The 71,119-nt window shown below is 39.3% G+C and overlaps 4 protein-coding genes across 18 annotated transcripts; all 4 read left to right on the top strand.

Moving 5' to 3' along the window:
- Positions 1-12,112: 12,112 nt before the first annotated feature.
- On the top strand, positions 12,113-39,272 carry tcf3a (transcription factor 3a). Of its 11 annotated transcripts, none has more exons than XM_083524849.1 (19): positions 12,113-12,718; positions 17,532-17,646; positions 17,740-17,812; positions 24,903-24,973; positions 25,881-25,956; positions 27,168-27,205; positions 27,322-27,445; positions 27,610-27,659; positions 29,862-29,961; positions 30,675-30,772; positions 30,932-31,046; positions 31,184-31,242; positions 31,403-31,481; positions 31,888-31,964; positions 32,111-32,390; positions 32,498-32,627; positions 37,728-37,957; positions 38,342-38,485; positions 38,956-39,272. In XM_083524849.1, the coding sequence occupies exons 2-18, from the start codon at positions 17,593-17,595 to the stop codon at positions 38,476-38,478; spliced, it is 1,791 nt and encodes a 596-aa protein (XP_083380975.1). In that variant the 5' UTR covers positions 12,113-12,718; positions 17,532-17,592; the 3' UTR covers positions 38,479-38,485; positions 38,956-39,272. The 11 variants fall into 11 exon arrangements, 10 of the variants coding, with proteins under 10 accessions (XP_083380975.1, XP_083380973.1, XP_083380974.1 ...); XM_083524847.1 differs by lacking the exon at positions 37,728-37,957 and adding an exon at positions 34,651-34,889; XM_083524848.1 differs by having other exon boundaries at positions 32,108-32,390.
- Positions 39,273-45,293: 6,021 nt separating this feature from the next.
- On the top strand, positions 45,294-48,883 carry uqcr11 (ubiquinol-cytochrome c reductase, complex III subunit XI). The gene is made up of 3 exons (XM_083524707.1): positions 45,294-45,456; positions 46,374-46,509; positions 48,588-48,883. Exons 1-2 carry the CDS (start codon positions 45,407-45,409, stop codon positions 46,489-46,491), a joined length of 168 nt encoding a protein of 55 aa, XP_083380833.1. The 5' UTR covers positions 45,294-45,406; the 3' UTR covers positions 46,492-46,509; positions 48,588-48,883.
- A 1,123-nt stretch (positions 48,884-50,006) lies between these two features.
- On the top strand, positions 50,007-55,938 carry mbd3a (methyl-CpG binding domain protein 3a). Of its 4 annotated transcripts, none has more exons than XM_083524841.1 (7): positions 50,007-50,260; positions 51,206-51,365; positions 51,800-51,937; positions 52,091-52,181; positions 52,726-52,903; positions 53,506-53,658; positions 54,208-55,938. In XM_083524841.1, the coding sequence occupies exons 1-6, from the start codon at positions 50,247-50,249 to the stop codon at positions 53,651-53,653; spliced, it is 729 nt and encodes a 242-aa protein (XP_083380967.1). In that variant the 5' UTR covers positions 50,007-50,246; the 3' UTR covers positions 53,654-53,658; positions 54,208-55,938. The 4 variants fall into 4 exon arrangements, with proteins under 4 accessions (XP_083380967.1, XP_083380966.1, XP_083380964.1 ...); XM_083524840.1 differs by having other exon boundaries at positions 50,053-50,260; positions 52,711-52,903; XM_083524838.1 differs by having other exon boundaries at positions 50,099-50,356; positions 52,711-52,903.
- Positions 55,939-57,334: 1,396 nt separating this feature from the next.
- LOC310717908 (RNA-binding protein MEX3B) lies at positions 57,335-65,389 on the top strand. Of its 2 annotated transcripts, XM_083526289.1 has the most exons (3): positions 57,335-58,439; positions 59,032-59,559; positions 60,638-65,389. In XM_083526289.1, exons 2-3 carry the CDS (start codon positions 59,082-59,084, stop codon positions 62,017-62,019), a joined length of 1,860 nt encoding a protein of 619 aa, XP_083382415.1. In that variant the 5' UTR covers positions 57,335-58,439; positions 59,032-59,081; the 3' UTR covers positions 62,020-65,389. The 2 variants fall into 2 exon arrangements, with proteins under 2 accessions (XP_083382415.1, XP_083382416.1); XM_083526290.1 differs by lacking the exon at positions 57,335-58,439 and having other exon boundaries at positions 58,457-59,559.
- The last annotated feature ends 5,730 nt before the right edge of the window (positions 65,390-71,119 follow it).

Genomic DNA, 71,119 nt, shown 5'->3' with positions numbered 1-71,119 from the left:
ACCATATAAAGTGCATCGTGTGCAACCTGGTGCAAACAGTGCAAGACAACACAAGACAGTATAAGACAAATATACAAAATAGCGCCGCCAGTAAACATGTTTATTGCACAATTTGATGTGTAAGAGACGTAAAGTGAACAGTAACAAAAAATGTAAACAAAATGTTGTGCAAAAGAGCAATAGCAGCAATGGGGTTTTGGGTATGATTGTCAATGGGTTTGCTGTCAGACATTCCACAATTTTATATTTGACAATAATTTTTTTTTTGTTTGTGAGTGAGCTGAGAAATACACTTTTTAGATCCTTTGAGTATTTTAAATGCTTTACTTTGTATTGCGACCTGAGTCTCACATTGTCTGTTACTGTCTCACATTGTCTGTATTGTCTTGTATAGTCTGGTCTTGTCTTGTCTGTTTTGTCATGTATAGGTTTTATTTATGTCTGTACTTTTGAGAGTCACTAACAGCTGGAACCAAATTCCTTGTGTGTGTAAACACACTTGGCCAATAAACCTGATTCTGATTCTGATGAAAATAGATACTGGTTGCATTGGCTAATTTTGACCAGCAGGTGGCACGGCTTGTTTTTTTTTTTTTTTTTTGGTTTGTTTTTTGGTTTTCTTTTTTGTTTTTTTTTTGTTTTTTAATGTATTTAATTTTCAACTGTCAAGTATTTAGTATCTTTCTGGTGTTTTTTCCCCTCTTCTCTTTTATTTTATTTTTTTTTTCCTTACCCCTTGGATTATATATAGTGCAAAAAGCTTTTTTGCGTGCGTGTGTGTGTGTGCGTGTGTGTGTGTGTGTGGTCGCCAACATAAATTTCTTACATAAAGAACAGATAAATTATAAATTGTACAAACATAAAAAAAAATATGTTCTTTACACGTGCAACGCTCCCCAGAGGAGAGTGAAAGTGTTTCTGAAATGGTTACTCCACTTCCTCTTTCTGTTAACCTTTAGGACATTATTTTTACTTACATTTTTTTCAACTAGAGATTTACCCATGGTGTACAGAAAATAAATAAAGCTGGTTATATAGAAAGGTTAATAAGAATGAAAAAATTGGCTTTAATGTAGCTTTAAATCTTTAAAAAAAAATTCTTAAATGTATTATATACATTCAGAAAATTAACTGTGAATGTGCTTTTAGGCTCGCTAGTTAGCAAGTGTTAACCGCTATTTAACTAATTTTAGCTAGTCATGGTTGGATAAGTTGCTAGGTGTAATGAAATCAGCTGACAGAAATTCAGTAAAAAAAATTATCCTTGTGTGTTACAAATGTGCAAACTCCACACTTTACAAAGGCTGACTGTATCTTGATATACATTGCCTGCCAAAAGTTTGGAAACGCTTTTGATTGTCTTTGAGACCCATGCATGTTCCTTGTGTTTATATGCAACAAAGTCAGTAAAACTCAAAACCGCGCAAAAAGTGGACAGTGAACAACTGGGAGAAATTTCTGTGAACATATGAGTCCAAATAGGACATTTATGGCTCTAACAGAAGAACTAATCTAGGAAAGAACAAGAGTGAAGATGTTAGCAGACTGCCTCACTCCCACTCAAACATGGATGGAGATGGAAGCTTAAAGGTTTGGGGTTGTTTTGGAGCAAGGAATGTTGGAGAATTATTCCAGGTGAAAGAAAAACCGAATCCACATGGCAACCATTCCATACTCAACACCATGTAATTCCATCTGGATTGTGGCTAACTGGAACCAATCACCATACAACAAGACAATGACCTGAAGAGTACATCCAAGCTCTGTAAATTTTCTTTAGAAAGCAAACAGCCATCGTATTGAATGGCAAAGTATTTCAGCTGAATGTTTGGAGAAATTAACTGTCAAGATGCCAAGAGTGTGTAAAGCTGTTATTCATGCTAAGGGAGGATGAAAATAGAGTTGATTGTCTGTACATTTATATATTTATTTGGTCAAACTAAATATTTATACCATTAAATGACAGTTTGTTGCATATAAACAAAAGTAATAAAGACTGGGGACTTACAAACATTTGTCAGGAACTATAAGGTACTCCTTCTTTGCCTGATATGTCTCATATATACTTTGTTTTTAGATATAGTGTGTGTACAGTGCTAACTGATATACTATTAACTTTCTATTTTTACTGTGCCCTTTGCTAATGAAAATTAGCTTATCTATTAGTAGCTAGTTAACTAGCATTACTAAACAACACCAACTTGTAGTGAGAAACATTAGCTAGCATGTTAGTTAGCGTGCTGAAATGTTGACAAGGAAGTTTACATTTAACAGTGTGTCAGCAGTGAAATGTTCAAAGTCATGTCGATACAGGTCAAGAACTTCAGTTAATGTTCACATCAAACATCATAATGGATCAAAACCTGTGATCTCATGACCATGACATGGTTGTTGGGGCCAGATGGGCTGGTTTGACTGTTTCAGAAACGGCTAATCTCCTGGGATTCTTTACCCAAAGTCTCTAGGGTATAAATAGAATTTGTGTGAAAAACAAAAAAAAAACAACACAAAAAACGAAAACCCAGTGAGTAGCAGTTTTTTATTGAGAAAGGTCAGAGAAGAAAGGCTCGACTGGTTTGACTAAAATAACAATTTTTTACAAAGAGTACAAAAGCATGTCAAAAGCAGAACATTGCAAACATTGAAGTGGATTTGCTACATCAACATGTTGGGTTCTACTCATGTCAGTCAAGAACAAAAAAATTAAACCTATACAGGCTCAGATTAATCCAGAATGATAAATGTCGATTTCCTCAGTGACATGCAGATGGCAGAGTCATAATTTGGCATCAACGACAATCGGTTGGTGGTGGTGGTGTAATGGTGTGGGGAATGTTTTCCTGGCACACACTGGGCCCCTAAATGCCCATCAAGCATCGTTTAAGCACCACAGAATCTCTTAGTTTTGTCATTTGTTCCTTTATGGCCGCAATATCCACATTTTATAATGGCTCGATTCAGCACGATAATACGTCATGTCACATTGCACAAGTCATCTCTAACTGGCTACGTGAACATGACGATGTACTTTAGTTGCCTTTCTATTCACTAAATTTGAATCCGACACAAACATCTGCTGACATTCACCTGAAATCTTCAGACAACCTAGTGTTAGTAAGAGGTTGCCAGTGTTATGACAGTCGACCACCTTCCAAGCCTACTTCCTGTTTGAAGATATTGATTTGCATTCTTGATTTGTTCTATTAACGAAAAAGGATGAGAAATCATAGTTTGGATCTGATCAGTTAGTATGATATGAAGAGCAAATCTCAGAGGGAAAAGAAATGAAATTATTATTGTTGCCATAGGAACCCAGATATGTTACAAATGAAAAATCCGCTTGCTTTGTTCCCTCCTCTACTGAAAGTGGCTACTCAACAGAAGATGGCGAGGCATATTAAAACCTATTGAAACACAGGGCAGGTTCAGAGTGTCTGGGCTGCGAGGAGTCCGCTATGATTTTTCCTCTCACCAGACATGATCAATGCTTGTGACTAACAAATCTATAAAGTGGCACGTCTTATCACATCATTACAGCGATTAAAATGTCTGCTTGTTTAGTAGAGAATCGGATTTCGTCTGATATGTTTGGTATATTTACTGAACCGAGGCAAGTCATTCTCTTCTAGTATTTTTGCACAAGTAATTTTTTTTGTTGTTGGAACTTTATCAAAAATTGACATTTATTTATGCTAATCAGGCCTCGCCTAATTAAATACACATAAATTTGCATACTCAATCGTGAAAAACCAACAAAAAAAATCTTTGTCATTTGATGTAGAATTAAACATTTTATTTTACTGAGAAGATGCTCAAGAGACATAATTTTATTATCCTTTAATTAAAAATACTGTATTTATTATAATGAAATTATATATATATATAAATATATATATATATATATATATATAAATATATATATATATATATATATATATATATATATATATATATATATATATATATATATAAAATCTAGAATGAAATCTAATATAACATGAACCAACATTCAACACTTGCTGCATATTCTAAATAGGTCAAGCCTTCAGAATTTTGTTTTATTTGAAACTTGATCTGTTACATTAGTTATTTGTTCTTTATTTTACTGTCAGTTCAATGAAAATCAAATGTTTCTTAAATGAAGATTGCGTGAGACTTTAGCACAGAACTGTATATCATAATGACACATATATAATAATTTTGTGTGCAGCAGGTGGCAAGTTGTTTGCTGAAGGGCTGGAGAGAGGAATGAGTGTCTGTTAAACAGTTAAGCATAGTGGATGTTTCCTGCAAGTTTGAAGCTGCATTTCTGTAAATGGAGTTGGAGATCCGGTCAGGATTAATGGTGTCTTCAATGCTGAGAATTACAGGCAGATACTAATCCATCACGCAATACCATCAGGGAGGTGTCTGATTGGCCTCAAATTTATTCTGCAGCAGGACAACGACCCCAAACATACATCCAATGGTATTAAGTACTATATTCAACATAGAGAAGAAAAAGGAGTCCTGGAAGTAATAGATTTGGCCCGTACAGAGTACTGATCTGTCTGTCTGAGATTACTTGAAGAGACAAAAGGATTTGAGTCAGCCTATATCCACAGAAGATCCGTGGTTAGTTCTCCGAGATGTTTGGAATGACCTATGTGACGAGTTCCTTAAATAATTGTGTGCAAGTATAAAAGGAGGAATTGACAGTGTTTCACAGGGTGTTCAAACAAAATATTGATTTGATTTGTATTTCTCTTCAGTTCATTTACTTTCCATTTTTTTTAATTAATCAAAATAAACTATAACACCTTTAAAAAAATGTTTTACTTACTTACAGCATTTTTTCACAACTGCCTAAATCTTTTGCACAGTAGTGTATTTTATTTATTAACATCTGATGTTATTGCTATTTCCATGTTATTACATGGTTATTAGCATTATTACATTATTATTATTATGTCCTATTGTCGAGTTGAGATTGTGACACTGTGCTTTCTCACTGAAGCCACCAGCTGTAATGAAACACTCCAAATTGCTTTGGTTTGATGTTCTCATATGCATAGCCTTCAAAAGCTCGCCATATCCACACTTCGGTCGCTTTAATGATGCCTGGCTGCATTTCGGAGTGATTGTGTAGATTTTGCCCTGCGGCCGTCTTGAATACACAACACACACACACACACGCACACGCACACACACACATACACGGCTAGGTGGCTTTAAGCCCTCTGCCTCACTGCGGCAAAGTCTGCAGTCATTAATATGCACAAATGCAAATGAGTGGGTAATTAAGAGCGGGAGTTCTACAGAGGCTCTTTGATTGCTAATGAATTCTAATCCGCAAGAAAGGGGGATGGGTTGATGAGAGAAAGAATGACAGCGGAGAGAAAGCGCAATGAACTTGACGTCCTGGCTCGCCCCAAAAGAAAGACGGGATAGAGGAGGTGGGGGGGGGGACAAACATTTCACTGTGGTCGCTGATAAATAGTTGATTTGTCCTCTATAACGGCGAGAACATGGTTAAGCTTGTGCATTACAAGATATAGGACACACTGAATCATGCAGACTATAATTTAACGCCCAGAGCACGATGTCGCCTTCAGCTGCAAATTATGGTGACAGTTTCTGGGCTGTATGGAGAGGGTGTGGCTGAAAGACTTCATAAATATTTTCCCATACTCTCAGACATGTGTGTGTGCATTTGTGTGTCTGGTCGTCTGTCTATCTGTCCGTCTGTCGGGGTGTGTGCGAGCATGTTTACATATCGTGGAAGAGATAAAATATTCCCCCAAAAATAGGAATATCTGACTGTTTTGACCTTGTAAAGAAATTTATCTGGTCTCTTCTTGGAAAACTGCCTTTTTTTTTTTTTTACACAATTTGGAACATTTACAAAAAAATGCACCTGGTGACTAAAGGTGTCGGCATTGCATTAAATAGCTACATTAATAATTAGGTCAATGAAGGTCCTCAGAAAGTATAGCATGGCAAATATGTGTGCGAGTGATTGTGTGTGTGTATGTGTGTGTTCGTTTTTATGTTTGTGTGTTTTTTTGGCACAAGTTCGCATGTTGCTGGGAGTTGCCATTTGACCCCCTGTGGAGAATGCAAGCGACGGATCGGGGTTAGGTGTCTCGGCATGACTCGAACAATGGCAGCATATGTGTTGCGAAGCGCAAATGATGTCATGTTGTCGTTTTGGCAAGCTCTGACTTTTCGTGCACACACAACAGAGCTGTTATTGCTGTTTAGTGCTCCCCCGATACCCGATTCACTCTCACACACCCGAGCTCTTCTGATCATAAACCTTCCCGTTGTGCATCTGCGCACCACAGTTTGATCACTAGCAGTCTTGTGTTTATGTTCTTCTCTATTCATTATAGAGAAGCATAAACTGTAAAGATTTTTACGGTGAGACGGGTTGCCAGTTCACGTATGCACAGAGCAATTCAATATTCTCTATATCTTTTGAAAGCAGCACTAGCATGCACAACTTTTACAACAGCTAAAAACATATGATTTGACTTTACTTTCTTTCTGGAGGCAAATCTGGAGTGTGTGTGTGTGTGTGTGTGAGAGTTGTCTTTGCTTCACACATACACACTTCCTTTATTCACCTGCACCCCTGTGACCGCAGTGCAGCACAGTAGCACAGTGTTTAGCTGGTTGGTGTATGCTTGCAGGAAGCGTGTGTTGTGTGTCCCATAGCATGAGCGTGGGCGTTCAGACAGGGCCTCCCCAAAAAACAAAAGCCTAGACCTTGAGCAGAATTTTTTTCAGGGTCTCCCCAGTATCACACAATCCATGTGACTGTCTTACACTTCTAAAATTGTAACATTTTACAAAAAGCCTTAACTGAAGGAAAGATAATTGGAAGCCTACCATCGAACTGCATTCAGACACGAAATGATGAGTTAGCAAATGGGTTGCACAGCTCAAAAGGAAATGGTGCATTTGTGAGAGCGGGGGAAAAAAATCTTTGAAGCTGCATGTGTGGTGGGCTTCGTGAGTATGTGTGTGTTGTGTGTAGTGCGATCCCCGGCATGACTTTTCATGAGAACTGTAAACCACTAACCCATAGTGCGACTGCCAATTTCTCAGCTCAAGGTGTACTTCGCTAGAAACAGGTGCACGGTATCGTCATTCTGTGCATACCAATCAACCACACATGAACCACTTAGCAGGGGGGATGGGATATTACCAACATGTCAAATTAGGATTTGTATTTGTTTATCAGCTGTAGTACTACACATGAAGAACTTATGAAATGAACACAAGCAACTGCAAGATAGGAAGTATAGAAGACACATCCAGTAAAACAAGGGAAGCTGAAAAGCAAACACATTTTGTCAGTTCATTCCACGTTCAAGCACCGATGTGTAAGTCGGATTTTCGACTCAACATTACACCAAAAGCAGGATGGTTGTGCAGCAGGAAGACTTGCCACCACACAGTTCCATGGTCCCCAGTTTGATCCGAGGCTTGATCCTGAACATGTTCTATTTGCGTTGGTGGGTTTCCTTCAAGTTTGTGGGTTTGCCGGTTTCCATGCACCTCTAAAATCTATGTCAGTCGGTGGATGAGCTGTGTTACATTTCCCCTGGTTTGAATTAGTGAATGGTGACTTGCAATGAACTGGCATGCCATTAAAGATATATTCCTGTCTCAAATCCCACTGTGCTGGAGGCAATCGTGTGATCACCTGATGCCAGACAAGCATAAGAGGGGGAAGTCCTTAATTATGAGGGGTCCAGAGCTTTTCTAAAGGACCCAATGATCTCTTGCTTCATTGCCGCTTTTAAACCCTAGCAACAAGGGCGGATTACTCCTGAGAAGGTACTTCAAGTTGGTAGGCAAGCTTCTATCGGTTGATAGCTATGGGGAGATAAAACAGAAAAAAATTATGTATGCAGGACAGGGGTACTCTGGGACTAGGGTTCGAGTCAATGGAGAAAGAGCAGAATCCCTGTTATACTTTGGATCATCTTTAGTGGTTTTGGAGGTCAGTCGACTGAGATGACAAGTGCTTGGACAAGAAGCTGTTTCGTGTATTCCAAAAGGTACACTTTGATCTTTCTGATATTAAACAGAACAAAGTTGCCAGACTGGAAGAATGCCATGAAGTGGTCTTGTCACCAAACAGGAGCCTAGGATTTGTGGATGGTATGTTGCAATAATACTGGCAAAAATACTGGGATGCCTGTGAGCTAAAAAGTGCTCTGAAAACACAGGTAGTTCTGAGTATTATCATCAGCAGTGGTAATATCCTCGTCATGTAGTTGTATTATTAAGTAAGCTATTTGATAAACAGTAAACAATTGCAGTTTCTCTTGAAAATGCCTTCTGAGGGAAGAATTCCTTTCACACTTCTCATCCAATCTCCACACTCCTCCCATCAGAAAAAAAAGACAACAGTGCATCTGCGCCAAGTGAAGCAGATTCGTAAACACTTACTTCCCACAGGACCATCGGACTTGTAAACAGGTCTGCCTGATGACCCTTTCATTTCACATCCGAATTTTGATTGCACCCAGTCCCTTAACAATACAGAAATTATACTCAGATCATATAAACATTAAGTCATATGTTTAGTCTCTATGCTTATACTGCTGCTAAAGAACTATTTTCATAGTTTACACTAATAACACTTGCACATAGTGTTTAGTGTATCATGAATTTTTATTACATTTACTGTCTGTTTATACCACAGCACTGATTCCTATGGTCAGAAGAAAACTCAGACAGAGACCTTTATGGCAGAGTTACTTTCCCCCAAAAATGATATGGTTAAGTTTTCTGTGAGGAACTGCTTAGTTTGCATTTATGGAAGGAATCTAACATACAGTGTTTGGTAATACTTAATAACCATGAGTGCAATTGGCACTCAAGTCTTTATCAGTAACCATTGATAACAACAAAACGGACATGGTAAAACGGCAATGAGTCTCCTGGTTGCACAATTTTTTGACTACACAGTTATAGTGTATGTCATCGCAGATTGTTTCTACCTTGGTTGACCTACCCTAGTTTGATCAAATAGGTCTAAACCTAATGCCAACCTGCTTCTACTTTTGTTGCCATGTCTGTGATTAAAAAACCGATAAAATGATTGAAGAACAAACAGTAATGTTGCAAAGTAGAACTTATTATTTATGATTGATTAACTTTGGTGCAAGAAAATGATTAACTTTAAGAAGACATCCATCCAAAGCCTGATGTTTGGATATTTATAGCTACTTCTTCTTGTTTATTCACTAAAGAATGTAAAAGAAGTCTTGGTTTTTATGCCACTGTAAAGGTACATTTTTGATTCAACATGTGCTACAGCTGAAGCCATTTAAATGGCATGGACAGGACGAGTGTGTTAACCTTAAGATGCCCTGTGAAGTCTTGCTCATTATGCCTTGTGTGTTATTTGCACTCATCTATTGTAATGTTCCTCATCGAGCGTGCCTGCCAGCCATAAGGGCTTGCGGTTTCCATGGATGCAGCAGCCCTGGCGGATGCTTTCAGTTAGCTAATCCAGCCTGAAGCTCTCCAACCCCTGCAAGAAAAGCACTTCATGTCAGACACAGATGCTTCTACTTTTACTTTCAAGCATTGGTGAAGCAATAAGCTTGGCTTATAGTACAACCAATGACTAGAGGCTTGTTAGCTTTGCTAACTGTGCTAGGCTCAGTTCTGTCCAATACTTTCACCAAAAACAGATATTGACCCTGAACTATCATTGCTGTCTGTTTCTTGGCAAATGTATCCGTGGATAGAGGGTTTAATTGAAATTATTGTTCCTCTTAAAGCATGAACAGAGCAGCACCAGTATTGTATCTACATGGTCTTAGTCTTGAACCCAGATCACTTTCCTTTGTGTCGTTTTTTGTGTGTCCATATGGGTTTCCTGGGAGTTCGCTGGTTTCCTCTTAACCTTCTACAAACATGCTGGTAGAAGCCGATAAAATGGAAACGGCTTTACATGGAAAATCTTTCAATAGCAAAAATCTAGGTTTAGAGCACACATGGTGCCAAACCCTGGAGCACTGAAGGTTAAGGGCCAAACAGTGGCCCTACTTGAAACATTGAAACACCACTGCCCCATTACTTGTAGGTAAATAGTTAGGTTAAATTGCCTCTAGGTGTGATTGAGAGTGTAAATTAGTGTGTGCATGATGTCCGGTGATCCAGTGCAGGCTATATTCCTGCATTCCTGGATCCCTGAGACTATTTGCTGTGGGCTATGCTTTGGATCCAGCTCAACCCTGACCACGACAAATCTTTTATTCAAGCCGTCTAGATGAATGAATGAAGTATGGACATTGTATGTAGAGTGTGTTTCCAGAGTGAAAATCTATCAATCCATTTGCACTAAGAACATGTATAAGTTCACTAAATATCATGTTACACGCCATGTCTTGTATTTGTATCATATAAGGTTTGATGAGTCATAAAATTAATTCCAAGTCTGAGATCAGGGCATACGTCACTAAAAACCCTTTGGTTTATAGTTGCTTTTATGTTAAGTTACTGGCCAGAAAAGAAAAATTGGGCTTGTTAGAAGAAAGTGACCTACTAATTTGCTTCATGATAGCCTAAATTACCCGGTGCTCTAATTAGGCATTGGTTACACCAGTAAAACTCTCAGTAACCACTCAGTCCTATTCATTTTGGTTTCCCTTGATTGACTTCCTCCTTTTCCCCCTCTTCCCTTTGTGTTGTTAATGGCTTAGTACTATGTTGGCACGTAGTTTTGGGTGACTTCTTCCCTTCCCCACAATCTACAACCATGTTGTCATCCAGAGTTCTACTCATTCCTAACCTTCCATGTCTATATGTGAGTCACAATCCAGCCAGATATACTTGGTCTCATGTTTCTCAGTGCATCTGAGTTCAGAATGATAAAAGCGCTTGCTGGTTTTCAGCTTGCAGGTACCTTAGAAATGGTTCACTTGTAAAACCCTCAGCATATTCAAAGACTATTTGGCTTATCGTGGGTGTAGCGTATATATGTCAGGGTTGTTTTTCTGTCCTTCATTCTTACATTTAGAGGAATCACCTTGATAAAAAACAATTCAGACTTAGTACCTTTAGCTCAGTGGTATTACAGACTTGAGTCATCGGGGTACATACCAGTTTTCAGGCATGTACCCTTAAAACCACAGTAACCTCATAAAACACAAGTTACAGAGCTCTTATATGTAGGCTCACGCCGCTTCTGTTTTCACTATCATACGCCAAATGTTCGTGCTTCCTCCTCTTTTTAGAGTTCACAGAAAGTATTTACACCTCACAGCACAGACCATTTGCCCTGTTCTCCCCCTAGTTAGGTAGCAGCCTGTTCGAACTCCATTTAGCCGAGGTGTCGACTGTTTTGCTATCTGTGATGGCTGGAGGATGTGCCATAATTGTTAAATATCAAAGAGGAAGTGTTTATGGTTGTGATGTGGGAACTATGAGGCTAAATTATAATTACATGGTAATAAAGGGGCAGTACAGAATAGGTTTGCAATAATGTTGATACTATAGATTTTATATATGTTTAACTATTAAGAGCTAATTAAATTAACTTTTGTTTATGCCTTCAGGATTGTGTCTTTTATAGATGCTGGCTCTGTTAACTGAGATGTGACAATAGGAAGTGCACACAAATATTTTTGTAAGACTCTCCAGGCCTTTTGGATCTTTTTTTACTTCAGTGGACCAAAGGGTTTTTATGAAATTTTCCTGTTCTGTCCACAAATATCACTTTGAAAATCAGACATAAACAAATAATTTGGCATGACATAAAATGTCCCATTCTTGAATTTTTTCTTATAAATTTAAAAAACTCGAATTTTTTGCTTTGGAAATCCCATAATTATTAGCAGGATTTAGCACTACATTTATTTGGTAATTCTAATTTAATACCAAAAAGAAAAAAACAATTCTGGTTGGATTTTACATTGTGGTGAGTTCCGAAACTTTCTATTTTAAATGTTTTCGGTGTATGTTAAACAAAATATTAAAGCACTCCTTCCCTTAGCTTCCTGTTGCCATTCTTTCAAAACCGGGGTAGGGTGTGCAAGGAAAAGGGGTTGGGCTTTTGTCTCGCGGTCATTTCTATTCGTCTTTAGACGTGTCAATCAAAAGCACAGTGGAATCCTATTGGCTAACGTTCTTTGGTTTATCGTTCTATCTCCTTGTGTCCCACTCCACTCTTCATTTTATGTCGGATCACTCCGCGCGTTGGCATAGTGCTTGGGTACTTAGTTGCAGGACCTAATCTAGCGATTCGCCACCAGAGTAAAGAGATATAGGACATTTTTATATTTTTATACCTCGATAAGTAGCATTAAGTAGAATTATTTCGAGGTGGCGCGAGGATACGTGGTGTTGCTCGGGTTTTTTTGGGCGTTTGAAATCGGACACCGATGTAACGTCCTCGTTTTCGGCGGAGTGATACAGTGTTGGGGATGACAATGTGGAGGAGGCGAAAATGTCTACTAGGAAGATGAAACGGTCAGCACCGCAGCGGCCATGAGAAAACTGCAGTCTGTAACTTGGCTAGGGTTCCTGCTTGAATAGTTTATACGCTCGAATACGGGTTATCTCGTATACAATTCCTGGGGGGGACAAAACTCAGGTATTTGGTGGGTTCCGGGGCCTGAAACACGGGAAAGGGGGATTTTGTCCCCCAACTTTGTTTTCTCTTTCCCTCTCGTTCCTTTTGGATGCCGAACACTTGATCCGACAAAAGGTAAATATATATATGACCAATATTTCCCTACTGTAAAATGAATGCCCTCTTTTTTTTTTTTTTTTTTTTTTTTTACTCTGCATTGTCTGGTTTTACTTTATTTTGTACCCACGGATGCACCGAATTTCGCATTGTAGCTAACTAGCATAGCAACTTTTTTTTTTTTATAATAAAGCGGGGTCCCAAGTTTTTTTTTGTCTCTGCACCACTTGGGCGCGCGCGCGCGTGCACGACCGTAGGAACCAACTTCTTTGTTCTTCAACGTCAAATGTGAAGTAAAATAAAGTTATATTTCCGAGCAAATTTGTCACAAAGAATCGTCGTGGGTCGTTTTAAAGAAGTGCCATAGACTTGAGGCGCAAAAAATATATATATTACAGAACGAACTTTTGAACAACCTGACAAACAGGCGACGCTTATTAATATTCGGGAACGTTAAATTTCTAGGGCAGTGAACGCGCACTGGGCTGGGGAAACAGTATGCGGGGTCGCGCACGCGGACCCAGAGTAAGAATATTGTCACGCAGCGTTCAATGGCCCAGTTTGTTTATTCCAGTTTTCAAAGGAAATAACTTCTCTCTAAATGGGCTTTTAAATAGCTTTTGCAGCCCCGTGCGACATTAAACACAGCCTTCTTGCCTTTTTAAAAGGCTGGAGCACAAATGAAAGGTTTTAAAGCCGCTTTGGAAACTTTTCGCCTCCTTCCTTTGTGTCGTGTGGAGTTTTGAGGCCCATTCCTTCTCCTCTCCCCCCCCTCTCCTCGACTCTCCCCCCATCCCCTCTCCCCCCCTTCCTCCCTCTCACTATTCCCCGCGACCCGTTTCCGTTCAGTCTTTTATCTTTCCACATTTTTACGGCGATCAGAACAGATATACCGATTATCCGCCTTGGCTCGATAATGATTTATTTGTGTTCATAGATAGAATAGGAGGGGGTGGGGTGAAACCTAGGCTGAGACTCTTCGTGGCGACTTTGGGGTCACTTACTGAGAGAAACACAATCCCACCCCCATTTCACCCCCCTGTAGCGCTTTCTGCCTCTCTGAGGCCGTGTCTTTGTTTTTTTTTTTCTTACGAGAGTGGAGAACCCTTTCTCTGGGTTCCGTCTCTTTCTGCTGCAGCAGCAGGTCACTCCTGGATAATAAAGTGCGGTTTTTGTGAACGCACCTCTTAAACTTTGATTGACAGCTCATCAGAGCACGTGGCTGAAAGTGTCCGCGCGGCTCGCGCTCTGGAGTCGACGCGTTCTGTTTATAATAATAGTAATATCAGTATTTTTGAGATTTCCAAGAAATCACTGCTGTTTGTGTGCAAAGAATTATGTCGGTTTTATGCTGCTTTTGTATGCAAAACTTGCACAAAAGACAACGAAAAGAAAGCCTACAAGTTGGAAACAATGGCTGTATGTTTCTGTGGGTGATATCACACCTATTAGTCAGGTTGCTAGTGTGAACCTGGGAAATTGATACTTTCGTTTTGTTCGCTGTTTGGTTTTTACTCCGCATAATTACACAGGTTTACTGCACACGTACTTGTGAACCTAACTTTCACTCTTCAGTTAATGAATGAAAAATTTGTAAAAAGAATGTTTTTGTGTTTGTTGCAATAAAACCTCTTTTGAATGCTCGGAGCAGGACCGAGATTACCTCAGCTCCATGATCAATTGTTTTTGCATTTAAATGGTATTGTTTGTTTATTTTTTTTATTGTTCGAAAAAAGAAAATGGCAAACTACGTCTACCACATTCACGGAAACAAAGACTTGGCCGTTCATCAAAGAATTGACACGTTATCAGTGTGTCAGCGGTTGACTGTCCTGGGTTAGTCATCAGTAAGTCATGGTTTTAAGCTGCCACCTTTGGGCCCCTGGAGCAGGGCCTTGTGCTCCTGGGGCACCGTATCATAGCTGACCCTGTGCTCTGACCCAACCTTCCTAACATATCAGGGGAATTCATTGTATTCTGTAAATTATATCAACTCTCATTCACAAGTGTCTGCTAAAATAAGCAGGTCACATTCAAAGGAATTTCAGTTCACTTTTTGGGAAGAAAAACAAAACAGTTAAACAGCCTGTGAGCACCAGCTGAGTCAGTGAGTGTTGAAAAGCACTGATAATACTGCTGATATTCTTAGCAAATGGATTTTTTTTTACCTCACAATATCATTATCATGAATTGTGATGTGATGCGTCTAGTGGAGAAATGACACACCATTATTTAGTTAGATCTTTGCTCAAAAAGCAGACATATTATTATTTGTAATAATAATAAAAAATAATACACAGAATAATTTTTCAAAGCGAGCCCTAGTTGTTTTAACAGATTAGTCATGGTTTGGCTGAATATTGAGTAGGAATAGTCAGTATAAAATTGAGTCATCTTTCACTGATAATCAGTGGTGGTTTAGCCAATAAGGCCTATATTTATAACGCCGCATGTGACCGAGCAGCTTCTGTTCTCTGCCAGCACACGGTTTGACCTGGAAACTTAAATTTTTTTTGGCTACAACTTATGAAGTCAGATTTGCTTGAATGCACATGGCAGAAAAAAGACTTGGTAGAAAAGGCTGTATAAAACGAGGCTGCCAGTTGCTCTATTGTTAGTATCCACAGTTTGAATGCAATCTATATTGGCTTCCTCAAAGTTCACTTTTCTTGATGCTAAATATTTGAAGGACGGTAGAGACTTTGTTATTAAATGGTGAATATGAATGTGAAATCAACACTTAAGAAAACCTCAATCGATACCCTTATCTAATGTTATGACATGAAAAGTAAACCTGGTCTGTTTACCAAATCAGTGGCCTTTTTCATGGTGTATACGGTGAAGCGGATTGTCTCCTCCATCAGTGCAATTGTGAATCATTTTGGTCAGTTCACTTAAAACAGGAGGTTAGATGTACAAAATTATCCAAGGAAGAAGTCTTGGTCACAGTTTCCTGCCCCCCCTCAGCAATGACTGCACATAAGCCGCACATCCGGTAAGATTCGTCTGTGTTTTTAATCCCCGTTTAGTGAGGGATGATGGCTGAAGTGTCTCCGTGAGTTAGTCAGAGAGCAGATTAAAGTCTCTGGTGGCCTCTATTTTGCAGCCTAAATGCTTTAACATCTGCTGTACTGGAACAGGACGCAATGTTGTGGTACAGTCGAAAACGTATAGTTTGGATTGTCAATGCATCAGAAACATCCGTGCTGATGCAGGGGTCGAATGTTAGAGTATATTAAAATATTTTAAACCATAACCCAATCCTAAACAATTCTTCCATTTAAAAAAATTTTTTTTTTTGCATTTTAATCTGCAAATTGACTTAGAATTCTGTTTAAGGGGGAAAATTAAAGTGGTTCATTAGTTTGCTGTAGATTTTCATTTGGTATCAGGCCGTGTTTTTGATTTTCACAACTCGGTGTTTACCGCCGCTCTGATATTCCAGTTAAACATGCGCCATGTTCAGGTGCAGTCAGTTGTTTTAGGCTTCTGGAATAGAGACTTGTTACCAGGGCCTCTATCTGGTTAACCAGAAGCTACATGCTGTGATGTGGTGCATTGTGGGAAAGCCCAAATTGATGCGTTTCTGTGATGTGGAATAGAAGTGCTCTCGGATCGCCTTACTATGGTGCTGCAATAACTCATTCCTGGCCACTTCACTTCTGCAAAGTGTGTGCATCTTTATCTCCAAATCTGTTTCACTCGGTGTGTATGGATTTTTCCTATTATGCAAGTTATGTAAGTCTAGTTGTGTGTGTGAATTCTAGTTTTTACGAGAGTTGATGATTCATCGTGTTGCTCATTTTATCTGTGGCATGTCGATTGGACTGGGTTGTCAAATTGTGTCTGGTTTCTATTCAGCTCAGAAATCAGTTGGTATTTTATTTGATATATTATTTAGATTTGAATGTTCCTCTTCATCTGAAAGCCTTAGTTTATGTATACTGTTTATATTTGTGTCCCACCTTGCAAAATAAGGGAACTTTCTCACCAAGACTTTTTTCTAAAATTTGGTGGATTTACCCTTAAATGTAATGTGTGCTGTGGCCAAAAACTAAGTTTTATTGTGGGCCAAAATTGTATTTACAAATTTGCTCTACTTTTTAAGAAGGTCTGTTCCTAATGACAATAGTTTTGTAATGTGAAAGCTATTGAAGCCAGACCTTCCTGCCAAAATGCACTTGTACTGAAAAGATGATTATGCACTGATTCCACATGATTATGTAGCAAGTTGCTGATCATCTCTATTCATTGATCACAAAATTTAAGCCTGGCTGTTTCAAGATTGATTATTGTTTAGAAAAGCTAAAAAAAGAAGTCACAAGTGCAGCTTATGTTTATAATGTCCTGGATTCATCTTTCTGAACAATCAAGCGATATGAACACATTACTTTTGTTTGTATGTTTATATTGGCAAAATATAAAAGCGGGATGTGGAGAAAACTTGTTGTGATATAATAAACTTTGTAAAGGGAATTTAGTTGTAAGAATGATTTTAAAGCATGAGCTTTAATGGACTATATTAGCTTGGGTCTGATTGGAGGTCATCAATTGCATGGGCAGGTTATGTGTTAGTCAGTTTGTTTTTCTATTATTGGTGCAGTGTCTATTTGCTGATGCACTGGTCACCTGCATTTTTATTACTATCACTTTTTGATAAAATTTCGGCAAAAGAAACAAGGGACTGTGTGGTTCACTTGCTAGCTGAGGATTCGTCCCTGATCCTTGTTCATAATAGTTGCATTCTGAAACGTTCGTGCACAATGTTTAATAGAGCAGGGTTTTTAGACATGTTTATTAGAAGTTTGTTGTTCTGACTTCCCTCCTGCAGGGTTTTAAATCTGAGTCTATGCGTGTGTGCTGAGAAACAACGAGTGAAAGCCAGCATCAAAATGAGCACTGCAGGAACCGACAAGGAGCTCAGTGATCTTCTTGACTTCAGCGCAGTAAGTGGAGATTTGCTTCTCGCCGGTCGCACACGCGCTTTTGCACGTTGTCCTTCTCATGCTGTAAACGTTTCTCTCCGCTTTCTCCTTTAGATGTTTCCTCTTCCAGGCGCAAACGGGAAAAACAGATCCAACGCACAGCCCAGCGGTCAGTTCGGAAGCTCAGGTAGGCCACAGTGTTTTACACAGCTGATGCTTCTTCCTTGAAATACGTTTCAGGGATGACTTCTTAGGCAGCTGTTGGCTTTATTTGGGGAGTGGTAGCTCAATGTTAAAGGTGCTGGGCTACTGATCGGAAGGTCGTGGGTCCGAGCCCCGGTATTGCCAAGCTGCCACTCTTGGGTCCTTGAGCAAGGCCCTTAACCCTCTGTGCTCCAGGGGCACCGTATCATGGCTGACTCTGCGCTCTGACCCCAGTTTCAGAGCAAAGCTGGGATATGTGAAGAAAGAATTTGACTGTGCTTTAATGTATATGTGACAAATAAAGTCTATTCTTTTCTATCTATTTATTTACTAAAGCTCTTGAAAATATTTTATTAACCCAGTGTTCTATGCAACCATTTGAACAATGATCCTAGACATGGAACATGGCCTGAGAGTTTAATCAAGAAACAGTTTTAATAGATAATCTTTATTTTTTTTTGTGTTTTTTTACCATTTGTCATCATTTGAAACATGAGTTATTTCAAGAACAATTCAATAAATATTTGTGTAGCGCTTTCAACAGTGGACATTCTCAAAGCAGCTTTACTCAGATAAAGCGTTAATAAAGGATTAATAAGATTGCTCTTTATAATTACAAGTTCATAAACTGAGATGGCATTAGGAATAAACATTGAGAGGAACCAGACTCTAGGGGGAACCCATCCTCATCTGGGTGGCACTGAAGGATGTTGAGGTGTACAGTGATGATCAAAAGCAACCAGTAGTCAGGTCACAGTTTAACTGACTGAACATCCTTCCCCATTAACAAGAAGCCAGTTAAAACAAATATACAAGCCAAACCTTCCTCGCCAATCACCACCCCAGGTCTCTTGTTTTTTTTTCTCTATCTCAGCACTCCCTACATATCAGGGACACCCCCCCCCCCCCCTTTCTCCAGGGTGAATCTTTAATGCCTCTGTTAATTACTCTGTGGTATTCAGGCAAGAGGAGCTTTCCCCTTTCGGTAGCTAATCACCTGTAGTGAGTAATATACCAGAGTGGTTCACTGGAGATGAGCTCCCTTTCTCGTACAAAGCCTGATATTGCCTTACAGACCTCTGTTTGAAATAAGATCAGGGTGAAGAGACACGCTCCTGTTAAAATTACGCACTGTAAAAGGTGACTGTTACTCACATTGTCTAAGAGCTCTGGTTGGGTATTGTGAGACACAGCTATCACAGGTCAGAGGACAAAAGCGCTCTTCTGGCATCGAAGAAGAGCAAGACAGGAACACGTGCTCAATACGCCTTCTGTACGAGCAGTGTGTGCGTTTGTACGCCGCCGGCGGTTTTGCAGATTTTTTTACACACGAGTAATGGATGTGTGCCATGCATACACGTATACACAGACATCTGTATATACACTCTTCTATATGCACTCATGCACACTAACACACATGCGCGCACGGCTGAAGACGTACACGCATGCACCCCTTTATCTATATACATTAACCTGTATATTTGCACGTCTACACATACAGGGCTGAAGGCATGCACACACCTTTCCACCAACGTTTAAACGCACATTCCTATACTTATACATACACGTACCTACTATTGGTTTAACAGTACCCAAAATTCGCGGTTTGGTACGTACCCCGGTTTTTAAGTCACTGTCCTGTTTAATTTCGCTACGGCTAATGGGAAGAAATGCAAAACACAAACTTGCTTTTTTATATATATATATATATATATATATATATATATATATATATATATATATATATATATATGTGTATGTATGTATGTATAAAATGGATTCTTGGTTAAATTATAATTAAAATATATTTTATACAAAATCAAATATGTAAAAAAAAATAGAACAAAAAAAAATTAATGCAATATGCTGTTTATTATATTGATTTAATTAAGTAATTTATTAAATTGCCACAAATTAAATAAAATTTAATCGATGGAAAATTTAATTAAATAGTTTGCATTTGTTAGACCCTATTTGGGTAATACAATGTGTGTGGTTGTGTGTTTTACGTTTAATATTTAATTTTCTAAAGATATGATCTACTTAACTGTTCTACTTATTTCAGCATACTTTAGTAAATGCCTTCATTCCTTCCCTCATTCATTCACTCCCTTGTTACGCGGAATTGTCAGGATTTTCTCTTGAAGCTGGACATTAACCGAAAAAAGAATCCATATCGCTAGACTGTCGTAAAAAACGCAAGTTGCAACGATTTAAAATAAAATCTGAGTTTTACGGCGCACTTTATTTATTTCGGCGCACTACAAATTGTCAGGTGATTTGCTACAATAGTGAGTAGCCACAGTGACGCTGCCACTGCCATTGTAAGTTTTCAAGTTCAATAAAAATTATATATTTATATAATATGCGAGGCGGAGACTAAACTAAACAAACGTGTGGTCTGGTTAACATGTTTGTAAGGGAATTTGGATTTTAATGGTCTGTGTTCTACATGTAACACGTTTGGTACAAGCTTCAAGCCCTGTACTGAAGGTTTGTTTATTAATGTGTACCCTAGTATCTATACACCTATACACGTGCGCGCTCCCAAAAAAGTGTCTATAGACACTTCTCAACAACCATATGTGCACACATTGGTAACACACACCAGTACATTTGTGTACTTCTTCGCACTTGCGCGTACACACATGCTGCTGTAGATGAATAGTATAACAATGTGCCAGACAGTCACACCTGATTTACATTTAAGTTGACCCGCACTGGTTTACACATTTTCGACACGTGAAGGTCACAGGCTTTCCACAAGCTTTAACACCCCCAAAACCCACCACTTACTGACCTTCTCCAGCTATAGCTACACTCTGAAGCTGCAACTTCAACATCCTTGAAGAGTCAGTGAGAACTGCTGTGTCAGTGTGTGAAACGGCGAGCTATTTGAGTCGCAGCAAATTATTTTTAGGATCTCTTAAGCGTCGTTTTGACGTGAAAGCCTCGAAGAAAAGCAGTGAATTATTTTAATTTGTTAGTTTTTAATTTCCTTCATGCTCTCTCTGATCTTTCACTGCATTCACTGTTCCACATCTCACCTTTTGTCTTTCACTCGGTGACGATTCAGCTTGAGCTTTCTGAAAGCAATCACGGCGCATCACAGACTATTTTCACACAGTCATTTAGAAATGCAGAGTCACTGTTTAAATTTATCTCCATCTTTCAGAGGTTAGCTGCTACCGGTTCCGAACGCAGGCTTCCTGACAGCCGTTCGTTAGTCGTGTATCAGCTGTGGTTGTGCGATGAGATCAGCTAGCGTGAGGAAGAACTGATTCCCTGAGGTGTTGCTGGACAGAAAGTTTCATTTACTGAGTATGTGAAAGTGAGAATAACCGGGATGTATATATATAACTGCAAAACTCCACTGAAAGACACTGAGCAACACTGAGGTTTGCATGAAGCAGAACTTTCCATTCCTCAAGGCAGCCATGGGCCTCAGCGAGAAAGGAAGCGTGAAGTTACAGGGGGTTTTCTTTTCTTCTTTTTTCTTTTTTTAATTATTGATTGTGTCTATTGATGTGTTATATACTATTGTGTGTTTTAGTGTTCAGATTTTGATGTAAAAAAAACCAACTGTGTAATAGTATTGGAAAATCTTATTTGCAAAAAAAATTTTGTTGCAGAAATTTCATATTTTCATAAGCAAGAGACTGATAGACTATATAATATGGACTTGGCAGTATTGTTTCATTATAATTCTTAGGTGTTTGTTTTTTCCAATGGTTATAGGCATTAATTATTCATCTAGAGTTTGGCATTTTTGGGCTACCAGGTGTAATACAGTAGCTTCTTGTGTACTATAAAAACTGAGTACAGAGGTCGACAAATAATACATTACATCTAGACAAGTAAAAGCTTCAATGTGTATACAAAAGCCTTATATTAAGTTTAAGTTTGTTGAGCTAGTTAGCTGGTTAATGCAGTAGTTTGGACTAAAGGAATCCAGTGAGGTTTCAGATTACAGAGGAGGAGACCACTCTTCTGAGCCATAGTTGTTCTCCTGTTTCGAAACATTAGTGCCTTTTGGCGAATGACATTTCCAGCATTTCGCAGTTACTGCTTTTTGGATTTCGTGCTACTTTCTGTTCTCGGTTTTGATATAAATTGTCAAGTGATTTAATCGCTGTAATAAAATAAACGTCGGTGTTTAGTGATGTGGGATTTGGAAACACAATAATTACAGCATCATGGCACCAGGATGCATGTTCCCTTTAAACATTCGTTTCCGAGTAGAAACTCGTGTTTCAGGAAATCAGTATAGCCCCCCCCCCCCCTTGATTATTTGTCAAGGGAAGAGAAGACAAACGCTGGCCATCACTATTGAAATTACTATTTGTATGCAGCGTAACTACAAATAAAGAAAAAACCTGATGGACATGTAAACAGCTTTTCCTAGGAACAGGGATGCTGATTTGTCTTTTATGTACATGACCTATAGCACAGCATTGGCAAAAAAAAAAAAAAAAAGCAACCCATTTACTTGTCTAAACGTGATATATATTGTGTGCATGCACATTATTAATTGATAATCACTTAAAGAAAAAAAAAGTTTAGCTCCTTTTAAAGCCTTTAGTGTATGAAAAGTATTTGCAGTGTAGCTCTTCATCTCTGTAAAACCAATTGAATGTGTGTCTGATCTGATAAGCCATCATCTGTTTTGGTATTATTCATAAATGTGTATGTCCTGTGGCTTTGTGGTTTAGACCCTTTGTGTTTCGTCTTTGTGTGTGTGTGTGTGCCACAAGTTACACTCATAGCCTATGACTCAGGGGTGACTAGACCCATTCCAACATTTTTCCTAGTAATTATAGCTCACTCTTTTTTAGCAGGCTTACTGTGTACCCTATTCTCCCTAATGAGCTGTGTGGATGTGTCAGTCTTGAGTCACTCTCTGAGCTGTATCGTGTGTGAGCGCACACAAGCGGTTTCAGTCATGCCTGCAGGGCAGAGAGCGGCATAAAACTAAGGTTTCACGACTGGCAGCTTGCGTCTCTATTGTCCTCTGTAATCACTGTGTCTGCACAAACAGGTAGCGTGCGAGGGCACTTCGAACCAGTGAATAGCATATCGTCTGTCCAGACGCTAATGACTCAGCGGCTCGTAAAAAATAAATAAATAAGACAGAGAAAGAGAGAAAAAAGGGATGATAGATTAGCAGGCGCATTTACACACACGTGTACATGTCCACAAGGAACTGAGAATGATCAGGGTGATATGCATTTGTGAATTCACCGTGCAGGTCTCTCATGTGACCCTGCGCTCATGTCGGCAGGATCAGCTGCAGCCATAAGGTCCTAACCAGCAGTGGAAATGTGCATGTTGGGGTTTTTTATTGAGCCTTCAGAGCAAGGTTTTGTTTATTCAGGTGCTGGGGAATGGCTCGTAACTTTTTGGGTGCAACACCCCGCCCCCCGCCCCACACACAGCAGGCTGATATTTATTTCTCTTTCTCCCCTGTCTTTTATTAATCACGTGTTAATAAGTGTGAGTGTTCAGCATGCTTATAAATATGGATTATATCCCTTTTCGAAAGTTTCTCTCATACACCCCCATGTTTCATCGCCCTCCTGTTGCTTCTCACATTCCTCAGTATTAGCTATCTTATTCATTCTCTCTGTGTCTTGCTCTCTCTCACTTCATGGATAGCTGTAAATAGCCTGCTCCCCGCACCCCAGCATCCTTAAACGTTCTTTTAAGCAACGCTGATGAAATGTTCCGAGCGTGCAGGAAGTTCTCATATTGTTGATAAATGAACGGCCCTTAATGAGATTTCCAGAGGCATTGTTTAAGCGCAGGTAGTGTGGTGTAGAGAAACAGATCGCCGCTTAACACACTCGAATTATTCTTTCCTGTTTTTTCGGTTCTGCTCCATTGATGTGCGCGCGCATTGACAGGGGAGTCAGATAGCGCCACATTTCAGAGCGCACCAATTTGAGCAGGGGAGTGCGAACGTGTGCGCTGATTGAATTTTTTGACACAAGCCCACGTTTCTCCACTCCAAATCACCCCCGAACACCGATGGCAGATTATGGTTGTCACGGCAATGGCACCGGCTTCGGGTTTTTTTTTGCTCCGGTTCTGCTCCGCTGCCGATGCTGTCATGATTCCCTTCGCTTGCTCATTCGCTCGATCCCCCTTTCCCTCCCTCTTTTCGCTTTTAATTAGACAACAAAAAATATGAATATTCATAAGTCTGGAGTTCATTAATATGCACACTTATGCAAATGAGCACACAATTAAGGCTCTTCTCCCCAGAGGTGTCGCCAGCATTAACGCGAGGGATCTTTGTGCGAGGTGGGGGGATTATGGAAATTTCTGCTCTATATATCTAAAAATCTCCTGATTTCACTTTGATTTGTGTTTAAATTAGATTTTAAATCGCATTAAAAAAAAAAAAAGCAGATTATCAATTAGTCAGTTTAGCAGATCCTGTGTTGTGGCTTTCTTTTCTACAAACCAATATGTCACTTAGACTTTTATAGTAAACCTCTTCACACTTTACACAGATTCACACAGATTAGACCTATAGCGTAATGAATGATCTGGTTCTGGCCTGGGCATGTTCCCATATGGCGTGTAAACATGTCCAGACAAATAAAGGTGTACAAACTAACAGGCATGAGGTACGATCGAGGTGACTACTTGAGATGTAACGTACAACCTACAACATATCAAAACTCGTTTTTTATTCTGCTTTATTCACTTTGGCAAAGCAACAAAATTAAATGAATCTGCTTCAAATGGATGGATTGCCCAAAATCCTTTCTTAATGGTAGGTTGGTGTGGGCCAGCACAGAAATAACTTCGATTGCGTGCTGCGTTTATGCTGTGCAAGCCGTGGGTATTTTTATTTTGTTCTGATTTCAGTTTTTATTAATAGCTGACTGATTCTTCGGAAACGATTCACTAAGCTGTTACTTTCTCTGCGTCGGCACCGAACCGGGCCAGGAAGCCGATTGTTCTACACTAAACAGCCTGTTTATAAACACTAATGAAATTAATTACGATCACTTCTGAAGAGCTTTAACAGGTGTAATCAGGGACGTGATCTTGTTTTTTTGCAGGTATGGAAGAGCGGAGTGGCTCAGGCTCCTGGGGCTCAGCAGAGCCGAACAGTCAATCTTTCACTTCACGGGTAAGCACTAACAGAGCCCTATGGGTGTGAGTACATAAAGCACGTAGCATGCTGAGACAACTTTTTACAAGCTAAACAATCTGTCAACGTTCGAGTCCATTAGGTGTGAGAAACGGACAAACAGGGTGGATGTTTCATGTGTTTGTTTTCAGTGATGGTGGATGACTGGTTCTAGTGTGTTTATAGAATATAGAGCAAAACACAGAAAACAGCCATTAGATTTTACCGTATACACACTGATTTGTTGAAATGGGAGTGATCTTCACACTTGTACATATGCAGCTAAAGCATAAAGTTCTGCATCCTGAGGACATCAGAAAGAAACTCAAGACGTGACGACGAACTAAATTAAGGTTTAGACGTGGGATCAGACATACTGTAGGGGGAAAAAACCAAGCAAGCTTCTTTAAATACGCAGACAGCTGCTAACGTAACTCTTGAGTGGCCTCAGGCACGTTTTACATGTAGGTGAGGTGTTAGTAGGTCAGTTGGTCAGCCAGCGTGCGTTAGCAGCGCAGCGACACTGATCTGATAAGAGACAGATAAGACTGGGTGATCACTTACAGCCTGCATCCCACAGCGGGTCGATAGATTTGACTGATTAGTTGAGTGTAGGTGGGACGTAATTTCTCCAGTACAGAAATAATGACGTGAATTTATAAAGAAATAGTTTTTCTGTTACAAATTGAAGCACTAGGGCTCTAACAACTAATCGATAATGAAGTTGGTTGTCCGATTAATCGATTATCAAACATTAGTTGCATCCCTACAAAGCACCCAAGTTACTTCTTGAATGGAGTTCAGAGTAATGGTGGTGTCCTTGGTGGTGTCCTTGCACCATGTAATGTGATGGCTGGTTCTTAGTTCTGGCTGTGGTATAAAGGCTTATTTTTATTTTTGTGTGTAGGCATTTGATAGTGTGAGCCACTACAATGACCATGAAAGCATGTCCCCTTCAGCGATGTACAGCTCAGGAATTGGAGGTATGTTCACTATTTCGATTCTATTTTATGCATATTCATGCATGTAGTAATCTTTCAGTGAGAGTAATTCAGAATTTTTTTTGTGGCTATATAAGCTATAAAGAAATGCATTTTTGCTATGTAAGTAACAAAATATTAAACTTTTAATGTTACTGTGGAAAAGGAATGCACATGGTTCTCCTTGCAGAAACTTTACTGCAATTGTTATACACCTTTTATTAAATACAGCACAGTATTGTATAGATTGTGTAGATTCTCAACCATACTATTGTTTGGAGTTCAGTTTCTTATCATTCACATTTGAGAATTCAAGATCACTGTTGTAAATGCAATTAAAGCATTTTTCCCTTTTGTGTTCACACATACACACACACACACATCACCATCGTCTCTTATTGGAATCCCTGCTCCGGTAGGAGTCTCTCTGGAATTCCCTCAGTTAAAGCCCACTTTGGTGGTGTTTGGGGGTGTAGGGATGAGTGTCAGGAGCGGGGTTAAGTCCACTGGAGCGCAGCTTTCTCCATTGGGAGTTAAACAGGGGGAGATGGCTGCCTCACATTAAAAGTGGTAGCGAGGAGGGGGGTGACTGTGTAATTAGCGGCGGAGCATTTATAATGGGCCAGTTTGTTGTTTGGAGCTCAGGCTGAGGCCGTAAACAGTGCACCTCATCCACTCTGGCAGCCCAGCCGAGCCAGATGGAGGCTGGCCAAAACACAGAGAGTAGCCCTTCATCCACCACCATCTCGCTCTTCAGCACACTACTGTAGTGTGCTCTTGCTTTGATATTTAATGTAGCCAAAGGATTCGTTTGATTGTGTATAATATCGACCAGCCATTATTTACCCTGTTTCTTTATTTGTGGGAGCAATAAATAAGGTGTTTGGTTGTCTGTGTGTACATACACCGTGCATCAAGTCTTTACTTAATTGTCCCCTACGAAACCAAATGTACTTTTTTGTGAGATATGGTGTTTTTCACCAAACCAAAAAGAAGCTCCTAGAATGCCATCCAAATTTATTTTTAAAAGTGCAGCCACCACATAAAATTATTTGTATAGTGCTTTGAACAATGAACCATGCCTTTTTTTGTGTGTGTAAGATTACGTAACAATTCTTTCAATTTCATTACTACCGGCTGAGTTTTTAAATATTTAAGATATTTAAGCTTTAGATATACGCTAGTATTATAACTCTGTGTGTTCTGCATTCCAGGGAAATCAGACAGGGCTCCTTACCCTTTCGGCACACAGGTATTCAAATATAACTTTCTAATCATTGAGAGATTTGTAATGTTCTCATGTTTGCTTAAATCATGAGATTTTTGTGTTTCTGGTGTAAATGTCACCAACTCCTCTTTCCTCATCAGTTCCTGCAAGGGGAGATGTCCATGTCCAGTCCTGATGGCCTGTCCCCCTCCGGTGTAAAAGCCACGTCGCCATTTTACGGAGCTTACCCGGCCAATCGTAGGAGGCCTCTGGATGGGGTGCTAGGTGAGAGAGCTAGCAAGGGTGGGGCACTCCAAAGACTTTTCTCCAAGATACATCAGAACCCTGACACTGTTTTGTTTGTTTTGCATTGTCTCAAAAGCATTTGTGACTCTGACTGGCTTTGTTTGTGTGTTGTCATCTACCCCCCCCCCCCACCCCCCGTTTAGATACCCCTCCGAAGAAGATCAGGAAAGTACCAGCTGGTCTCCCAACTTCGGTAAGCGCAGTCATCTGTGGTCTGTGGGCGTCTGAATTTTTGACATGTTTGTGACCTCATTAGTAAACCATAGCGCTGTTACAGCTCTGAGAATGAGCCTGAGACTGGATTAAGAGTGATGCAACATAACATGCACACACCACATTCACAGACTTTGCACAAAAGACACATGTTCATACCCAGGAATTCAGGCAGAAGTTTTTACCTCGCATAAATAAATCCACATATGAATGTGAGCGTAAAAACTGCTCAGCTATAAGTGGCTCTTCCTATTTTTATGGTCGTGCTTACCCATGCAATTTGCTGTTAAGCATTCATGCATGTGTTTTTTGGGCAAAATAATAAGCCCACGCCACTGTTTAGAAAAACACAAAAAGTGCATAGAAATCTGAATACAATTTATAGGTATTCATATGTTAATAATTGTATGTTTTTGTATGTTATGCAGGGGTCTGGTAATTATATTATTTGTTCCTATAAGTAAAATAATGTAATACAGCGCGACTTTTTTGCCACTGATCTTTTACCTAGTTTTTCTTCTGAATTAAATTATTTTCTGTTCGTTTTGAGACAACGTTTTGCTGCATTATGTATATCCCCCCCCCCCCCCCCAAAAAAGGCAACAGTTATTTAAATATTAACTTTTTTTGTATTCTTTTTCTATTTAACTTATAATTTATCATATACTCCATACCAAGGTTTATCAAAATGGAGTTTTCTTACCTACATATTCTTAAAAAAAAGTTTACTTAAATGGCACTCAAAAGCAAGTAAACTGTTTAATGGAACTACATCAGTTATAATTTTGTACTTGGTTTGTATTTATATATATATATATATATATATATTTTATTTATTTATTTATTTATTTATTTAATTACCAGGTGTCTCAGGTGAGTAAAGTAATTCATAGGGTCAGTCTTTGATCGGCCTGCTTGTCCCATCACAGATTGAGATTCATGTTCTAAGACCTGTATTTTATTTATTTATTTATTTATTTATTTTTGAATGGCAGCACTTCCTGTGTAGCTCTGCCGCTATTGAACTGAACACTGACTCTGATTCTGGCTTTTAACAATTTCGACCAGATGTCAGAATGCGCTGAGTACAGTCAACACCTCATTCAGTCACAACTCTTTTAACCCACAAAACATGGGTTTCTTTGTGATGTCTACTTCTCTCGCTCCATCCCTTTTTTATTTTTAACCTCTGTTGTGCGCGATCCCGCTTTAAAATTTTTTATTTTTTTTTTCCTCCTCCTCTTGGTCCCCACCTTTTTTTTTTTTGTTTTTTTTTTTTGCCCATTTCCCTGCCCCCTCTGTCTCTCTCTCGCTCCCTCTCTCCCCCTCCCTTTACCCATATTCACTTTTGCCTTCTTGCTCTCTTTCTCTCCACACTCGCTCCCCTCCCTCCCGCTCTCCCTCCCGCTCTCCCAGCTGCCTGTGGTGTTGGCTGGCCTCCAGGAATGGGCAGATGGCTGTGTAATTGGGAATGCAGCTCCCTTGCTCTCTCTCCCTTTCCCTCTTTCTTTCTCATATATACACACACACACACACACACACACACTAAATGTCTTTTTCTTCCCCACACCTTCTCCCTCTCTTTCTATTTCCCATATCCTTGCACACAATACTGTTTAATCAAATTACACAAGAAACCCTCAAAGCTCTGGATCGCCAGTGTTCGAGTTTTTCATTTACACCAAAACCCCTTGAATCCATGGAACTGTTTGTCAGACAGGATCTGTACCGACTGTCAATTGTAACCTCGTGTCTAATTGCATAGCACATCTGTATACGATGGCTGTCTTGTGATCGCCAGATGCGAGTTAAAACTATACATTGCTTTCTGCATACCCTTCAGCCCACTCGAATCTCTTTGAGGGGTGTGGGAGCAAGCATGTTTCTCTCTGAAGGAGTGTCTGTGGTAGCCCACGCAGCTATTTGGGATGTTTCTCATGGGACAGCATGTGCTCTGTGTTCTGTATTCTGTGGTGAATGTTTCCTGATTCGCATACTGATCCACAGATCACTGTCCCAACAGATCTGCACCATGACACAATGTTTGCAGCAGGTGCCCCCTCCCCCACCTCATTACATAAACTCAGATTTCCAGATCCACATAAATTTGAGGTCTGTTCTCAAATGTGCCTATATCTGTAATACAATTCTCATCTTGTGATTATTTGGTTTGCAATTACAGGTTTATCCTACAGCCTCCAGTGACGACTACAACCAGGACAACCCCGGGTTCCCGTCATCGAAAACTGGCAGTGTCTACCCTGGCTCTTTCTACTTGCAAGGTGTGTCATGTGTTTACTAGAGAGCAAAAAACTTAAATATTCTGTAATTGGGGGGAAAAAAGCCTTTTGTTAATTTGTTAGAAATAAAGTTTCAATCAGTGCAATTTATTTTTATTCAATTTTTTTTTTAAATGGGAGGGAACATATCTGAAATTGAAAGTTATTTTGAATATTGTCTAAAATTGAATATTTTGGTTTGCAAAAGAGCAATATGAAATCTGAAACTGAATTTTCAAGTAAAGGTTTGTGACTGAAAGCATTTCATTCGGGTGTACAGGGGTTTTATTTATTTATTTATTTATTTATTTATTTATTTATTTATTTAAAGTTCAGAATCGAGTATTAAACTAGATTATTAGAGCCATATGTTGGTGACCATATGAAAACAATAGCACTACCAATTTAAGTTTATTTAAAATTCTTTAGCTTCTTGTTGTCTGTTTTGGCTGTTTCACAGACACGATGCACAATTTTGTATGTAGGCCATTAGCTATTTATATGGGCTATAAACATCTTGTTGGAATTTTGTTAACAAAGGTTTTAAAGTCAGACCCCAGGTCCCAGCATGTTTTGAACCAGTTGCACTCCAGTTGTTACTCAGTAACAGAGAACATTCAGCAGCTTAAAACCTAGAGTAGACTCCTATCAATGCATGATTCTAATACATTCTTACAATTGTCAAGTAGTGCCTTTTGTTATTCTTGTGTCAATAGAGGGTTTGCAGGACCCCTGGGCTCAGCCGGGTTATTCCTCCATGCCCCACCTCGGCCAGTCCGCGCCATTTGCTGCCATCAACCCTCAAGATCGCCTGGTGAGCTTTTCAAATCTGTTATGATTGCAAATATTGGCCCTGGTACTGTTATTTCAATTGTTGAAATATGAGAAATTTAAGCCCATGATTCATATCTGGCTTAGCCTATTGCTATAGAAAGTCAGCAGCTTTTCCCAACCTCTCGCATTCTTTCTACAGAAGAGACAACCCCTGCCTCTGTCTCCTCCATCCTACCCTCACCACGGCAGCGAGGTAAACGGTGGCTTTCAGTCTGCATACACACCACCCATTAATGGAACAGACGGTATAATGGGTAAGCCGCCCCGTTTTTCACTTCTATACTCATGTTCAGTTGTCACTGTTTTTTCTCCCTTTTGGTTTGATACTATAGTTTAGAAAAGTCCAATTTCACTTGTACACATTTTGAAGCACTTTGTTTTGGCCTCTCAGGCAATAGAGGCAGTGCTGCAGGAAGCTCTGGAGATGAGATTGGAAAAGCCCTTGCTTCTGTGAGTAGCACCAGTCTGGGTCTGGTCTTAGTTACAATTTCTCTGATTTCTCTCGGACTAATAGCTCTCGTTACAAAATCTTAAAAAATAAAAAATAAATAAAATAAAAGGAAAATTGTGTTCCCTATTGTGATCTTTAAATATACTTTTTGTGTTTTAGATTTACCCTTCAGACAACAATGGGAGCAACTTCTCCTCCGCTCCACCTACCCCAGTTGGCTCTCCTCAGAACATGGCAGGTTTGTGTACATATGTATGCCTGATTTGTGTCTGAAGACATCTACTTTTTTAGTACAGTACAGGTCTTGTGACTCCATCTGTTGGTTAGGAAGTGTAATTGCGTTTATTTTTTATTAATACTTTTTTTTTTTTTTACTAAGTGAAAAGCTATGTAAATTAATTTTTTAAAGACCTGTCCACAATGGATTACTAAAACCCTGATTAAAAAAAATGGAAAAACACTATTTATTTATTTATTTGTAATTATTTAAAAACATGGGCTGTGGAAGAATGATGTATGAATTCATGTCCTCTACATTGTCAGGGAGGATTTTAAAAATGTAGCTACCAAATGCTTTACCAAATGTCTCCCCCCCCCCCCCCCTTTTTTTTTATTATTATTTTTATTTATTTATAAATAAATAGTTCCTGCTTCCCAGTGGCCCAGAGGATCAACTCAGTCTGCCCAGTCACCCAGCTTTGAGGGAGGACTGCAAGCACTGGTACTTTGAACAATAAAGCATGCATTTGCATTTTCTAGATTGCATCTATATTGGGCTGCAGAATAGATTTTATTTTCTGAGATTTTAATAAATTTTTACTAATGGTGCATCCATGCTGTGCTCTGTATGGGGCAATTTCAAAGCAGAGTAAAATGGAGGACTGCCTGGGTGAAGCCTTGCATGTGTTGCGGAGCCATGCGGTTGGTTCAGTGTTGGGTGCAGAGATGCACACCCTCTTGAACGCCGCTGGAGGAGCTGCAGGTCTGAGCTCCCTCAGTCAGAGCTTCTCCCTGCACGGCCGAGTGCCCGGTTTGGCGCCTAACCATCATGAGGAGTCGGCTAGTCTGACGCCCACCAGTGGCCTGTTACACGGGCAACACTCGGCCACACAAGCCCCTGCCAGCTCACAGCCAGAGGGCTTTTCCGGTAAGTCCAAATCCTCATGGCACAAATTTTTTATTAAGGAGTCTTTGCTCATTTGCATACTTGCAAAAACCATAGATTTTTTTTCTTAATTCCTGTTTTCTCTCAAGGGTTGCCTGGAAGTCTGCCTCGCAGCTCGAGCGCAGATATAAAGAGGGAAGACAAAGAGGACGACGAGAATTGCTCTGTTAAATCTGATGACGAGAAGAAAGACGGCAAGATGAACCGTACACATACGAGGTATCCGACCCCCATCCAACATGCTATAGCTTATAAACAACATTTAATGTATTGTTTTTTTTTTTGTAAATTAGTATATTAAGAAGCAAGAGAGTGTCTAGTTAAATTTTGACAAGTCTTAAGCTGAACAAACCTGTCATAGAGTAAGACACCAAGCTCTACATGAGTATTAATTTGCACATTATATTTAGTTGCTTGATTACAATCGGCAGTGCACATGGAGTGAAGGTTTATACTCATTATACCTGCTATACAGTGGTGTGAAAGTGCCCCTTCCTGATTTTATTATTTATTTGCATGTGTGTCACACTTTAATGTTTCAGATCATCAAACTAATTTAAATATTAGTAAAAGGCAACACAAGTAAACACAACATGCAGTTTGAAAATGAAGGTTTTTATTATTGAGGGACAAAAAAAAAAATCCAAAACTACATGGCCCTGTTTGACAGTGTTTGCCCCCTGTTAAAACTGTGGTTTATCACACCTGAGTTAGATTTCTCTAGCCACAGCCAGGCCTGATTACTGCCACACCTGTTGGCAATCAAGAAATCGCTTAAATAGGACCTGCCTGACAAAGTGAAGTAGATCAAAATATCCTTAAAAGCTAGACATCATGCCAAGATCCAAAGAAATTCAGAAACAAATGAGAGAAAGTAATTTAGATCAGTCTGGAATGGTTTATAAAGCTATTTCTAAAGCTTTGGGACACCAGGGAACCAAAGTGAGACCAATTATTTACAAATGGCAAAAACATGGAACAGTGGAGAACCTGCCCAGGAGTGGCTGACCGACCAAAATTACCCCAAGAGCACAGCAACGACTTGTCCAAGAGGTCACAAAAGACCCCACAACAACATCCAAAGAACTACAGGCCTTACTTGCCTTAGTTAAGGTCACTGTTCATTACTCCATAAGTAAAAGACTGGTCAAAAATGGTCTGCATGGCAGAGTTCCAAGACGAAAACCGCTGCTGAGCAAAAAGAACACGAAGGCTCGTCTCAGTTTTGCCAGAAAACATCTTGATGATTCCCCCAAGACTTTTGGGGAAATACTCTGTGGACTGACTAGACAAAAGTTTAACTTTTTGGAAGGTGTGTGTCCCATTAGATCTGGCGTAGAAGTAACACCGAATTTCAGAAAAAGAACATCATACCAACAGTAAAATATGGTGGTGGTAGTGTGATGGTCTGAGTCTGTTCAGACTTGCTTTGATGAATGGAACCATGAATTCTGCTGTTTACCAAAAAATCCTGAAGGAGAATATCTGGCTATCTGTTAGTGACCAAAACACACCAGCAAGTCCACCTCAACAAAATTAAGACTTTAGAGTGGCCTAATCAAAGTCCTGACCTGAATCTTATTGAGATGCTGTGGCATGACCTTAAAAAGGCAGTTCATGCTTAAAAAAACCCCAGTGTGGCTGAATTACAACAATTCTGCATAGATGAGTGACCGAAATTCCTCCACAGCGCTGTAACAGACAGGTTATTGCAAACGCTTGATTGCAGTTGCTGCTGCTAAGGGTGTCCCAACCAGTTATTAGGTTTAGGGTCAAACACTTTTTCACACAGGGCCATGTAGTTTTGGATTTTCTTTTCACTCAATAATAAAACCCTTCATTTAAAAACTGCATGTTGTGTTCACTTGTGTTGCCTTTTCTCATATTTAAATTAGTTTGATGATCTGAAACATTAAAGTGTAACAAAATATAAGAAATCAGGAATGGAACAAACAATTTTTCACACCACTTTATATGAACATATAGAAGTATTTAACAGTGGCAGTTAAAATTAGAGACTGTCATCCATACATGCACACAGTTTATATCATACAGGAACTGCACTGTTCTTTGGGTCACTTGACCAGGTCAGAGAGTTGAGACAGTTATATTTATACTCGTACTCCCAGTATTGGCATCAGTGTAGGTGCTCCTACTTCTGTAACTAGCTTACTACATGTTATGCCTGTAACCCCCTCACCCCCCTCTGTCCCCACTTCTCTGCTGCCATCAATCTGTAAAGTCATGACGATGATGAGGATGACGAGGACTTGCCTGCGGAGATGAAGGCGGAGCGGGAGAAAGAGCGGCGCGTGGCCAATAATGCACGAGAACGTTTACGCGTGCGTGATATCAACGAGGCCTTCAAGGAGCTCGGGCGCATGTGCCAGCTCCATCTGAACAATGAGAAACCGCAGACCAAACTTCTAATCCTGCACCAGGCCGTTAATGTTATTCTCAGCCTGGAGCAGCAAGTACGAGGTCAGTGGGCCTCGCCTCCCTCTCAGAAAAAACAGACCTGATCACACACAGTGGAGATGTGGCTGTGGGGTGGGCTAGCAGTCCCGCTTAAAGACAGATAAGGTGGCTTGTTTTATGGTAAGGGCATAGTCAGGCGGCAATATGACAATGCAGTGTACAGAAACCATGCTTATATATACACTTTAGTGGTGGGTAGTTCTGTATTATAAAAAAAAAAGAGAGAGACAGAGAGACAGAGAGACAGAGAGAGAGAGAGAGAGAGAGAGAGAGAGAAATGAGTTTGTATGGAGTGGTAGTGATTTATCTATTTATCTTTTTTTTATTTTTTTATTTTTTAAAAGCTCTAGTGACACTTTGTGAGAATATTATTCTCTATATTAATCATTAATAATTAGCTTTTTTTCCTCTGTTCTATTTTAGTATCGACAGAAACGAATTGAGCGCAATTCTCTGTCTATATTTCCACCAAGATGTATTGGCTGCATCTTGGTGGAAATATTGGCGGAACTATTTCATTGCTTCATATTAGTAAGCATTATTGGCCAGCAACCTCAATATCTGTTGTGGTCTCGTTATGGTCTCTTTTTTTTTGTTTTGTTTTGTTTTGTTTTTTTTGTGTTTTTTTTAAACATACAGGCAGCTAATATACGTAGCTTTGGACTTTCCATCTTGAGCTTATCATTAGCCAATGTTAATGGTTAATGCATCGAAATACACAAGCCTGCTTTACCTTTGTTTAGGTGGGACTGGTAGCTGATGAGAATGGCATAGTGCTTTCTGTAGTATATGTTTATATGTTTGTACTTGTGCATGGCCTTGTCCCTGTTCTTTTTTTGGCCTCTTCAGTTAATCCCATGTTTGTTTTGCTCTTTCAATCGCTCACATTTCATTTGAAGCTAGTCTTATCACTTTCCCACTTGCACTTCCCACTCCCAGATGCCTGCAGTCTGCATATTCTTTTTATTTATTTATTTATTTAATTAATACAGTTTAGCACATTTTGTTATTGTGTTCGGCAACTTTTCCCTCCAGAAGTGTTCAGTAGCAGCAGTGCTGGTTGCGTATCAAAACTAAAAATCTGTGCTGATTACACATGTATAATTGTTAAAATTGACAACTGCACGGGCAGCATGAAAGTGCTGCATGCAGAATATTTAACGATTCTCTAAATGCCCTACAGATGGCCACTGTGATGCATTACAATAACCTAGATGTCACAACAATGAATTTTATGATAATCTTTCCTACTTTTGTTTAAATTTTTGTTAACATTCATGTACAAACATGAAGCATAATTCAAATTGCGTATAATGACCTGTACAAATACCTAAGAATAGTACAACAAAAATATACTTTTTAACCTTCAATTTCACTTGTTGACATTGTTAAATAAATGTTCAAATTGTGGGGGAATTTTTGGGTAGATTATTTTCGAGTGAGAATTTGCTAATTTATCATACTGCAGTGCAGGGAATTTGTGTGAATTTAGTTTTTGTTCTCGGTGTGTGTGTGTATATGTATATGTATGTATGTATGCACACGCACGCACGCACATCTAGTGGGAAATAAAACTGCACTGTCAAATCAAAACCAAAAATTGCAAATCTGAAGTGGCTATCTTTAGAGTTTTTACGCTTTAGTGGGCTTTCCACATTTTGTTTTACGGGCTTTAATAACCCTATAAATATATTTTCGATTCCAACCTGGTCACCTTCACTAGGCTCTTCAAGTAAAACAGCTCGATTTATGGTTTAGTCTTGCTCCTCCTTCCACACTGTATACTGAGATAGTTTAGATTAACTGACTTGGCAGCATATAGATGCTCATTTATTAACAGCTGTCTTTTTTTTTTTTTTTTTTTTTTTTTTTTGTCTTGCTTCCACTTGTAGTTTTATTAACATGCACCTGTAACTTTTCAGTTTGCAGCTTTTATTGATTTGTTTAATTTTTGTATTACATTTTTTTTTGCATGTTTTGATCTGTTTAACCCCCCACCCTTTTTTATTATTTTTTATTTTTTTGCAAGGTTGTCCTTTTATTCTCCCATCTCTCTTTTCATGCTTCTCTCCTCATCTCCCAGTTCTTACAGATTGCAGCAGAGTTTTTGATCTCATAATGAATAAACACATCTCTGTGCAAAGGGATGGGTTTAAGATGAGACCTCAAGCACATCTATTTCTTCCTTTTGTACTCTAGCTTTCACAGTGGCTTTGTTTGTTTGTCTCTCCAGTACTTGGCAGCAGGTCCATGTCTGTCTGTCTCTCTCTGTCTCTCTCTGTCTCTCTCTGTCTCTCTCTGTCTCTCTCTCTTTCTCTCTCTCTCTCTATATATATATATTTATTTTTTTTAAACTGTCATCCTTTGCTCCATGGCAGCCCCCCACAATAGGTCCTCATTCTCCACTGGCAAATTTTGCTCTGAAATCAGATCATCCTGTGGCAGGTGTTGAGCGTATTTTACATAAATTCATTACGCGAGGTTCACGTATGTGTAAGTTCCATGTTCAGATTTTGGCTTCCTGACACTGTTTGTCCCGACAAGAAGACATCAAAGCTGAAGTACATGGCCACCTTTTGCTCTTTTTCTCCTCTCCGCCATCAATCTCCTCCAACCTCAGGACTCGTACTCCATCGTTTCAGTGTATAGTAAAAATTTCCCCCGTACAGAAAGAGTCAAGAGTGATTTACACAAAAGGGGAAGATTTGATTTAGTAAGTGATAGGTTTGTAACACGCCTAAACATTGCAGTGTCTTTTGAGTTTGTTAAGCTCCTAATCAATTCGTTAGGAAGTTGATTGCTTAACAAGGTGATTAACGAGAGCCCGGTTGCCCTCGGCAGCAGCGTGTCAGAGGAGTGTTTGACAGTGGAGGAGAAGGAGCAGCGTGATCGTGAGCGCCGCCTGGCCAACAACGCTCGCGAGAGAGTCAGAGTTCGCGACATCAACGAGGCCTTCCGGGAGCTCGGGCGCATGTGCCAGCTGCACCTGAAGAGTGACAAGGCACAGACCAAACTGATCATCCTGCAGCAGGCCGTGCAGGTCATCCTAAGCCTCGAGAGGCAGGTGCGAGGTAGGGCTCCACCTCCACGCTAATTCCCTCGCTCCTGTGCCTTATGTGGAGAATGAGGGTTCGGGAGAAATACAAAGATGCTCTAAAGTCAGTGCTGCCATTGGAAGCTTGTTTGCTCTGCTTGAAACTGCCCTTTAATTTTCTCTCTGTCTCTCTGCCTCACTGCCATGCCATTTCTTATCCGAGTCTTTTCTCGAGTAGCTGCTTCTTCTCTGTCCTTGACCAGCCACTGTCTGCATTAATTGTTTTGCTGTGTAACTTTCTCCAACTTTGCATCTCACATGAGCTCCACAGCTTGTCGACTGCTGAGGTATATGAATGGTATTAATTGTAACTCCATAACTGTCGTTTGCTCATTTGTCTGTATTTTTCAATTCTCTACAGAGCGTAACCTCAATCCAAAGGCGGCATGTTTGAAGAGAAGAGAGGAAGAAAAAGTGACTGGCATAGGGGGAGATCCTCAAATGCAGCTGGGTGGCGGCCACCCTGGGCTGGGCAGTGATGGGCACACCCACATGTAATATTTATGTAAGTGCTGAATTTATAATCTGAATACTCAAATAGGGAAATAAAAGCATAATAGCACTGTTATTTTGGATAATTTTACACCTCACACACGCACACTACATTGCCAAAAGTTTGCGGACACCTGGTCATAAGTTATGGTATGTGCTTTTTGAGCATTGCATTCCACATTTAGTTCCAATTTGCTCTTATTATTCCTTCCATTCTTTTGGGAAGATGTTTCACTAGAATTTGGAGTGTGCTTGTGGACATTTGTGTTCATCAGCCACATGTTAATGTTAGTCAGGTACTGATGTAGGTGAGGTGAGGAAGCCTGGGGTGCAGACATCCTGTACAATTGTGTGCATCCAGCTTTGCGGTAACAGTTTAGAGAAGAACCACATATTTCAGGAAAGGGCAGGTGTCCCAATACTTTTGTCCATATAGTGTATAATCACCACTTCATGACAATTTCTTTTCTTTTCCTCATCCAGATTCTGTCCTGAAGGATTCCAGAGTTCCAGATTCTTGTCCTAAAGAGTACTTTCAGATGTGGCCTTATTCTCCTATCTACCGTGTGTGTGTGTGAATATGCTCAAGCATGACTGTGCATCAAAATCTTTTGAACTTATGGACACAATTGTGCAGACACACACACCTACACACACACACACACACATGCTTTACTGAAAGCTGACACACTTTTGCATAAAAGTACACACGTGTTCCAGACCATTGGCACATTCTTTGAAACCTTGCTAAAAGACGGAGAAACTCTGAGCACAAGAACAAGAATCTCTTCTAAACAAAATATAGACAACCATTCCCAAGACTGAAACGGTCTTATCTGAGTACATAAAGGAAAGAAAGTCTTCTAATATCTGCTAAACTGAAGTCTGATAATTGTGGGTATTGTGCTTGTTTAAGCACATGTGCCCACAACACTCTCCATGGGCGGTCAAGGGCTCAAATTAGGGAACAGAAAACAAAACAAGAACAACCACAGTGACAAACACATCAGCGCTCAGATTTAGCTCTTCTTTCTTCGCATTAATGTTGAGTGTCTGAGCTCGTGTACCTGTCTGACTGGAATCCACTTGTTCACCTGTCGTCACATCCTCGGAATCAACACTTCGTTATGACTCACTGGACTTGCAGTTTGATTTATTTTAAAGAGGAACGAACATGTCCTCTTGACTGTTCCGAGAAACTAACAGCTCTACGTCCATTCACGCTCATCGTTTTTAGCATTTCAATACAGTGCTGCCGCATCTTTTGACCCTGGATCTTTTGCCCCTGCTGTTTTTCCAAGTGTAAGGAAACACTTTGGACATGACAAAATAATTGTCCTGATTTGAAGTCGGTAAAAAAATATGGACGATTCATGAAATGTTCCATCTTGTTCAGATGGGGCTGGCACATGCGCCCGAGCTTCTTGAAGGCCTCGTTGATTTCTCGCACGCGTAAACGAACACCCCCCCCCCCTTTTTTTCTTCTTCTTCTTCTTTTGTTTTTTTGTTTTGTTTTTTTTTTCTATTTTTTTGTTTTTTATTTTATTTTTTTTATTTTTATTTTTTTTTTATTTTAAAGCCAGTGATTAAATTGTCGGGTATTTTGACTCATAAGTGGTAACTGCATCTGCTGCCAATTCTGGATATTTTCCTAAAAATTTAAGAAAATGTATCATTTGAACAGTTACTTGGTATCTTAAGATCATATGGCCTTTTTTTTTCTTCTTCTTTTTTTTTCCTTTTTCTTTTAAATATACACGATTTTATTTTTTAATGTTTTACAAATTTAAGTATGCGAAAGAGTTTTGCGTTTAAGGATGCCAGGAACAAATGTATTTGTTTTGTATTTCTTTTGCAATTTTGTATTTTAATGGAGGGGCATGGAATCGTAACCAGCATTCTTTCTTTATATAAAAAAAAAAAAAAAAAAAAAAAAAATTAAGGTTAGGAATACCTAATCTTTTTTTTTATTATTATTTTTATTAAAAATATATATGTATTCCCTGTCCTCATTGCTCCATTTGTGTAGAGGGTTCGAATTACTGCAATATTGCTTCGTTGCCCTCTCGGTGATCGTAGTATTGTGGTTGCACCACCATTATAAAATGTTTCCATAAAAGCTGACACCAATCGTCGTTTCAACTGAATTTCAGTGTTCTTCAGTCAGTACAGAAAGAAAAAAGCTTTCTGTAAACCAGATGTGTTGGTTTGCATATTGCGACACTCTGAATTGTGATTGAGGAAAAGTGAGAGAGATTTGGGTGGCCTTCTTTGTGCTCCGCTCTGACCCCCATGTCCAGCGGGGTCGCATCGGGGGAGTGATACCGTACTAGTGCCTGCACACTGGTTTCAGTTCAGTCCTGGAATCAGGTTTTAATTGCAATGTCAATATGTTTTTGCTGGCTCTAATGGAATATTTTATAAAAAATAAATAAATAAATAATAAATCACATGAAGACGGGGGCTTAGGGGGGATTTTTTTTTGTGGATCTTAAATGAACTTTTGCTCTGACGAGCAAATAAAGTACTTTCTTTGTAAATGTGATCCCTGTTTTAGTTTTTATGTGCTCAGTGACCTCTGTCCTGATTTTGAGTTATGAAGCTTTTGTATTTTTTTTGTATTTTTATTTTTTTTTTTTATTGGTTTGTTTGTTTTGCTCAGCATTTGTATTTATCTTGGTAAAATTGCTCAGATATGTAAGAAACATTTGGCCATGGTCATGTGCTTATTCTTGATACAAGTGTGTGGAACAAATACGGATCTGGCAACTTGCCAGTAAAGTTGAATCATTTACAAGTCCGCTTGTGGCTTTTTAAAATGGAATCAGTTCTTTACTTTTTTTTTAGCCCACCTTGTAATGGCATTTTGAGTAAATTTAGTGTTCCTATCTTAAAATTGACACGCTGCCTCAAATTGAGGCGGTTATTTTTATTTTATTTTTTTGTTGGGCTGTACTGAAGCAAACTGAAATCTTAATCTCCACTGCTCTCACTCATTCCTCAAATTTCTGATTGATTTATGACTGACGTGAGCACCTTGGAGTACAAAAGATGGGGTTTCTGACCGCTTGAGCCTAGTTTTCAAAAGAAAGAAACTGACTCATGATAGGACTTCAATATTAAGTGCTCACTTTATCATTTGTTTTGTGTTTGGCTGAGACGTCCCTCTTCAGCCTCTTGGCAGATTCATCTATTGACCCACACCACTGGGGAGTTTATTTTTTTCCCCCCTTCATGTCCCCAAAGTGCCTCCACTTTCCTATTTTTTATATAAAGTAGCTATTCAGAACTGTTATGTATATAAAGTAGCAATAAATGTGCCATTTTTAATAACAGAAGTTATACATTTTCCATGTCTGTCCTTTTTTTTTTATTTTAATTTTTTTTCTTATTATATACCCAAATAAAGAACACTGCAAGAGAGGGTTTTTTCCATCACTACATTTTTCTTTTTTTCTACAGGACATTTATAATTCAGTCTCAGATGATTATACAAAATTTAAGAAACAAAACTTATTTAAATAATTTTTATTATGTTTTATTATTATTATTTATTTAAGTTATTTATTATTCATTTTAAAATCAGAATATATAAAAGCAATTTATTTCCTGTAGTTCCACGCATCCTTTTTGTTACTGTGTATGAGCAAATGTCACATTAACAATACAAATCTTGTTTCTAAGCACATTGCATGTAACCCTGTGATAGTACTTGACAGCCCTAAACATGGGCTTAACCTCATTCGATAAGATAAAATAGTGCAGAGACTAGATATATGAATGGTGCCTTTGTGTTGTGAAATGAAAACCATCTGGCTGTTTTGTAGATTTGCAAGAACTTTGATCATTAACATTCAATCAACCAATTTGCCTGTTTAATGTAAACATTTAAACAGATAAACTGACAGAGTTGGTATAAAATAATTAAAATGAGTGCAATTGATTCATAAAAACAGACATTTATTAATATGAACTAGAGCTGTTCATGAAATTGATTTGGCTTCCCCATGTTTTCACTCAGTCATTTTTATTGGTACCAACTCTTTCTCTAAAATAAAAAATTAATGTACAGTAATCCCCCGTTTATCGTGGTGGTTACGTTCCTGAGATAAACGGACACCACCCCAAAAATGCTATTTTATGTATACAGTACTGTACTGTATTAACATTTTACAATTAATAATTAGATTTTTATTTTTAACACATCTTTCTATCTATACATACATACATACACGTGTGTATGGATAGATAGATAGATAGATAGATAGATAGATAGATAGATAGATAGATAGATAGATAGATAGATAGATAGATGTATATAATCTCACACATTTTTATCTGCTCTAAATTTACCTTAAATTAATATTTGTATGTTTTTAATACACTAATCTACATGGGCATAGACAAATCTGGATGCTTTATATAAATGTATGTTTATTATAACTGAAACCAGACTCAACAGAGAGCACGAAGACCATAGTCTTGAAAATGTTTTAAAGTAACTATGGTGTTTTAAGTAAATCATCAGGACACAAAATGGATGTTTCCACACGGACGGTTTTAATTGCCAGATGTGTGCATCATGGCTGGATTTAAAACTTTGAGGCCATACAAATGTTTAGTGACTTGAAATTTATTTTTGGTGGCGTTTATGAATTTTTTATATATCTGAGTAAAGAAAGGACATCATGAATTAATGTGTTGTGGTGAAGGTAATAATTTTGCCTCATATATTTATTTTAATTTCTATTGTATTGTCCCTTTAAAAGATATACTACAATGGTTGCTGAAAGGTGAGGGTTGTACTCACTTTTGTGAGTGTGTGTGTATATATATCGGTCAAAATTAATGTTAAATTGTGGCTTCTTTAAATCTAATCAAATTCAAGGGCAAAAAATCTGGCAATTAAACTCATCTGTGTGGAAACATAAAAGTTATTTTTTGGTTTCCTGATGATTTACGGAATTTAAAACACTATAATTACTTTAAAACATTTACAAAGGTAGTTTTACGAGCTGCCCTGTCATCTTAGAATGTAAACAGGCTTGTCTGTTTAAGTGACTGGCTCAGTGCAAAGAAAGAGAAGTATTGGGAACCTTTTTTTTTTTTCTTTTTTCCATGTGTTTAATAGACATTAACAAGTTATTGGAAAAACATGTCTCTTGTCTTTGAAACTCATCTATGTTAATTATTCTTAATGTTTAGAGAGGTTTCAGTAATAAATATTTGCATAAAGAATCCATATTTGTTTATCCCCACATTAATGAAAGTATTAAAAACAATTTTGAATTTCGAATTATTAATTTAGAGTACATTTACTACAGAAAAATGTATGATTAAGAAGATTAATCTCATGTTAACTTATGAAAATCATTTTATTTATATATATATATATATATATATATATATATATATATATATATATATATATATATATATATATATATAAAATATGGTTTATAATTTTTATAATAAAAAATTGAGAGACCAATTAATCAGGCACAACTTTATGACCACCTGCCTAATATTGCATTGGTCCCCCTTTTGCTACCAAAATAGTTCTGACCCATTAGCATTAACTACTTCAGCAGTTTGAGCTACAGGAGCTCGTCTGTTGGATCGGAACACATGGGCCAGCCTTCGCTCCCCATGTACATCAATGTTTCTTGGCTGCCCATGACCCTGTCACCGGTTCAACACTGTTTCTTTATTGAACCACTTTTGATAGATACTGACCACTGCAGACCAGGAACATCCTACAAGAACTGCGGTTTTGGAGATGCTCTGACCCAGTAGTCTAGCCATCACAATTTGGACCTTGTCGAACTCACTCAAATCCTTACGCTTGCCCATTTTTCCTGCTTCAAACACGTCAACTTTGAGGGAGAAAAATTCACTAGCTGCCTTATATAGTAATGGAAGGAAGGAAGGATAGAAGGAAGGAAGATTGTAAGGAAACTTGTAGGTGTCAAAAGAAATAACCGTAAGATCTAAGACCTTAAGGCCTTTGAAACTCATCTAGAAATGCCTGCACTTACAACTAAGTTTGTACAATGAAAGACAGAAGATGGGGCCATGGGGTTCTGCATACATTATGTAGATGCTGTGTACTGGAATTGGATCATTTGGTCGCTTGCTTTGTTTATGGGGTGATTTTGTTCTTCTTGGTGTCATGGTGGGGGTTAAAAGGATTATTATTACGACCCCTAACGGGAGAAGCCGAAAAGAAAGTTTCCCCTGGTGGTCTAGTGATTAAGATGCAGCGCTCCCACCGCTGCGACCCGGGTTCGATTCCCGGTCAGGGAACCATCCCCAGCCACTCTTAGTGCCGGTCCCAAGCCCGGATAAATTGGGGAGGGTTGCGTTAGGAAGGGCATCCAGCGTAAAACATGTGCCAAATCAAACGTGCGGAGGATCCGCTGTGGCGACCGCTAACGGGAGAAGCCGAAAAGAAAGTTTTGTCTGGAGCTGATAATTGGATGGTCATCTCAGAGGTCAATCATTCCTGTTCTATGAAGGTGCATTTTCTTGCTTTTGCAATTAACCATGTGTGATGGGGTGTTTGAATGTTGTTTGTTAGCCTGGAACATGACATTGACAATGGCAATAATATAACCAACTTTATTTACACTGACCTATAAATAAACTGTGAACCTCATTGGGAAGAAATGAGGTGTATTAACTATTGTAGCAAACTTAAATACATAAATAACATTTAAAACTATTATATTAGTGCTTAATTAGGGGTGTCTTTTAAATAATATTTTTCTTTGGCATGTTTATTAGTCTTTGTTTACTTGAGTATTTCAGCGTTTATTTATCTCTACTTCCGTTTGCAGTCGCATTGTTTTGTCGTCACTACCGGGCGCCATATTGTTTTCGCCGAAGCGTATTTTTTTTTCCCTGTCAGGTTGTGAAAATACAGTCTCCAGAAATGCTGGCGAAAATAATTGGACAGAAATATCTTTCCATTGGAAAGGCGTGGTGAGTTTTTTCTGCTTGTGGTGACGACTTTAATGTGTGTTATATTGTGGGTGAAAGATTTATTTTTGAACTAATGGGACATGATGTCCTTCTTGACCTAGCCGGTTGCTAACTGGCGTGTTTCGGTCAAGAAGGACACTGAGGCTCGGGTGTGTTCAGATAGTGGAATAATTGACAATTGGTTTAACTTAGTTCCAGCATTCATACTCAATTTGACATTAAATAAATATAATATCATGTATTTCGAATGATCATTTCGTTTTCCCAATGAGACGATGTGAGTTTCAGGACACCCCGCTTATTATATAAAAGCATATAGCAGATAAAACATATGCAGCTCTCTGGAGTACCATAATGTTGATCTGTGTATTAATATAAAGTTTGGAGGTCTTTGATTGACATGGCTTTCTTTCAGGTATGTGCACAACATCCACCTATAACATGATCGTTTGTGCCAGATATAAAATGTCACGTGATGGGCTTTTCTTCTGGCATGAATCCGAATTAAAAAAATTTGTTGTGACCCACTGACATGCTTCATGCCACACATCATGCACTTCAACGAGGAACACAACTTGTCTTCCATAACTTGTTCTTGTAGATTGTGGTCAGTGTCTGATCAGTAATATCCAACACCTCATCATCTATTATGAACATGGAGGTTTTGACTTTTCAATTCTGTTCACTGTAGGAAATTGGATTTACTATGTATGTAGGAATTCCCAGGATAGAATGAAAAGGCATACTTGGATGTAACAGATCTTTAAAAAAAAAAAAAAAAACTCTCAAAAGCCAGTTGATGTCCATAAACAAGACTTTGGATATGGATATGGAGCCCTTGGGTTTCCAGTGATTGGACTGCTTACCTTATTGTGAGTCGACTTTTATATATCTTTACATGCTTTGTTGTTTCACAGGATTCCCACGCTGGCTGTATGGGGAGGTGTTGGAGGCATTGCGGTCGTCCACTTCACAGACTGGCGATTGATCCTGGATTACGTCCCCTACATCAACGGCAAATTCAAGAAAGATTAGATGTGTGCAAACGTTTAGGTAAGTATTATAGGATAAACGTTCTAGAAGCAGCATCACAGAAAATCAGATCTCATTGATTGAAGGATGTGCTTAATTCTTAAAAAAAAACCCCGCAGTTTACATTTTCTATTATGGTTTATAATTAAAAATAATACAAAAAAAAGAATTACAAAAATGCCTTTGTTGATAGGACATGGGATTTGTTCACATTTCCTGCAACTAATTGACTAAACGTTTTAGTGGACAATCTAAGATGTTTTTGATCATGTTTATTTACCATATCTCTCTTTAGATGAACTACTACATTCATATACGGATATTCATTCAAATATTTTTCCCCATATAAATTTGTTCATTTGCACAAACTGTGACGTGTGGCCAAATATTTATGGAACTCTGACCTGCACATCGTTCGTCCCCAAACAACTACAACAACGTTAAAAGCACAAAATCGTATATAGAATGTGTTTGTATGCTGCTGAATAACAATTTCCCTGAACTGGCTGCAACTCGGACGCTCAAATCTGTTGCATCATGACGACGTTTCTGTGCGTGAAGCGCGCTCTATGAAGACACGGTGAGCCGAGATTAAAGTAGAGGAATGGATTCAGATTTTGTGTGGCGTATGTTCTGTTGTACATATTTAATGTGCACATACTGTAGGTTTATTGTTCAAGGCTTTTCAACATGGTGCACATCACTGCCACCTGGTGTTCAGCAGAGCAGCTAGAAATCTATGTACTGAAATGACCATTGATCATCTCTAGCGGCTATTTACAGACCATTTCTTTTACACTTCAAAAACTTAAGTTCATTAAATAGTTTAAAAAAATTCATCCAAAAAATAGACGGTGTATTGTTGGAGGAAAATAATGTAGTGGTGATTTTTCGATAGCATGTCCCAGAGCATTTTTTTGCTCATTAAAGAACATGAAGTCCTAATTTCTATCCATGTATAGTTATATACAAGTTTGTGGAACACCCATAAAACAAGTTTAGAAAATTCTAGGGTTGTCCTCGAATAGCCAAAGAATCAATGTTTTGATAGGAGGAGCCTGATTCGACTAGCAATCTCACAGTCGAACCTTCTCAGAGGTGTAATGAAACAAGGATCATGCCGTTAAGGTCATATGTCTGATTTCACATAGAGCTAGAGGTTTTTTTTTTCCCCAATAAGTTAAAATACAGCCTGTTATTATAATATTGTAGGTGAAAATGCAAAAAAGAAGGAAAGCTATTAAAAAATATTTCAATGTGTGTAAATAACTCCAACCACCCCTGTGACAGGTTTAAGTTTCACTTTCAATGATCCGTCTTATGACTACCTGGTGGTGGTACTGGCTCGACACACACAAAAATGATTTGACCTGTCAGTCAACTATAGGTAAGATATAACAATTCTGATTCGACTATGTAAAAAAAATCCAGCTGGTTGTTATTGGAAAGCTTTACGACGCAACATCCTGAAAACAGAGCAGAATTAAACTTGTCTAAGCGTCCAGACACTGGAGACTGCTTCCAAAAATGTTAAACCGTTTTCTTACAGAAATGTCGCTCTGACAATGTTCGTTATATTTTTAGTTTATGTGGTTCTATTTATCATGGAAGTGTCTGTAAATCTGCAGTTACTACGGATACAAGATCATACTGGAAGAGCACTGATTTTAAACTGCAATTTAAGTTATATGATAAGATATACATTTATTCGTCCCACAGTGGGGAAATTTCTTGTCAGAGCTTCTGTTCTAGAAAATGCTACTTTTTTTTCACTAGACAGAATTGAGAATTCCCTCACAGCACTGTGGTTTATAAAGTTAAGCTTTGTACATGTGGCTTTATTTGGTTTGCCATTAACGCCGCTACGATGTACCAATATTCATGGGTTTTGATTCAGAATCCAAAGCATAGACGTGATCGAGGTTATACAAGGATTAGAACTGAAATTTCAACGCATATTTGTCAGTTCAAGAAGCAAAAGTAACAGCTACAACACAAGATATAATAGCAGCAGTATGATAAGCCTCACTTATTGCAATAAAGATTAGCCTCACGATTTCCCACTGAAAATTAACACAATGATTCAAATTTGTCTGTAGGTCCAAAGTTCTGCTGCTGAGTGAAAGATCGGAAGGATGGACATCCCAGTCTCGAGATAACTGAAGATGCATGTCCAAAACTTTGCTGCAAGCTGTTCAACAGTGCTAATGGATGTTATTTTTGGGACAGTCCATCTCCCTGATTGTTTTTTTTTTCTTCCCTGTTTGGTTGTAAATGTAAAATAAAACGATTCCTTGTGATACAAATACAATACAAATTACACTTACTACATAATAGATTGCTTTTTCTTTCCTACACAGTCATTTTCCTTCAATAAACAATCCATAGGGATTACTATTATGATCACTCACTCCATTTATCACTGAACATGAAGAACATTTAATTATGTAAAGTTTAAATTGATAAATAGATGATCAGAGAAATATAGAATTCATAACAGTGGTTTAACAGCAGAGTGAAAAAAAATGTTCTGCTTGTTGTTTTGTGCACGAGACATGACAACATTAAACGTCACCGGTGTGTTAAAGCAATGAAAACGGCCCATATGATTTCAACAGAGATATTCTGTAATTTTATATAGAATTGGGTATGACTAACATTTCTGAATAATGGCAGCAGCTGAAATTTGGAGCAGAGATGTAATTCCTACATTATATATGTTGTTCCCAGTGCTTAAAATCGATTGGATCCCTGACTAAGGAACAAAAGTTACTAATAAATAAAAATAATTGCTTGCTCGTTTGATGACTTTCTTGTCATGATCGTTGAATGACTTACTACACCTGAACCAGTAGTCTCAAGGACAATTATAACTATATAAGTGTAAATAGGAAATTGGAATGATTGTAAAATGAGAGATAAATCTGAAGCTAGCAGAACAGATGGGCTGATTTTTGAGCAGCAGCAGACCTCGAGAAAGAATCTTGTATTGGAGCAACTTCTTATACTAAATGAACAATTGGGATTTAATAAATTAATTAAGCAAAAGAAAATAACAGGGGCTTGGTCTTGCATTTCAGGGACATTCTTCTTCTTCTTCTTTCGGCTGCTCCCATTAGGGGTCGCCACAGCGGATCATCCGTCTCCATACCACCCTGTCCTCTACGTCTGCTTCTTTCACACCAACTACCTGCATGTCTTCCCTCACCACATCCATGAACCTCCTCCTTGGCCTTCCTCTTTTCCTCCTACCTGGTGGCTCCATCTTCAGCATTCTTCTACCAATATAATTCATGTCCCTCCTTTGCACATGTCCAAACCATCTCAATCTCGCCTCCCTCACCTTGTCACCAAAACATCCTACATGCACTGTCCCTCTAATAAACTCAAATGAGAATTTCAGGGACATTATGTATTGGAAAAGCTGAACACATCTTAGAAATGTTAAAGAAGTGAGAGCTTGAGTACAGAGCCTGATTATTTATCTATCTATCTAATTAATCTAATCTAATCTAATTAAAAAAAGAAAGAAAATAATGTTCACTGAACCGACTCGCATCAGGCGACTCACTTGGGCCCTGAATTCGGTTTCATTCATGGTATCGACTCTGAGCCAAGCGTCGACTTCGGTCGCTCGGAGTGGGTAGGGGCTCAAGAGGTGAGAAGATCTGCGTGCGATAGAAACACGGCACAATTCAACAATCATATCCTGCACTCGTTTTCGGCCCGGTTCTGCAAATCCAACTCAACTGGGAAGCATGGAGAGGAAAAGGTGGGAGTGCTCGGCTCTCCCGAATGGTTGGAAAAAGGAAGAAGTGACCAGAAAGTCGGGCTTGTCCGCGGGGAAAAGCGATGTCTATTACTTTAGGTACTGTTACTGGATTAGCCAGTGGAGATAAAAGCTAGCGAGCTTAGATGGACAGCCTTGCTAACTGTTGGGCCGAGGAGCGTTATCGAAATAACGACAGAAATGAATAGATTTGTAATTTTTATTCAGGGAATTTGAGACAATAACACCGCGTCACCTAATGCTCGCCTTTTTACGCGGCGTGTCTGATACTGTTGTTCTCGTGCACACGGGCTTTCTTTAGCTAACTTGCTAGCTGGCACGCTACCCAGTGTTGTTAGCAATATTGGTAACCCGAGCTAACCTTTAGCTACCCGTAAACATTCTGGTTTTAACAAGTAGGTTCGCGTCACATTCAAATTACCAACATTTATTCATTTATGAAGGCGGTTTAGCTGTAGTTTTTTATTTGTATGAGATTATATAAAATATAATTAGCGGCAGCGTCAACGAAATGGGAAGACTAGATTATAAAAATAATAATAGTTTTAATTTCGGGAAATGATCCAAGCCGACTGCAAACGGACAGCTGTGTCTATTAGATTGTTTGTGTGTGTGTGTGTGTGTGTGGTGGGGTGGGGGGATGTAGAGGGCAGTTATGATTTAAACCTACTTGCTAATAATCTTCTTTTTGTAAATAAATACAACTGCATTATTACTCCTTATGCAATGCCCGGATCTTCCAGTTGAAGCATGTACACTAGAGGAGGTGGAGGACTTTGGATCAGAAGTTCATGAGTTCAAATCCCAACACCACCACCTACCAAGCCCTTGAGCAAGGCCCTCAATTGCTCAGCTGTTACTCAAATGCCATAAACATACACTATAAGCCTGTTTTTGAACTCGTTGTCTATCTCTCGACCCCCACAGTCCTACAGGAAAGAAGTTTCGGAGTAAACCCCAACTTGCCCGTTATCTTGGCAACTCTATGGACCTCAGCACCTTCGACTTCCGGACCGGCAAAATGATCATGAGCAAAATGAGCAAGAACAGACAGCGTATGCGTTATGAGCACAGCAGTCAGAACAGGGTATGTTACTGACACTACTGGTGCATTCTGTATATCGCATTGTGAAATGATCTCATGCGCTGGTTCCGTGCATTGTTACAAATTCTAAAACAAGACATCGCAGTTGAGGAACTTTCGAAACACAAAAGTAGAAAGTGTGTGTTTTGGTTTTGTCGAGTTGTCTAAAGTATAACATTTCAGAGGTTGACGAATTGGGGTTCTGTACATCTACTCAGTAAACAATTTCGTTGTTGCTCAGCGAACAAGTCAGTGAGGGTTTTTTTTTTTTTCTTTTTCGAAACAATCTTTTATTGTCTTAGATGTGTAGGCTACTGATGTTTTGGCTCAAAGCTCACTTCTGCTGCTTCTCAAATATTAGTGAATAGACGTTAGATTTATTTTTTGAATCTGGAAATGATTCTCAAACCATTTGTCTGCCTCGTTTGTTTTTTAAGGGTAAGCCTGATTTAAACACTTCTCTACCGGTGCGTCAGACAGCGTCCATCTTCAAGCAGCCTGTTACAAAAGTCACGAATCACCCGAACAACAAAGTGAAGGCAGACCTGCAAAAAGCCGTCGATCAGCCAAGACAGGTACAAGAGCTTGGAGTCCTGTACACCACAAGTCATTTCAGTATTAAATGTAATGAAGCAACGTCTGAACGATGTTATTGATACAGTAACCATCTAGATTTTGGCTTAGCCTTGTTTTCTACAAGGTTTGGACTGGTATCTGTTTGTTTACAGCTCTTCTGGGAAAAGAAGCTCAGTGGACTGAATGTATATGACATAGCAGAAGAGTTGATGAAAACTATGGATCTTCCCAAAGGCCTTCAAGGTGAGGAACTGCATAGAAAATGTGTTGATTAGTTCATTTAGATCCCTTATATCACTTATAAGGGTTGATTTGAACCAAGTAAAGGTTGTGTGTAATTTGCCCTGATCACTACAGACCTCCTGGAATGACGTCAGTGTGAGGTTATTTAAACTAATATGCCCAAATCTCAGAGTTTTAAATTACAGTTTGGGCATTTAACCTCAACAAAAATTAAAGAAGTTAAAATGAATTCCGCACACATTACCTTCTCGCACACTCACCTGTATACCTTTTGAAAAATGCAACCCTGTGCCATATTTATTCCATTTTTAAGAAGGTAAAAATTCTAATGTGTGTGTGTGGGGATTCTAATAAATCCACACACACACACACACACACACACACACACACACACACACACGTTTCATTTGTGTAAAAGATTACTAGACGGTAAAATAGTAAACAGCATCTGTGTGATGTAATTTCCATGGTTTTAAATGATTGCAAACAAGTGGCTTGTTTAGTTTTTAAATTGTGTAATGTCTGGAAGTGTCCTCCACTGCAGGGGTCGGTCCGGGCTACTCGGATAAAACACTGCTGTCTGCCATCGCCAGCGCCCTGCACACTAGCAGCTCCCCCATCACGGGTCAGCTCTCTGCTGCTGTGGAGAAAAACCCGGGTGTCTGGCTGAACAGCACGCAACCCCTCTGCAAGGCCTTTATGGTGACTGACGAGGACATCAGGTACACTTTTACAGGAGAGGGAAAAAAACCTAAAATTTGGGTTTGTGCTATAATCACGAGGTGGTATCAGTTTTAAGGCTAGCTCTGTTTACAAGCACTTTATTTATCTACATTTACACACAATCACCTTCAAAATAGTCCAATACAGAGCTCCCAGCATTCCTGTCACTTCAGGAACGTGTCCTGGAAGTCTTTTTTTTGAAGCGCGTCAAGCACCTATTGCAGTTCCACTGGGCGAAAAGGGCGAAGTCCATTGGAGCCAAATCTGGTGAGTAGGGTGGGTGCATCTTGTTTTCGACGAGAAACTCGTGTGTGAGGAGAACTCATTGACGGAGTGTGCACGTGGTCACAATAGCACGCGTTGCACAGCTCGCGATGTACACAGGACGATGTCTTTGGGCACACTGACTTATGAAGGTCGGTGCTCCCTGTGACTGTGTGCAGCCTCGTGCTTCCATCTGTTGGCATGTAACAAAACTGGTCTTGAAACTTTCTGATGCCACCTCGTGTTTGTGTATCAATCGTGCACATGCAAGAAGATTTTAGTTTTCTGCTATTTGTGCACTGTTGCGGCGATCTGAGCGGCACCGATTTTGTTCCAGGAAGCAAGAGGACCTGGTGTACAACGTGAGGAAGAGGCTGGAGGACGCGCTCATGGCTGACATGTTTGCTCAAGGAGAAGAGACCGCCAGTGATACAAAGTCAGTGAAGGAGGAGACCAATGGCAGCAGTGAAATGGAGACTGTATAGCCACAGTAAGAAATCATTCTCCAGTGCGTTACTGTTTAATGTTAATGGTTTGCTTTGAAAGCTTTGTCTGACTAGACAGGATGAGACGATGCAATCAGAATCTATATCTTTATCTAAAGACATGCAGGAAGTGAGCTTTACATTTTAAATCTCACATTTTTTTTATATGTTAGCATAGTATGTTGAGATGTCTGCTAGTTACCGTCACAGCCTTACATAATACCTTGGGTTCTATTAATAAACCATACCACTGCTACAGGAATTTGAGGGATATGTTGATCAGGTAGGGTGCAGTTTCTCCAAAACATGGATAGTAGGCCTCATAGGGGGAAATCTTTAAACGTGTGTGAAGTGTTCTTTAACGTATGTTGTAGTTTTAAATTGAATATGCATGATCACACCCTCCTTTCCATTCATGACAGTTAACCCATTGTGTGTAGATTTTATACTTATATTATATTGTATTATATTATATTTCTAATATATTCTCTCTCTCTCTCTCTCTCTCTCTCTCTCTCTCTCTCTCTCTCTCTCTCTCTCTAATAAAAAATTAGGGTGTTGTATTCTTCTCCTGTGCTGCCCTACAGGATATTTACCAGGACGTGAAAGCTAATGCTGTCTCTTAATGGAAAAGTAACACTTTTTTGCTACTTTTTGCAGTGACCCTCTAAAACGGACTGTGAAACGCTTTGTTTCTTGGAACTTTTTTCACCTTTCTAATTTTTTTAAAAACATTTTGGTTTGTTTGCTCTGACTTCTGATATCATCTTGCCATATTCCAGCTACATATGAGATGTGTGTTCTTTCTCTCGCACACATTGTACGCATAAATGCAACTCATTATATTATAATCAGTTTTGTTAAACTATGCTAGATAGGACATTTATGCAACCTTAGACTCTGATCTAGAGTAACGTCAACCTAACGATACGATCAATGTGGGAGTTATAAAGGAAATAGCGGTTAGGATGTAACATTTAATATAGACAAACAAATATAATCACTCCCGATCACTTACCTCTGAAATAGGCTGACATTCTTAGAACCTAATGTCAAAATTGGTGCTTTTAAATTTTTTTTCCTCCATTCTTCAGATCATGACTACATTGTGTGTCCTTTGTGTGGTTTCGGTTAATATACAATATCTACAGGACTGGTAGCAGTTGTACAAACTAGATTTTCTTGAACACTGAAAGTGATTGGAACATACTCGCCTTAAATACCAGAGCTCTTATTAACCCAGTGGCCAGAAAGCAATACTTTAAAACTCATTCAGGATTCAATCGGGAACAAAGCGCTCCAGGTGACACAATTGAAGCTGTCAATAAGGCGGCTCTTAAGCATAATGCACTTACAATTATAACCAGGAAGATATTTAATTTCTTAGATCATTTTTGGTTTACAGTCCTCACTGCTTTTTGTGATTTATGAAGTAAAAAAAAAAAAAAAATCACAATTTAAAAGGTTTTTTTTCTAATTGACATTTCATTAAAATGGCTTTTTATTTTAAAAGGTTGTGGCCCAAATGTTGAACAGGCTTCTGGTAGACATTTCATTATTGCTGGGTAAAAAAAGGTCAGTATATAAAAAAATAAATCTTATTTGGTGTTACTCATTCAATAGGTCACATGCTTTTTGGAGGGATTTGTTAGAAACGAATTAAGGAAAAGTTCCTCTTTGTACAAAAGCTAGACTTTATCATTGTAAGCTAAGGGCACGAGGGGCAAGTCGATTTAGCATAACGGACATGTTTATTCACTGTTCGAAAAAGCAGCAACTGAAATGATCACTATGCTAAACAGAACACCGCTCAGCTAAAAAAAATAAAATAAAAATAAAAAAAATTGCAAAAGAGACAAAATGTTGAACATGGGTACTGCTTCACTGACCAAATTTGTAAAGTGAGATCTGATGATGAAATCCACTCCTCTAAGTCAAAGTTTTTCTCTGTCGAAGTTTTCAGCTGGAAACTAAATGGAAAAACTCAAAGAAAGGGCTGTTAGATTTTTATCAGTGGCCCATCTTTACATTTTATATGTATACATTTTGTGTGTTTTTAATTTTCTTTGGAATACAGTTATTTTACATATTTTACAACTGCTTTTTCAGGCTGCTGAAGCGAAATTTAATTAGAGTTTGTATTTTATGGAGCTGGTTGTTTTTATCTAATTGGGGTTTCACCTTTTAGTAAATGAAATCAACTTTTTGCAGTCTTGGGTGCTTAAGAATTTTTGAAATGGGCTTAATTTTGTACATTTGAGTAATAAAATGAATCTTTGATCAAATAAGTGTGATTTGTTTTATGGTAGAAAATGCAAAAGATGTAGAAATGTAAAATATATTATGGTTTTGGCCAGAGATGGGAAGTAATGAAGTACAAATATTCAGGTAGATTTTTCTCTTATCAGTATTTTACTTTACTCTTTTTTACAACTTTTTACTTTCACTCATTTAAATTTTGTACACAAATATCTTTCCTTTCTACTTCTACATTTTTAAACCAGGCTCTTTACTTTAGTTCTAATCTGTTTGGTGACACGATCAATATGTTTTTTAATCTACCACTGGTATAATTTCCTGGCTCTCACACACCACAAACGTATTCTAGCTTATGAAGCGAACAATGAGGAAGGCAACAAGAAATACGGGGGTATGTTCACCTGATCATCATCTTTTCTCTGCTTGTGTTCTATTTAGTGGATGTTCAGCCAGGATACATTCATTAGATAAAATGTTACATTCTTCTATTGAATATATTAATATGATGTGACGTCCAGTTACCAGTTTGACATTAAAACTGGTAGTAATAATGGCTACTTTTTACTTAAGTACGTATCAGAGTCCAAACTTCTTTACTTTAATGAGTAAAAAAGTGTAGTCACTACTTCAAATTTTACGAGAGACTTTGAAAACATGAGTGTCTGTACTTCTAACTGAGTAAAGGATGTGTTTACTTTAGGATCCTAGATATTCTTTACATTAAAGAGAAGACCAAAGCTATGATGTGTTGTGCTGTAATGTTTCTCAGTGCTCTTCATTCCCCATGACTGAAAACTGAACGTGTGTGTGTATGTATGTATGTATATTTTATATATATGTGTGTGTGTGTGTACACACACACACACACAACATCTACACTATATTTCCAAATATTTGTAGATACTTGGTCATAAGTAAGGTATGTGCTTTCTGAGCATTACATTCCACATTTACTCCCAATTTGCTCTTCTAATTCCCTACACTCTTCTGGGAAGGTGTTCCACTTGATTTTAGAGATTGTTTGTGGACATTTGTGCTCCTTTAGAAACAAAGGTTTTAGTAAAGTTAGGTAATGATGTAGGTGAGATGAGGAGGCCTAGGGTGCAGTGAGTGTTCCAATTCATTCCAATAGTTTGCAACAGGGTTGAGGGTCTATAGCAGGAGATCTTCCACTCCAACCGGTGCAAAGCATATCTTCATGGAGTATTGTCATGCTGGAACAGATTTGGGTCTCTTAGTTCAAGTGAAGGGAAAAATGTATACTAGTGTATCACACATGCAATTGTATAGACACACATATAGCTGGGAAAGTCAGGTGTCCCAATACTTTTGTCAATATAGTGTTACATATATTACACACATTAGATACTGACCAATTTTTTCTGGATGTCCTCAGGATGACCATGAGTCATAATAAATCGGGGGAGAAATAAACCCGATAAAAACACCAGAAAAGAATCATTGCTTGCTCCCCTGCCCACTCTCCAGGACTTGTACTATACAAGAACCAGGAACTGGGTGGGTAAAATCACTACTGACTCATCAAACCCTAGACACAATCTCCTTCAACTCCTCCGTTCTGGCAGTTATACAGAACTTTGGGAGACCAGGGGACTTTCTTTTCTCAGGCAATCACCCTCATTAACAACTGACCAAAATGATATGCCCTGCTATATATACTGCATTATAAACAGTCACTCATTACTTCATCCCCATACCTTAAGTTAAACAAACTAATACTGCTGTACATTGTACAAAAGTCCTAAAATAACCTCTTTATCTTATGTGACGAACTTTACTGCTATTTGGAAGAACACACTCACACTTTATGTACATTACTGATCTGTCATATACTCTGTATATTTTGTTTTTATTTATTCTGTATTATCTTGTATAGTGTAAGCTGAATGTATATTGTTATTTATGGCTGTACTTTTAAGAGTCATCAACAGCTTGAACCAATTTCCTTTTGTGTGTGTCAACACATTTGGTTAATAAACCTGATTCTGATAAGATAATAAGATCGTGGTTTGAACGTGACCGGGTGTAGCCGTCGGAGACGCGCATGCGCACTTGCTTGCGCTGATGTGGGCGCCTTACTTGCGTGGCCCTTTGAACTCCATTGTTGTGTCGCGGGTGACGTCAGCGCCGTGTGCGCGAGGAGGCTGGCAGGCGGAGAGCGGCGTCGCGTGCGCCTGGCTAGACAAAGGCGGCGGAGTCCAGGCAGCGCGCGAGACGAGACGCGGCGAGACCAGACGCTGCTCTCTTCTGCTGTGTGTTTTGTGTGTGTATTTATTTTTAAAGGGGGGGAATTTCTACTTTCATGGAGATGTAAAGAATCGCGCCGGACGCGTAGCTCTCGAGTCATGGGAAAGTAGAGATTTCCCCGTTGCGTCTTCGCTCCGGCGTCTGCCTGTTTCTTTTAGAACCACAAATTTCTCTGAACGCCCCCCAAATTAGCACACTCGGCTAACCCCGTGTAGCCAGGACTTCAGTATTCCTTCTCCAAGGAGCGGAAGCCAAACAGGTAAATCCACCGCGTGTTCCTCTTGTGCATTTGCCTTTTGTTTTTCGGGGGAATGATTTGATGGTTGGACTTTGCTCTTCGCGGCGCGCGCCTGCAGCTCAGCCCGTTCCCCACAAACAAAGGCGGCGACAACGTGACTTTACCTCCTGTGTGCTAGCCGGCTAAAGCTAGACTGCTAACAACAAAAGCCCAGTCTTTTCTCTCGGCTTCTTTTTCTTGAACCGTTTGTCATTTCGCGGTTATAGAAGAAAACCAAACCGGGATGATCCACACCCTGGGCTTCGCTTTCAACTGTAAGCCCGGTAATAGTATCAGATGCGTTCTAACGTGTAAGTTACCAACTCATGCTAGCAGCAGTGATGGAGCGGATGCTAAGCTACTCGGCTAACCAGTGGTGGACGAGGAGAAAGAAACAATAAGGACAAAGCAGGAGGGACTTTTTTTTTTTTTTTTTTTTTTTTTTAAGTTTGCGGCATGAAGTGCACGCCGATTCGCGTGGATTTGTTGAGTAGGACGCTGAATTCGGTCGTGGTTATTTTTATTATATAGTTTTTCTTTTTAATGTTTGTTTTTGTTTTTTTTTTCCACGCAGAAAAGAAAAAAACAGTTTCCCGTCCCGTCTGATGTGTGTCCGTGGGCAGCATGCCTAGCCCCTTGTTCCACCCAGAGATCATGGACCACGACGTGGTAGTGAGCGCGCAACAGACCGGAGTCGCGCTGCCGGGAGATCCGGAACCAGAGGCCCGGGACGAGGGACATCAGGAAGCCCTTCGCTTCGCCATCGATCAGTTCTCTCTCATGGCGCTGGACAAAGTGGATTCTCTAGACGGAACCACGACGGGCAACGGGTCCGAGAACGGCAGCGGCGGAGGAATCGGAGGAGGAGGCTACGTGGACCTGTCTCTGCTTGATCATCCGGGCGGCTCCCGCGGCTCGCCCTCGTCCTGTTCGCCGTCTCCGGAATACTACGGCACGGGCGGCTACCACATGGCCGCGCACACACACCCTGTCCTGGGAGACCAGAGCGGCGCGCTGTGCAACCGCAAGAGGAGCGTCAACATGACCGAGTGTGTGCCCGTGCCCAGTTCTGAACATGTCGCCGAGATTGTTGGGAGACAAGGTGGGTCTTTAATCGTGCACCTCTCTTTGTCTCGTCTGAAGAAGTTGTCCATGTTGGAAGTCCAACAGTTCTTCAAATCGCTAAATTTATCGTTCTATTGTTTATCTATTTTATTTATCCGCTTTTTAAAACTTTTGAACATATAATGGTGATTTGTACTGGATGTCCCTGTGTTCTTGGGACAGATGGAGTATGGGGGATCACAAGGGGGTCAGACAAAGACAGTGTGCACATGTCTAATCTAAACAAAGGGAACACATTGACCGACACTATTTTACTGCACATACGGTCAATGCCATGTCAAATAGCCTTCCAGTGACCCCATTTATCATCGATGACATCAATAATTTCATAATTATGGTTATTTTAGAATAAAAACAAACCATGTTTATACTGTATAACAAGGCCGGTGGGTCAGGGCGCTTTTTTTTTTTTTACTTCAGGGCTCGCTGGACTAATACGATTGCACCGCCGCGATTTTGCACTTGAATGGTTAAACTTTATTAGATTTGCGCTATTTATTAATTTTTTATATTAATAATAAACGCGGAAGCCCGAGCTCGTCTTGGGCACGTGCGAGCGCGCGGCGGTTTAGTCGCTTTGTTCTCTTTGTTTGAAACTGCCATGCTTTCTGCCTCGAGAGATGACATCACAGCGCGCGCACGCGATTGGCTGCGCGAGGGAAGGAAGGCGGCCATATTTAAAGAAACAGTAACGCCGTGGAGTTTTAGATAAGATGCTTAATGATGAACATTACTACTAATTTAATCAAATGTTTAGGATTTTCTCTCTCTGAAACAAAAAAAAAAGAATCCTCCAAAATGTTCTACTACATTTTTACATTACGTAAAACGAGTCTTGTTTTTGTCTCATTTCTTTTTTGATTTAGTATGTGTTTTTCTTAACTTTATTAAATGAGTATATGCGGTGCACAGTATTGTATTGTAAGTAATAATAGGCTTGGAGGTAGAATCCACTGTTTGTGGGGGTAAATGATTAACACGATTTAATGCATAACCATGTTCAGAAATCTGTGTAGATTTTGTCCTAACCTCTGCCATGTGTTTTTGTTCTGTAGGTTGTAAGATCAAAGCCCTCAGAGCCAAGACAAACACTTACATCAAGACCCCGGTTAGAGGAGAGGAACCCGTGTTTATAGTGACAGGCCGCCGGGAGGATGTGGAAATGGCTAAGCGCGAGATCATCTCTGCAGCTGATCACTTCTCTATGATTCGTGCATCTCGCTGCAAAGCCGGAGGAGGTGGCGGATCTTTACCCGGACCGCCACACCTTCCAGGCCAGACTACCATCCAGGTGCGTGTGCCTTACCGCGTTGTAGGGCTGGTGGTGGGGCCTAAAGGGGCCACGATCAAGCGCATCCAGCAGCAGACTCACACGTACATTGTGACACCAAGCCGAGAGAAGGATCCCGTGTTTGAGGTGACGGGAATGCCAGAGAATGTTGATCGGGCACGGGAGGAGATTGAAACGCACATAACGCTGCGCACCGGCGCCTTTGTCGACTTACAGGGCCACAACGACTTTCACACCAACGGCACCGATGTTAGCCTCGAAGGCCTTGGTTCGCTGGGGCTTGGGAGCGCACTGTGGGGGCGTGGAAGCAGCTCTGGTCACCATACTGCACCCCCACCCCCACCTCCTCCACCACCACCTCCTCTCCCTCTTTCCATCCACCACTCAGGCCGCAAGCTCTCCTCGGCATCCTATCACAACGGCGGCCTGGCTTCTGAGACGTACCCGACCAGTCGCAGACCCACAGACAGCGCAAGTCCTACCAGTCCATTCAGCACAGGCAGTGGTGGCGGCAGCACCTTTACCTTCAGCAACGACCCTGCGCCTGGCATTGCACCCACTGCTGATGATCTTGGCTTTGAATTCGGCAGCAGCAACATCTGGGCACCACTGGCAAACGGCAACAAGCAGGCTCAGCCTCTCCGGCGCAACAGTAGTGGTCTGAGTGGGGGCACGGTCACGCCACGGCTCTCACCCACTTTGCCAGGTGACAGCTCAGCGCTGGAGCACCCACTAGCACGGCGGGCACAAAGTGACCCTCTAAGTGCACTCTCCTGGCTTCACACGGGTTCGTCATTCTCAGGGGGAAGCAGCAGCAGCAGCGGTGGCAGCACCACGGGTTACTCCTCCTGCTCCGCGTCTTCACTGCCCGGTGGCTCGCCGACTGACTCCGAGGGTGGTGGCAGCGTGGGGCCCGGATCCGGCATGCTGGGCCGTTTAAAGGCTACTGCCCTGAGCAGCATGATTTCGGGCGGCGGCAACAGGGACTGCTTCGTCTGTTTCGAGAGCGAAGTCACAGCCGCTCTTGTACCCTGTGGCCACAATCTGTTCTGCATGGACTGCGCAGGGCAAATCTGCCAGTCACCGGAGCCCGAGTGCCCTGTGTGCCACACCCCAGCAACGCAGTGCATTCGCATTTTCTCTTAATGGCACACATTCACCGGGGTGCTGTTATCCCCAGCCCTGAAGAACAAACCCCACTAATTTAGAAAGTCTACAGTAAACTATATGGAGAGAGGAAGATGTGTACCCTGCCTACATAGGATTGATAATATTTACTATATTAAATATGACACTATTCTGATGTTGATTTATTATTAATAATAATAATAACTATGATGATAATGTCCATATTATAAATGACTCGTGTACTTATCCAAGGCTGTGGAATCAGCAGGTCAGCAGTGTACCTTATTTTTTTCCCCCTTGAGATGGACGAGGAGGCTAGAAACCAGTGTCTTTATATATCTGTAGGCATTAATTTGATCTACCGCCGATGAGTCTGTCCATGTGTTATACATTCCCCCTCCTCTTCATTCTTGCTTTTGAGCAGGCTATTTTTTGCTTGAGACTTTTTCTACTTGCAGATATTTTCCGATTTAAGCTGCATAGGTCTGCACTTTTTTCTAAGGGTTCATTTTGAGAACTTTGAGAGGGACGGGAAATGCAGTCTTTTTAATCCCGCACGTTTTGCAGTTTCTGTTTGTTTCACGAGAAAATTTAACGTGCGAGACTGCGGGGCCTGCACACTCGTCAGACCAAAATAGTACAGAATTATGTTTTTCTTTTTTCTTTTTTTTTCTTTTTATATATTATCGATGAAGAATAAAACACTTAATATTTATTCAAGTTAAGAGTTGATATCCAGCATAATGGTTAATGTTCAATATTATGTAGGTAGATAGAGTAGTTAATGTTGCATAAGAAATATCATAATGCTAAGAGGTCGGCGTTCCGCCCGTCTTTGTCTCGCAATCCTAAAACACTTCTACTCCTGTCCAGAAGAGGGTGCTGTTATACCCTCACACTAGAACACACTGTTCCTGAGGACTTTACCCAGGGTTGGACACGCCATATACACTTCAATATCAGACACACACACTTTTGTATTTACTTCTCTGATCAAATAAGTTCAGGTTTGTTCATTCCAGTTTCGTTCCCCGTCCCGGTGGGGACCCACTACAGCACCATAGATACGGCGGAGTCGCCTTTCACTCCACGGACAACTTTTATCTGTTACACTTTTATTGTTCTTTTAGGAATTCTTTTTAAACTTTGCGTTCTTGTAGTTGGAACAGGACGGATATGTCCTCCTTCAACTTCGCGCTGTTCTGAATTACTGAATTCTAGCATAGATAGGACGTAACTTTGCAAGAATGTTTCTTCTTTCTCTGGATGTGTGTGTGTGTTTTTGGAGGAGCAAAAGGTGAAGAGTGGGAATTTTTATTATTATTTTTGAACTTTTGGTGGACCGTTGTAAATCCATCCCACCTTTGTGCACTGCGACACATTGCAATGTTCTTTCGGTCTCTGGCCAGCCTGGAGAAACGTCGGTCTTCCGCCCTTTCCACAAGGCCTTGCTCTTAATTCAAGGGCGAAGGTTCTTTGCTGTAATCCACCCTAGAGCTCAGACCCATTTCCATGTTTTGCCTCTTGCGGATTTTTGTGCTTTAGTCGGATAAAGAATTTGCACCAGTAGCCCAGTGAATAGCTTATTATTTGTATTATTATTTTGTTCCCTCGCGACAAGCCATGACGACACCGTACAGTCTAAAAGGGCTTCCTGTGACAATTCAGGTCTCTTTCAGTTACAATAACCAGGATTGAGAACCAATCAGAACCTGGCAGCTATGTTCACCCAGGGCTTCCATTCACTCTGTGCTACATGTCCGAGAGCCGCAGACGAGGTTTAGACGTAGGGTCGCAGTCCCGAGCTTAGAACCGACGCTTAGAAGCGGTGGTTAAAAAAAAAAAAACTGGCGCCGAGGTTAAAATGTCGGAGGTCAGATCTTTTTTTATAGTTCTGGTTTAGATGGTTTTATCTGTGTTGTCCATCAGTTTCAGCAGTCAGGCGTGTACGAAAGCCAATCCTCAAAAATGGTCCTTTATTTCTCCCATGTACCTTTTGGAAGAGTCTTTTCCCCCATGCCCCCCTCCCCTTTTCATCTACGGGTACATGAATACAGGATATGTTGTCAAACAACTCTGTATTGTCGGTTCCCTTTCGGTTCAGATTTCGAGAGCATTCGGTGCCTTCGTGGTGCAGATCACTACTGATGTTCAGTCCGTTTCTGAAGCGCCTGCCCTAGTTCTAGTGTGAGACTGTGTTCGTAACAGGGATCCATCCGCGTCGTGGTCTTAGTCATTTTATTTCCCTTGCTGTTTCTCGGTTGCAGAATGTTACAGAAATAAAAACGAGGGAACAAAAACAGGTTTTAAGTATTTATAGGAGCCTGTGCGGCATCTTTTCGGACTGAGGGTAGCAAGTTCGGTTTTCCAGATATTTTGGGGACATCACTTGAAAGGGGTTTTCTTCCGGAGATGTGCAGTAGCAGAATTGGTTTTAAGGTACAGAATTTCGTTCATGTCAGTAGCGTGCTGTAAACGTCCCTCACAAGAATGTGCGTCGCAGGTGTAGGTCGCTCAGCGAGGATTGAACTCCTCTGTCAATCCGTCACTCCGGACCTGGACACAGACGGTGCCGACTCGAGATGGGAGATTAGTTAGTGTGTAGCCCCTTCTTAACCCTCATTCCCTCTTCCTAAGGTTTATAAACAGGGTTTACTGAGAAAAGCTCACAAGGGAGATCTGATCTCGGGCATCGGACTGGTACCAAGCTGCCACACTCCCATAGATCATTTGGCCCTGTAACTCTACTCTTCTTTATAGTGTTTTTTTTTTTGGTTGCTTTTAATTCTTTTATACGCAAAACCAAAAGTCGTTTCAGTAACCAGGTTTTGGGCCTGACTGTAAATACCCTGAAAAACAATCATTGGGATTTTTTTTCCAGCCGTAAAAAACAAACTAAGTTTAGTAGTTTTTAAAACATTATTATTTGTAAGTGAACTATCTGCATGTCTTGAAGCCATCAGGCGTTAGCTAATAATTTTTCTAAAAGGTTAAAAAAAGAAAACGGGACAAAAAAAAAAAGAGAAACTTTTTACACATTTTATTTTTACAATTTATTTGCTTACTTTTAACCTAAATATCCCAGATTATAATGTGACCCTTTTATTACTGCAAATTTATCTTTATTTTCCATATTTCTGTTTTTTCCTGTGTAAAACATATAGGCAATTTATAACAAAATGAGAAAAATTATTGAAGAAAATTTAAAATTGAAATATATTTTATTTGAAAGTTTATGGACCTTTTAACCGCGAGTCGGAACAATTGTATACGCGTTACATTTTGAACTGACTTGACGGTTATAAGAAATGTATCAAGAGTTTTATTTTTTATGCTTCTTTAATAAAATCTTGTTTTTTGTTTTCTTTTTTTACTGTAAAACAATAAACCTCAGTGTCTTGGTGCTTTTCATTTAGGTTACTGTAGGATTGCGCAAAGGCTTTCGGTATTAGGAATCGGGGTTCAGCCAGTGTTTTATGAGCAGTTCTCTGAATGCGAGATTGCTTTGAGTCTTATGAAACTCAGAACACAACTTTAATAAAGGTGTTTGTGTTAAAGTGCAGCGTGGGACATGGAGCTGTTCGCAGTTTCTCGTTGGAGTTTTGGTATAAAACCTTTTTCTTTCTTTTTACATTGGAACTGCAGTCTTAAATGTGGCCCCTAGGAGGCACTGAAACCCATTAAACACTAGCACTATATACACTATACTGTACACTTGTGCCTGGCATGGCCTGCATATATAAAATGTACATTAAATTACTCCATTCCAAAAATGTGTGTACAGACGAGGTAATGGCCTTGCAATCAATCAGTGAATTTCTTTGTTCACGTGATGAATATATAAATGGACAGTGGCGCTTGAAGATGACAAATACAATAAGTAGTGCTCTTACCTTTTGTTGAGGATTTAGCTACCGGGGGAACCGAGACCATTTCTCAGAAACCACATCTCCAGCGTATTTAATTAACCAGTACACACAGAGACTTGCTTTTGTCTTTTGTTTCAATCACAAACTCATGGAAGAAATAGTCATGGCTTCTTTGACCACTTTTAATTTCTTCCACATGTTGAAAATTGGATTTAGTTGATTTTTCTTTTTGTTAAATGCAAAGAGCATCAATAAATTGCAGTGTTTCCTTTCTTCATGAATTTTTGAAAGTGTTCTCCTTTATAGCACTTACTCTGACTTCTCTATTTCATGGATTTTGTTGATGCAGTTAAAGCACATATGTTACATTAAAAAGCTGAAGGCTGAAAAGCTGCAAAGTTTGGAGGCCCATTTGATTCCTACAAACAGGGTTCTTTTAACTTAAAACAAGTTCCACAGACACTTTTTAGAAAAACGCAATGGCACGACTTTAATCCTAAGAGTGTTATTCAAATGTGTACCTTTATTTTTGTATGGTTATTTTTGCACCTTAGCCACTAACACAGGTCTAAGTTAACAACCTACTTGTTTTGGTGTTGGTGAGATTTGGATTAAACACATTCAATTCAAATGCTATAAATATGAGAATGTGTAATAAAATATGTTTAGAGATTGTTGGGTTCTAAATTTGCCCTAAATTCACAGTCCTAGAACATTTCTTACATTATTGGTGCACAGATTACACATGCTGATGTACCAGAAACCTGTGAACACTTACAATTTAGTCTTTAAATGTGATAATCATGCTTTACAATGAATATTGTACTATTCTGTAATAATATTGTAATTATCTAATAATTTTTGATCTTACAATGATGATAGCAATGACATTTTCAAAGAAAAAAAAAATTTATGCATGGCACATTACATAGAAGCGTATGCTCTGTATATATACTGTATAATGTATACAGTATGGTACTGTAAATTGCTAAATTGGGTAATGTAATTTGTTAATAATTAATACTGATCACTTTCTTTAAGACTCTTGGTTAGGCTGTCTCGATTTTCAAGTTATGATGGGGTCATCCTCATCAACACATCTCCATCATAAGTCAGGAATTCCTTGTATATAGCAAATAGGATACGTAAAGACAAATTTCCTCGCCTGGTTTGTGCTCTAATTACACTAATGTCCTGCAATGGTTTGCTTTGGATGTATATAATTCCATTCAATTCATTTTTAACAATGAACATCGCCCAAAAGCAGTTTTTAACAAATAATTAGATTACGAATGTCAATTTTATCAGAATAAATTACTCCCTGTACGTCCATCCCTAATGAGCCAGTGGTGACAGTGGCCAAGGAAAAAAAACTTTGAAAAAAAAACTGAGGTTTATCGCCTGTTCATTAGCACTGTGTATCAGAAAGAATCTGGCGATATGATACAGGGTTCAGATACATTACGATACTGTAAGCAAGGTGATATATTGGGCTATTTCTCTTTTTAGGAATAGGATATCATTTAAAGAAAGCTGTCATTAAGGTCACATTACCATATTTAAGCCTTAGCAAAAAGTTTTGAGTCATTATCCTTTTTACGCGAACGTTAGTGGCGTGCCCATATGTTAGTTCTTCCTGTCACTGTTTAAGTTTAGAGACTGCGATCTATCTAGGGGTCGGGATATAAACTCAAAACGAAACAACTGCCATGAATCTTATGACTTTTATTTTTAAAAGATTGATATTGCATTTATGAGAACCGATACAGTATCTGCAAAAAAGTATCACGTATCGATATTTTCGTCCTCCCCGACTGTTCACTGACAGACACTTGTTTGCAAAACTGGTTATGGCGATTGTAATCCCTAAGCCACTGTGGAACTGGTTTATATTAATTACAGTTACATCCATCTTCATGGTTTCTGAGTTTAACCCTCCACAGTAACCTTAATAGATATTTAGGCTGTGCATGTGGAACCATCCTCAGCTGCAGTGAGTAGTTTCCAGTTGAAGAGAAGTCGCTCCAGATGTGGGGCATGATGACGAATCAGGCGGGTCCAGACAGACGAAAGGGTCAGTGGTATCTTAAGCCTGGTATTTAAAACATGCTATTTTTTTTTTTTTAAGGAATCTACAGTGTGACAGGATAAAAATGAATATAAAGCTTTGTCTTGTATATTGCCCTCTACTGGTGAAATCACAATTCACAATGTACCACTCTGACCCCTACTGTTGGCTGTAAGTAGTTCAATTCTAGCTGTAAGTGGGGTTTATTTCTAGGCCAGAAAACTTCAACAGGAGAAAACCACAAAAGCATGAGTTCTAAAAAATGTTTCAACCCACATCTTTATAAAAAGGTAACTGTTACTAGCTGAGTGTGTGTTCATCTTTCTATAGGGAAATAAATCCACAAGTCTCTGACTGAGTGATCGTTTTTTAGTAGGAAGCAATGCTGCAATAATCCACTGTTCAGATTAGAAACCATCATATAATGATTACAAATAAAAATTAGAAACATCCCTGGTATAAAAAACATCCTCTCATGCTTTTACACGCTACATTCTTTTTTTTTTTTTTTTCAACATGTTTTCATATTCACAAGCTTTTATTTTTTTTGATAAAAAATAAATACATCTGAAAAAACAAAACAAAAATAGGAACACCAACGGAAAATAGAAAGATAAATCGTTCAATAGTTGGCAGGATAAACACCGAAAAAAAGACGTGCTGGCACAATTAACATTCGATTCCTCATCATGCACTTAAGTTTCTCTTGACAATGTGGGCAGCACGTGGAGCGCACGGCAGCAGGCATGCATGCATGCATATGGGGTAATCCTCATGCCTGTTTGTGCTTGAGCGGGTCTGAGAGTGCGAGTTTCTGTGTGTGAGAGCGAGAGTGTGTGTGTGTGTGTGTGTGTGTGTGTGTGTGTGTGTGTGTGTGTGTGTGTGTGTGTCTGTTTACTGCAAGCCCTTGTGGGAATGGCATTTTTATTCTGGCATTTAATCTATATTTGGTGCCTGAAGTTTTGCACTGAAGATTATTGGAGCTAATGAGAAAAGGCAGCTTATAGCTACCAGTTTAAGCACGGATCATTACACACTTACAAAACACAAAGTAATGTAACAAATGAGAAGTAAAAAGCATATTATTATACACACGATATGTAGAAAAGTATTGAGACACCTGACTTTTCCAGCATTATATGGCTCTTACCATTTACATTCACAGCAGATTATCACAATGATCTCATTTATACAACTGAGCAGTTAAGGGGTTGGGGGCTTTTATCAAAGGCCCAGCAATGGCAGCTTGGTGATGCTGGGATTTGAACTCACAACCTTCCGATCAGACATCAAACATCTTAACCACTGAGCTACCACCTCCTTCTTCACCAAGCTTTTATCACTATTGTATCAGATGTCTTTGGCTGTGGTAACATTTAATTCTTCCTTCACTTGAACTAGGAGACCCAAAGTGGTTCCAGCATGACAGTACCCAATGTGTCCCAAATATGAGACTAAATATCCATGTTCAAAAAAGCACATATAAATCTTATGGTCAGGTGTCCTCAAACCTTTGTCCATATAGTACATAATACAGTGTTGCTCAATTGATATCTTAATATGCCTCTTGTTGCTGTAGCTCTAAAGTCTAAAGTTTCAAATCTGATTCCTTTCTTTGTTTTATTATAACAGCTTTCGATATTGTGAATCAACAGAATTTTGTAATAGCCAGTAAGTTTTCCTTCAGGTTCTTTTAGGTCTATAAATCAGAGTTTTTGGGTTTCTGGGTACAAAGCTGTGTTTTATTCCTTTTTTACTGACATTAGGAAAATAGACTCTGATGAGAGAATGAGTATTTGTAGGGATGATTATTTTTGTCAAACAGCGTTAGAATTCCCATGAGACCCAGAGCAATCCTGGTTGGAGGCGTGATGCTGTATGTATGATACTAAACTGGTAGCTACATTCACTACATTTGAATGCATTATATAGATATATGAATTTTTAATCCACTACATTTTAAAAAGCATGCCTTTCCTCACTACTTTAAAGTGAATATTGTACATAAACTGTGTTAAATGAAAACCTGATGTGAGGTCACATGGTTCTAACTAATGATTTTGTGTGGAGCGAGGGTCCTCTCATTGTGTAACAATGGAAAACTCTTTGCCTGATGTGCAGGAGAATGGAATGTAAAGCTGCATCAATTATTAAAATGATCAAAGATCACTACTTTCGATACTTGTGCATATTCGAGAGCAGTGGTGGACGAAATACACAATTCATACACTTAAAGTATGTAAAGGTAGAGATACGCTAGACTCCAGTAAAATTTAAAGTGCTCCCTTTAAACTTTCACCTGAGTAAAAGTATTAAAGTATTTGCCTTCAAATGTACTTAAGTATACAAAATACTATGATTTACTATGGCTATAATTATTATTATATTATGATCATTTTTGTCACAAGACTCTAATTAATTAACTCAGTTTATGTGAAAAGACTCTAATGTTACTCATCGCACACCAATCTATTAATAGAATGATATTAATTAGTCAAACACCGATATCTGGTAAAATTATTACAAGCCCAAAACCTTCTTTTCAACTACTTCAGAAAAATCGCATAAATAAGGCCACATGAGTTTTGTGTCAAGTTCGAGTCAAACATCATTTTTTACTTTCTAAATGTTCCGCTTGCTGTTGAACTGATGCTGAACTGTATGTCGGTGATAAGAAAATACCACCAGGTGCCAATCAAACAAAAGTTCAAAACAGAGCACGCGCTCGATCTTGATTGGTTGCTTGCTGCGTTTTTGAACAGTTACGTTTTTATCCCTTTGTTAGTAAAAACGACTGATTCCACAAAATGATAAGTAAAAAGTACGATATTTGACTTATATTACATTCACTTTGTTACTGTCCACCATTGTTCAAAAGGGAGTACTTTTGTACTTTTACTCAAGTTTAAACGTTAAAAAATTACTTCATATAATCATATTTAAGCAGGTGATTTGTACTTCAACTTGAGTACCAAAATAACGTATTTTATCCATCATTGTCATTACATATCAGGAACATTAGCCTTAATGCTTTACTGCAAAATTTCAGACACTGAATAAGTGTTGGTGGTGGATTTGGGGTCATTTTTATTTCTTGGCTGAAGTGTTCTTTTAAGCGTGTCATGTCAGGTGACGCCACCGCCATGTAATAAAGAGACCGTACTTCTACATAACTCTTAAA

Source organism: Silurus aristotelis, assembly GCF_946808225.1.
Source record: "Silurus aristotelis genome assembly, chromosome: 22".
NCBI classification, from domain to species: Eukaryota; Metazoa; Chordata; class Actinopteri; order Siluriformes; family Siluridae; genus Silurus; species Silurus aristotelis.
This window is presented reverse-complemented; position numbering and strand designations above follow the sequence as displayed.

Coding starts and splice junctions, on each gene's coding strand:
- LOC310717908 (XM_083526289.1), top strand. CDS start 59,082: ATGCCTAGCCCCTTGTTCCACCCAGAGATCATGGACCACGACGTGGTA. Junction 59,560..60,637: donor CGAGATTGTTGGGAGACAAG/GTGGGTCTTTAA, acceptor TTTGTTCTGTAG/GTTGTAAGATCAAAGCCCTC.
- tcf3a (XM_083524842.1), top strand. CDS start 17,593: ATGAGCACTGCAGGAACCGACAAGGAGCTCAGTGATCTTCTTGACTTC. Junction 30,773..30,931: donor TCAACCCTCAAGATCGCCTG/GTGAGCTTTTCA, acceptor TTCTTTCTACAG/AAGAGACAACCCCTGCCTCT. Junction 32,628..34,650: donor ATGAACCGTACACATACGAG/GTATCCGACCCC, acceptor CAATCTGTAAAG/TCATGACGATGATGAGGATG.
- uqcr11 (XM_083524707.1), top strand. CDS start 45,407: ATGCTGGCGAAAATAATTGGACAGAAATATCTTTCCATTGGAAAGGCG. Junction 45,457..46,373: donor CTTTCCATTGGAAAGGCGTG/GTGAGTTTTTTC, acceptor GTTGTTTCACAG/GATTCCCACGCTGGCTGTAT.
- mbd3a (XM_083524838.1), top strand. CDS start 50,247: ATGGAGAGGAAAAGGTGGGAGTGCTCGGCTCTCCCGAATGGTTGGAAA. Junction 51,366..51,799: donor AGCACAGCAGTCAGAACAGG/GTATGTTACTGA, acceptor TTGTTTTTTAAG/GGTAAGCCTGATTTAAACAC. Junction 52,904..53,505: donor GTGACTGACGAGGACATCAG/GTACACTTTTAC, acceptor ATTTTGTTCCAG/GAAGCAAGAGGACCTGGTGT.